Source organism: Bidens hawaiensis, unplaced genomic scaffold (assembly GCF_021521415.1).
Source record: "Bidens hawaiensis isolate Kalapana, Puna unplaced genomic scaffold, B.hawaiensis_p1.1 tig00017860_1, whole genome shotgun sequence".
NCBI lineage: Eukaryota > Viridiplantae > Streptophyta > Magnoliopsida > Asterales > Asteraceae > Bidens > Bidens hawaiensis.
In genome coordinates this window covers 160,336-232,424 of record NW_027492697.1, presented here as the reverse complement: position 1 = coordinate 232,424, position 72,089 = coordinate 160,336, and the positions used below count along the sequence as shown (strand labels likewise).

The following is a 72,089-nucleotide window of genomic DNA, read 5'->3' as shown; positions in this document are numbered from 1 at the left end:
TCCGTCCAACGTTTATCTTTCAAGAGTGATTATGAGTGAAATTCGATCCTAACCCTAGACCCGAGCTCCACACCGATGTTTAATAACGATTATTCATGCTTCCGCACCGGGGATCGGTTCTCTCATAAACGGGTTCAAAAGCTAGTTTATATATATATATATATATATATATATATATATATATATATATATATATATATATATAATATTGAAGTACCATTTATTAAAACATAAAATTCAGACACTTTACACCCTCATGATTTAAATGAAATATATGCATAACATTACAAAAAACTATAAAAACATATCTGAAAATTTAAACGGGTCAGCGTTTCGGATTTAAAAATTAACGGATGTGATAAGTTGACAGTTTATAGATTATGAAGTCAAATGTGATTCATCATTGTTCATTTGTGGGATTACTAGTTATATTTGCTGTTAATTCTAACATGGATTCTAAGTAATCCAACACATGGTATCATTTAGTGTCGGGGCGACTGATGGTGCTCGAAGCCTGTGGTGTAATTTGGGAAAAAAAAGTAAAAACTCTAATTGGAATTTGGAGAAGATGAAGTAATGAAATTAATAATATGTACTTCGTATTCTATAATTACATCAAATAGTTGCTTAGTGCACGTGGTAGGATTTGTTGTTGATAAATGGGAGGTTTGGGGTTCGAATCCCAACCTTAACATTATTTTTGGGAGATTATTTTTCCTGAACAGAAAATGCTTAGGGGTAAAAGGGTCATTTCTACACTTTATTGACGGTTGGTCAACTAACGGTCGGAGCAATACAGCACTCGCAGGTAAATATTAGTGGCAGATAAAGCGCAAAAACACAGTGAAACCTGTAAGTTGCGCCCGCCATAAAGCACAATGGTATAAATCATAATTTTCTAAAAACCTATAAGTTGTGCCCGCCCATTAAAAAATTAAATTAGTTAAAAGAATATATTGCTAATTTATTGAAGTCACGGACTAGTAAAATAATAAACAAATAACAAAATTGATTAATTTTATTGTTTCTATTTTTATTTTTTATTTTTGCGGTAAATTAAGTTTTCAATATCATAAATATATATAAACGAAACCTTCCTGTATTCTGTCAAGCTAAAAGATTGTTTTATTTGTAAATGGAGGTTTCTCACGCATTTGACCCGAATTCATGGGTGTGGGTCTCACCAAACCCAGATATCCATAAACAGGTTATTACATCTCATTAAATTAAAAATTTATCTCACCAAATATTTGATATAATATCAGGTCCCCGATTTCAGCTGGATCTTACTCAAATCATGTCATAACTCACACAAATAGATGTGTCGACAAGGGAGTTAATGATGGGTTGCTATATTTAGAAAGATTACTGTTTATTAAAGGCGAAATCAATAATAAACAGGGTAGTTGCAATCAATAATCAAAGGTAATTAACACAAACAAGATTCTCTCAAAAGATTTTCATTTATATAATGTTCATCATATAAAGGGTAATCGATTTAGGGTTTCTTGAAGGAAAGTTTTATCCGTACTATACTAAGACAGCCGTCACACACAAAAATATTCTCTCTGAATTAATGTGTCTGTCTACCTTAGAAGGCGTGCCCTAATTTATTCCTTTTATAGGCCTGACACCTCCTTAACAACTGCCATTCCTTCTAGAAACCCTAAATGATAAGAAATACTTAAATTACATATTCAGAAATAATCCTAAGCGTAAAACATGTCTTCCGGGTAGGCTTTGCATCAATTTTGTCTTTCCGAGTATGCTCTGCCGTCCTTCATAACTTGGTAACATTGAAGTGTGCTTGGAATCAGTTTCAGGGTAGACTTTACTTGTAGGGTATTTTACCAAGTAAAATACTCACCGGGTAGACTTCAATCTTCTTGACTTTGCCAGACTTTGCCCGACAAACCCTTACGAGCAAACTTGTTCTTCAATGGTCCCTTTAACCCTTTGCTAGTGAATAGCTTATTAGCAAAGTATGCTTGGTAGCACTGTTCCTTTGCTTGAGTTGAACCTTGCCCGATGATCCTTAAGATATTCCATTAAGACATCAAGCATACTTGGACCATACTTATTAATAAATACCTTGCCCGGTCTTCCAATTACTTGGCTTCATGAGCTTGGTTAGCCTAAAGTTTACTCGGGAATGAACTTTACTTGGCTATGAAGAACAGACTTGCTTGATAAAGTGATCCTTGCCCGGATAAGCATAAACTAGTGAACCATGCCCAGTAATACACTAATTTGCAAACCCTGCTCGGATTTCCACTAAAGAAGACTTCAAGAAGATAACCCTGCCCGATAGACAAAATATCGTACCCGGCTAAGTAAAAGCTTGCTCGGAAGTCTAAGGTGTGCCCGGTTCCATAGTCATTTCTGAGGAGGTTGAGAAGATTCCAATCTTCCATCTGATCAGTTTTGGGTCAAATCTTGACTCAAAAATCTCCCCCTAGATTGGAACACCTCAGCTGACCCGAAACATTTCTATGGTTACTTACACTCAGTCAAAATACACATTAAATCAAAATCAAATTACATATTCATGTCATAATCAATTACATAATCAAAATCTGTCCGAAGACATTACATATCAAAGCCTAATCTAGGAATCTTGTCTCTTCCTTGCATTGTGTGCGGCTTGCCTTCTGTTTGCTATCACTGATGCAGCTCTCATTTTAAAGATATCAAGGGATAGGTAATGAGTATAACCTTTCGGTATGATCAAGTCCCTTATATCCATTAGATCTTCATCATGCAAGCAATTCAAGTCTTCATCCTTCTTGATAATCCCCAGTATTTTTCCATCAGAGTTTCTCAGCAAGTAATGGTCAACATCTTCTTTGTATTCCACTTCAGTTATGATGCCATTTCTTTGAACTGTATAGTTGGGGCGTGTCATTCTTCTTTCAAGACTTATGCATGTGTTCATGTTTGACAAAGGATTCCCATCTCTGACATTTATCTTGAAATTCCTTTCAGCAATGTCCATTCTCTTCAATTTGGCAGTTCTTTTTGATCTGTGAAATTGGACAGTTTTCCAGTTTCTTCTTTCTTTTAGGAATCTGAATCCTTTGTCAGCTTCATCTCTTAAGAACTTAGAGAGTTCATTCATTTGTCTTCAGCCATTCTATTTCTGTTCCGATAGTCATACAGAGGGAGTGTTGTCATTCTTTCCAGTTGTTCTTGAGTATATTCATAGAAATCACTCCTCACAACTATCTCCCTCAGTTGTCTGCTTTCCATAATCATTCTTAGCATTCACACACAGAATCATAGTAAATTTCTCTTGGAAGATCCACATATAATTGTGGTCTTGTTGTTCTTTGTGGTACAGATCTACTTGATTCACCTCTTCCACCTTGTGGATGTCTTCTTGATATTGGAGGCCTGAATGGAATAGACTTCATGGGTTTTCTCGGCCCCAGATTGAAAGTTTTGATGTAAATTGCCTCTACCATCTCAGGTGGAAGGTTAGCTAGTTCAACTACATCTTGTCTAGCTTGTTCTTTAAGAGTGAGAAACATTTTTGCCATACCAGGTCTGTTTGACAATCCAGCAGGTACAAATTTTCCATGCACAAAGCTTCAAGGGTTTTCTGCTTCCCTTAGAGTTTTCTCCCAATCAGCCTTTTGAATGTAGAAGAGATTTTTCAAATCTTCCTTTTCTAATGCATCAAAAGATGCTTCATCCATTCCCATTTGATTTATCATTACCCCCCTTAGAATATTTATCATTTCTTCATTCTCCCAAGGGATAATTAGTTCGTCTTCAGGTTCAGGTTTGACTTCTTGTGAAGTAGGGGTTTCAACAACATGTACTTCCTTTGAAATTTCCTTTTCACCCTGAATCTTTTGTTTCTCCCTCAGAGTCATTATCTTTCTTTTCTTTATAGGAGGCTCAACAGATGTTTCAGATTGTTTAGTAGAGCTCTCAGTTTGGACCATCTTCAGTTTTTCTTTTCTTTTCAGTTTATTGTATTGGTCCAACACTGATTCTCTAGATAGGTTCTCAACTATTTCAAGTGTCAATCCTTTCTCCAGCAGCTATCCACAATACCTCCAAACTTCTCTTTCAAAGTTTCCCACTTTTCAATCTTCTCATTCTCCTTTACACATTTCTCAATCACCTTTTCTCTTTCACTGTTGTAAAGGTCTTGGAGTTGGTCAAATGTGAAGTGAGACAGATCCTTCTCTGAATAATTATGCCTTCTGAGATATTCTCTATATTTATGGCTGTCTCTGTTCTTTTGTTCCATCCTTTTCTTGAAACCATCCCTCTCCTTGTCAAGTCTCTTTTGCAACTGAATATCATCAAGATCAGCCAAAGTTTCAAAACTTATTCCATATTTTCTCAATTTCACAACTAAAGGATGTTTCTTTTTGGCTTCCATCATACTCAGCTCAATGTTTGCTCTCTGCTCATCGGTCATTACAACTTGTGGAGTCTCAACATTTGCAGCTTTAACACTTTCACCTTGATTGTCATAAGGATTATCATCAAATTCCTCAGACTCATCCTCCTTTTTCAGTTGAATCATTTACAACATCAATCTTAGGTTCATCAGAGGGTGGATGATCTGGATTTGGTTCAGTTCTAATGGGCACATCAGGAACACCTTGAACTCTTTCACCTGGTTGCAATGTTTGCAGTGGAATTTCCCTGATTGGGCTTGCCTCATCATCAGGAGTCTCTACAAAGTATTTATTTTGATCATCCCATCTTCCTTTCTATGTAGACTCAGTACCTTCAGCTGGCATAAATGTTTCTGATCTATCCCTTTTTCTTGAGTATTTCTTTCCATACTTGGGATCATCCACATACTCCCATTCATCAGGATTTTGTCTAATGTCATCTTTAATCTGTTGAGCCCATTTCTTTGCAGCCATTGAGGCAATGGACTCACCGATCTCCTCTTCATTCATTATTTTAGTATTCAGATTTGTAGGTTCAGCAGTTTCAGTTGACTTACTTTTTGGTTGACTTTGAAACATGCTAACCACTATGGCTAAGGAATTGTCATCTTCCTCATTTCTCTTCAGATCTATCAAAGCCTCAATCACATCTTGATCAGCCACTTCATCATTAATTACTTTTGCTAAATTGGCTTGGTTGATCAACATTTCTTGCTCTGCTAGCTCCTCTAGAGTCAGGGTTTGGGCCAAAATTTCCCTTTCCTTTGTCTCTCTCAATATATTTTCTTGTTCTCTTCTGGAAGCAGCAGCAGCAGCTTCAGCATCATCTCTGAACAAGATGTCTTTCTCTGGATATGCTTTAATAGGCTCCTTTTCAGTTACTTTAGCCTTTCCTTTACTCAACCTTCTCTGGATCTCTTCTTCTGTTTCAGGCTCAATTTCATCAATATCTCTATCCAGTCTTTCCATCTCTTCATCATGCTCTACAGTCTTGAAGATTTCTGTTTGTTCAGTTTCTGGTTCAGTGACTATCAACTCCTCAGTAGCAGTATCTCCCTCATTCATTACTTCAGTTTCTTCATCAGTCTGTATGTCAGTTAAGACATCAGTTGCTGCATCAGTCATTAAATCAGTAGCCACATCAGTGGTAGCTACATTTTCTTCAACATTTGTCTTTTCAATTTCATCCTTTGTCTCAACATGCTCTTCATCCCTTTCCACATTCACTATTTCATCATTATACTCATAGTCCTGTTCTCCAACATCTGATCTATCACCTTCATACTCATCATCCTCAATTCTCCTTTCTTCACTACTCTCCTCTCCATCATCATAAGCATTCATAATCAATTTCAAACTGTCTGCAGTCTCTACAATTGTTACAGTTTCATTACAACATTTACATCAGAGTCAGTTGGCACATTTTCATTCTCCCCCTGTTTTGGGGCAGCTGAGGTCTTCTCAACCTCCTGTTCCAGGGTTTGAATTCTCACTTTTGCCCTTACCAACTGATCTAATAACATGACATTCTCCTTAGTGACCTCCTCATTCCTCTTTTTCAACTTAGCATTTTCCAACATTAAATCCAAATTTCTTTGAAGGATGTCTGAACTAGTAAGTAGATTTCTGGGTGGTGATTGTGTATGAGGTTGGCTTGGAATGAATGGATCAGAATGAATTGGGCTAGATGTTGGTGATGTTTGTGATGTTGGGGATATGTGGGTTGATGTTGCAGGGTGGCTTATGGTTAGGGTTTGGGGTGGGGATTGAGTGATTTGATGTGGTGGAGTATGTGGTGGTGATGGTATAATGGGTTGATCAATGTGTGGTGGTGATTGTGGTGGTGTTGGAATAGGTTGTTCTTGATCCTCAAGTTGCTCCCCCTGATCAGGTGCATCGACATTCATAGCTACTCCAACTCCTCTTTCATCTCCATCATCAGCATTATCATCTCCTCCTTCTGAACTATCATCATTACTCTCATCATCATCCTCCCCTCCTTCCTCCTCTGAACTTAACTCAGGTATAGGCATTATTTCCAAATCATGGTTCAACAGCCATGGTAATACTTCATATGGAATGTTAGGATCGTATCGGTTTGCCCTTCCTGGATTGGCAATTCTTCTATAAGTATCTGGATCCTGCAGCTGATGTGTCATTCCAATTGTGGGTAGACCCTGTAATTCCTAGTTAAAGATGATCTGTAGGAATCTAGGGTATTGCAGGAATCTATCAACTTTTGCCTTCTTCAAATTACCAATCATGCCATCAAATATCATCTTAAAAAAGTTGAAAGGCAGATCATAAATAATACCAACAGTGGCATTTGCTAAATCACGACTCATCAGAGTCCATGATCCTTTTCTTGGAGCAAATCCCTGTATCACATGATGAATGAGAAATCTATACAGCACTGGAAACATCCCCTTTTGAAACTGTCCATCATGGACTGTTCCCTGATACCCCATCGTCTGCTCAAAGATCTTCAACAAATGCTCAATATTGAAGTTTATATGATTATGATCATCATCACGTAACTGTAGACATCTTCGTATCATTCCTTCTGTAACATGAATCTCATGGCTCGCAACTGTTGCTTCAATTATTTTACCATGAATATCATCCACAAGTCTTGCAGAACACTAGAAATCTAGGGAATGATTTCTGTAGATAATTGGGGATTCTGTTAAAGCAAACCGCACGTTAAATCTAGCCATCCAAGAAATCATCCTCTCCACTGGCTCATTGTTGGGAGTGACCTCAAACAGTGCGCACATATTGTGCTTTGGTTCAAATGCATACTTAGGTTGAACTTCTTGTTCTTCTGCCATATCTGAACAACACAATCAAACATATTCAAAGTGAAATTAGCATAAAAGTTTATTACTTTACACTATTTCAAGTTATAAATTTGTAGAAGAAAGAGAGAATTTTATTAAGAACCTGTTCTTCGACAAATTAATAACCTAAACACAAAAACATAGTGTTAGTAATCAAATACATAATCAAAGCCCATTATAGTGTAATCATTATCGGAAAACACATTATCATTGCTTACCGAGTCGGAAATAGGGGGATTGATTAAAATTAGGGTTTGTATTAGAGATGAATATAATAAGTCGGTTAGGTTTCTTTGAGAGTAAGCTGTTGCAGTGGAAGGAGAGAGAGAGAGAGGGGGAAAATAATGTTGAAAATATCCCTAACTCCCTCTTATATACCTTTTGAAAGTGAGTTTTAAATGCTTTTTGTCGTGTAGTGAATTATTAGCTGCCAAACATAATAATCTTATCCAATTTAAAACCTAACTCGATAAAATTAAATGGTTAAACTTTGCCTGGAAAATTTTCATTCTTAATTGACAAAGTTTACTCGGCATCTTCCACATACAATCCTTGCTCGGTCAAGTTAACTAACTTAAAGTTAAGTAAATATGAAGAAAGCTTACCCGAAATACCAGATTTCTTGAGAACTTAATCACAAGATAAATAATCAAGTATAAAATATCAAATAAGCATCCTTGCTAGGAATCATTTAAGATACCCAAATAAATTTCTCAAATATAAATCAAGTAACTCAATATAACATAAACCCTATCAAAATCAGAAACTCATTCAATCAAGTATACTTTGATGCATAGTGTGCCCGAGAAACCTTCCTAATATAGTGTACCCGAACAACCTTCTTAACAAAGTATACCCGAATAACCTTCCTAGAGTATAAAGTGTGCCCGAAAAGATATCTAGCAGACAATGTACTCGGAAAGTCAAATTTTGAAATTACCAAGTATATTGAGGGAACAATAGTGTACCTGGAATATAAAGTGTGCCCAGAAGACAAAGTCTGCCCGAAAACACTTGTAATTTCAAAGAAATCATAATCACAAATAACACATAGCATTCTCGGAAATAGATTAAACATAAAACACCTAAGTGCACTATAGTCTAAAAATTTCAAAGAGCTTGCCCAACAGTCCTATGTTAGCACTAAGCTTTCTAGGACAATCATATTCAATCATCAGGTATGCCTGGGAACTAAATTAAACAATTTAGTCTACCCGAGAAAATTCAAATCATCAAATCATACCCGAAAAAGACAAACTTAGATAACACCAACTAAGTGTGCCCGGCAAGGTTAAAAAGCATAAAACCTTACCCGAAAAACGTATTCAATCATAAACAATCAGGCTTGCCCGGAAAGTGACTAAAATAGTAACTCTACCCGAAAAGTATCAAATACATCAAAGCATGCCCGAAAATAGTAAACTTAGATAAAAACATCTAAGTGTACTCGGAAAGGTTATAAAACACTAAACCTTACCCGAAAATACATATTCAACCTATTAAAGGCAAAATGCAACGCTGTTTGACTTAAACCACTTGTCAGAGACATTTCTAAGTTATGTATCATTTCAGATCATAGTTTAAGAGAAAATGGTGCATTTAGAGATCAAATTTCAGTTATGTTTCTTTTTAAAACAATTTCTTTTATAAACTGAAAAGATCTTAGGAATGGGATCATATTGACTAAGTACTTCATATTGACTACAAAGACAGGTCAACAGCAGGTCTAGACTTAACATGATTTTCATTTCTTTTGGTGATATGATTAATTTTTCAATTAAGTTGCAGAAAATTTAATGGATAACACATGTTGTGTTCTGATGCTCCTTATCTATCCTCAAGGCTTATTTGGCTTTCTCCAGATCACCCCAATTTGATTTTGACCCCCTGGTTTTGGTTAAAAACTTTCAATGACAGAACATAAAAAATTTAAGATATTTCTTTTCAAATCTACAAACATATGTGAGGTTGAACGTTGGACTTACATGCCACACAAATCGGACTTACAGGCCTTTCATTCAGGATGTTTAAAGGACTTATATGATTGCCTCCACCCTTGTAGTTCTGTTATTAACCCTCATGTTTGTATTTTCTCAATAAAAATTTGTGAACATATATCAACTTTTGGTTGAATAAACATTTGAAATTAAAGTAGTTCACAGCTGTTCTTTGTCATTATTTTAAAAGATGTTTCATTTTGGGTAAGCAAAAACCAACAGGCTTGTGTATGACTAGATTATCAATTTTCTGCCTATCATTTGAAAAAAAATTATCTAGGAACTTGCATAGACAACAATGTAACTCCACATAAATCTTAGCATTTTCTTTATGTTTATATCACCTTAGATTTTTACATATCATGAGAAAGCAACCATACATGTTAATGACTGTACTCAGAGTCCTTTTAGCCTAATAAATCCATATGATTGGCTAAGTAGTCAATGTACTATCATTTCCCATATTTAAACAGTTTTAAATTCAGACACCCCAATATCTTCTGTTTGACTGGTAAATGGCTGTTCTGTTTGACCACAAGTGGTCAGCAGGACCAAACATATATGTGAGTATATGTCCTTTCAAATCAAAATTATTGACATAGTTTTAAGTGAATGAACAGAAAACAAGTTACAGATTGCCCCAAATGCCTTTAGTTTTCCAGGTTAATGGTTATCCTATATGAAAACAGATGACATGACCAACATATACAAGTATATGCCTTTCCAACTTGAGCAAATGACATAATTTTCAGCAAAAGTTACTCTTGAGACTTTTCATTGAAAATCCTTTTAAGCTTCTTTAAAGCTTGAACTAAATAGTATTATCATATCTCAACACCATTAACAACTTGCTCATGTTTTGATCAAAATTTTGTGATTATGCAAAAATTCATTTGGTAATTCATTTGAAACCATTAAATTTGACATAAAGACATATTTTGACACAAACAGTTGTAACATATTCAAATCTTGATCATTCTTAACATCATCAAAACAAGTAGACATTCTTAACAATCATAGTCTAACCTATCCTAATAACATCAAAAAGATCAGATAACATACATATTCAAGCAATCACAATCAAGTGATTACTTATGACATCAGATAAGCATTTAATTAGTTTAATCAATCCAAACTACTTATCATAATATCAAAACAGTTAACTGATAATCAATCATTATCATCAATGACATATAAATAGCACAGATAATCAGTTAAGCACAAAACAGTTAAAAGTAAATAAGTCATATTCATAACATATTCATTTAACATAATTATTCAACATTCAAAGTATGTGACCTCAAGTAAGAATAGTCAATTAGCACATAGAGACACACACTAAGCACACATCCTCAATCAGACCTCATCTGAGTTGATCATACCCAGAGCTTTCAGAAGAAAGTTGAATTTGGTTCTGTCAAGTGGCTTGGTGAATAGGTCAGCCAAGTTGTCACTTGTGTCAACTCTCTGCATTTTAATCAAACCTTTTTCATTACAATCTCTAATGAAGTGATGTCCGATTTCAATATGCTTAGTCTTTGAGTGTTGGACTGGATTCTTTACAGTAAAGTATGCAGCAGTATTATCAATGAGAATAGGGGTATTCAGAAAATTCAAATCATAATCCAGCATCTGGTTCTGAATCCATAGAACTTGTGCACAGCAGGCAGATGCAGCAACATATTCAGCTTCTGCAGTTGAGATTGAGACAGTTGTTTGCTTCTTGCATTGCCATGACACTAGCCTGTCACCCAAAAAATTGACATCCTCCTGAGGTTGACTTTCTGCTCATGCTGCAGCCATCATAGTCATTGTCTGTGTAGGCAATTAGTTCAAAAGATTGATTCTTTGGATACCATATCCCCAAGTCTGGTCTTCCCTTCAAATATCTGAATATTCTTTTAACAGCATTCATGTGTGAGACTTTTGGAGTTGATTGGAATCTTGCACAGAAACACACAACAAACATAATGTCAGGTCTTGTAGCAGTCAGGTACATCAGAGATCCAATTTTGGCTCTGTATTCATGTTCATCCACAGGCTCCCCCTTTTCATCTGCAATCATCTTATCCTTGGTGTCCATTGGAGTTGAAGCAGTTTTGCACTCATGACAGTTGAACTTGTTCAAGATGTCCTGCACATATTTAGTTTGGTGAATGAAGATCCCCTCAGCCTTTTGCTGAACTTGCAGTCCAAGAAAGAAGTTAATTTCTCCCATAGAGCTCATGCTATATTTGGATTTCATGACCCCTTCAAACTCCAAACACATTTGTTCATTGGTTGAACCAAAGATGATATCATCAACATAGACTTGTAACAGCAGCAAGTCTGATTCCTTTCTTTTGTAGAAGAGTGTCTTGTCAATGGCTCCTCTTAGAAAACCATTTTCAATAAGATGATTTGACAGCTCATCATACCATGCTCTAGTAGCCTGATGCAATCCATAAAGGGCTTTGTTTACCTTATACACCTTGTTTGGATACATTGGATCCTCAAAACCTGGAGGTTGAGCAACATACACCTCTTCATCTATCTTTCCATTTAGAAATGCAGACTTCACATCAAGCTGGAATACTCTAATGTTCTTTGAGGCAACATATGCAAGAAAAATCCTGATAGCTTCAAGTCTTGCCACAGGAGCAAAGACTTCATCAAAGTCTATTCCTTCCTCTTGAAGGCATCCCAGTCCCACAAGCCTAGCTTTATTCTTAATCACTAAACCCCTCTCATCCCTTTTGTTTCTGAAAACCCATTTGGTTCCTATTGCATATCTGTCATTTGGTCTATCAACAAGATCCCACGCATGTAGATCTCTGAACTGTGCCAGTTCTTCCTGCATTGCTTCTACCAAACTATTGTCTTTTAGTGCTTGAGCAATGTTCTTAGGCTCTATTTGGGATAGAAAGCAGGAGTAAAGACAGATGTTTGCAATTTCTGAATGACTTCTTGTGACTCTTTCATGCAAATCTCCAATGATGTTTTCAGAAGGATGATTCTTTTCCACATAAGGAGTTTGAACAATCATATCTGTAGACATATTTGTGTCAAGATTTGATTCATTGAGATTTGATTCTTCAATGATCAATTCTGTTTCAACATCATGAAACTCTGGTGCTTCTTCAATGTTCTGTCTTGAGGTGGATGCAGCATTATTTGCAATATTCAAGCTTTCAAACAAATGCTGAAATCTTGCAGTAGTTACATCTTCTTTAGTTGTTTGGTTGCTTGGGTTCTCTTCAGTCTGAACCTGATCATTCTCTACTTCTTGATTGTCTTGATTAACCTCTGCATGATCATTCTCAGACCTGTGATTGTTTTCTTGATCATTTTCTTGATCTTTATCAATAATATCACTTGAGGAGTTATTCAGAAAAGTATATTCCTTTTATTTTCTAGCAACCTTTTTCCACAATTCTTCTAAGTCCAGTGGTTTCTTCTTTTTCTCTTCAATTACACTGGTCTTGTAGAATGAGTCATCAAAGTCTTTAGGGTAAATCTTGAAAGACCTTATCAACTTTTCATGATCAAACAGCCATGCTGCACCATCAACTGTGTTGAATTGATTCTCATTAAAGATGATGTTAGATTATTCTATGACACTAAGATGGTCTTTCACATATACTTTGTATGCCTTTGAGTGTGTAGAATATCCAACAAAGAAACAATCTAGAGATTTTGTTTGAAACTTGTTCAAATAATTCCATGTGTTCATAATAAAACATTTGCATCCAAAGGGCTTGAAAAACTTGATATAAGGCTTTCTGTTGTGGAATATTTCATATGGAGTCTTGTTATGCCTTTTATTGACAAGTACCCTGTTCTGAACATAGCAGGCTGTATTTATGGCTTCAGCCCAAAAAGTAACAGGCAAGTTAGCATCTGCTAACATGGTTCTTGCAGCTTCAATTAAAGTTCTATTTCTTCTTTCTGCAACACCATTTTGTTCAGGAGTTCTAGGAGCTAAGAATTGTTGAAGTATTCCCTTTTCTGCACAAAATTCTTGCATAACTCCATTCTTGAACTCAGTACCATTGTCACTTCTCATCATTTTAACCTTCTTATTCAATTTGTTCTCAATCATTGTTACACAACCCTTAATCAACTCTGCAGTCTCATTTTTGGTACTTAGGAAATAAACCCAAGTATATCTTGAACAGTCATCAATGATCACAAGACAGTATCTTTTCTTTCCTATACTTGGCACATTCACAAGACCAAACAGATCCATGTGAAGTAATTCAAGTATTTGATCAATTGAGTTGATGAGCTTTGACTTATGAGAAGATTTGTGTTGTTTTCCTTTCTGACATGAATTACAATGATCTTCCAATTTGAATTCTCTTGTAGGTAATCCAATCACATGCTCACCTTTCACAAGTCTGTTCATGTTCTTCAAGTTCACATGACACAGTTTCCTATGCTACAATTTTGACTCATTTTCAGTGGCTTTGGAAACAAAACAAGCACCTCCCCTTCAAACAGCTTCTTTCATATTCAGTTCATACAAATTACCATTTCTTTGTGACATCATCATAATCATTTCAGGTGGAATCACAAACTCAGGTTTTAATATGAAACATTGAGAATCATCAAAACTGACTTTGTAACCCTTATCACACATTTGTGATATACTCAGTAGATTATACTGAAGACCTTCAACATGAAAGACATTGTCAAATGAAACCTTTCCATTTGTCAAGATTCCTTTCCCCACAATATTTCCACCATTTTCATCACTCCCAAATGCTACAGGACCTCCATACTTTTCTTCATAATTGACAAGTGATCTTTTGTCACAAGTCATGTGCCTAGAACAACCACTATCCATGTACCATATGTCATTCAGAGGAGTAGGCTGTTCCTGCACAAAAACAATTTGGTTAGTTGAGTGATGAAGTGCAGGCCATTTCAGCTTGCAACTCATCATTTTCAGTTTCTAAGACAGCTTGGGAAGTGAGTGTTGTTGGTTCAGGATCTTCATGAGTGACTTCTAAGTTGTCTGAATTGTCTGTTTCGTAACCACACTCTCTTGGGGTTTTAACAAATGAGGTTGAGTTCTGTTAATTAGCTGAGTCACTGGCATAATCTTTTATCACATAGTCCTTCTTTTCAATGTAGTCTCTCACATCAGCAACTGTCTCAACCTTAGTTTCTGTCTTAGGTTTTCAAAGGAAACCTTGTGGTTCATAACCATGTTTTAATAAGAACTTCTCATCACCTGTCATTTCTGTTGATTTCTTTCTTGAAAAGACACCTTTGTTTCTTATCTTTTCATTTCTAGGTGAACCTTGAGATTCATCAGATCTGACTGATTGAGTATCTTGTTTGATTCTTAAAGGCTGAAAGTTCTTTTTGGTTAAATTTTCATGTTTCTTAGGGGACATACTTCTTCCTACTGATTTAGTCACTTGTTTCTTTGATTTGACTTCAGTTTTCTTCTCACTTCTTGTCTCTTCAGCTGATTTCAACTCATCTTTCTTTGTGGTGTCTTTTTCACATACCTTTCCTTTTCCCAAGTATGCTTCATACTTTTGCTTGTACTGAACAAAGTCTTGGCCATAATTTGTTTCATCTGGGACATGAAAGGGTTTAAATTTGAATCTTTCATTACATGAATCTGTGTGATGACCATATTGATCACACTTTTTGCACCAAACCTTTCCTTTGAATATTTCATGCTCTTTTGGTTTCTTGAACCTTTCACTTGGTTTAGGTGACTTGACTCCAAGAGTCTTCTGAGTCTTCAGACTATCAAAATCAATAGAGAAGGGAACAAACTCCTCAATTTTGATGTCTTTTCTTTCAACTTTGCTTTTAACAAAGACAATTTTCTCCATAATCATAGGTTCCTCATCACTGCTTTCTTTATGTCTTGACTGTCTTTTCTCATATTCTTCCATGGTTTCCACTTCTCCAACATCTAACACTTCATGACTCGAAAAGATTGGATAAACAGGGATAAAATTTTCTGCATCAACTTCTTCAATTACTCTCTTCTTATTGTTTTGTTTTATCCTTTCCAACACAGTCTTGCTTGGTGGCCTGACTGCATTGTAACTGATCTTCTTCTTTTCACAAATGTCAAAAGATACATGTTCTCTTTTCATCTTATCATTTTTCTTCTTCATTCTTGTTGTAACATATGGATACTTTGGAAGTTGATCAACAGATTCCGGTTTCTTGTATTTTCTTCCTCTTTCAGCAGCTTTGATTTCCTCATCAGCCATTTGATCACTTAAATCACTTAAATCATCTTGATCCAATTCAACAGGATCAAAGTCATCCTCAGAGACTTGAACTCCAATTGACTTATCTTCTTTTACTTCTTCCTTAATCACAAACTCTCCTTCTTCATTCACTTTTACCTTCTTGTACAAATCAACAAATTCTTCCTTGTCTTGAAAGACATATCTGAATTGTTGCAGGTATGCATCTCTCTTTTCCTTGTCAACTTTTGGTATGAATTTGTTGTTGAATGGAGGTGGAACTGCTTTGTATTTGTCTTGGTCCTTTACTTGGTTTAGTATACCACATATATTTCCTGTTGAGACCAAGTTCTTCAAAAATTCAGTATCAACTTGCAGTTTAGTGTTCTGCACCTTCTCTTCAACTAACATCTTCTTTAATCCATCAATCTCAGTGATGTATCTGGTTTGAGCTCTGTAACTGATCATGCAATCATCTTCCAATCTTTTAATCTTTTCTTCACTGATCATCTCACTAGCCTCATGCCCATTGATGATACTCTGTTTCCTAAAACACTCATTTTCCAGCTTGCCTACTTTTGTTTTCAATTCATTGATAATTTCATTTAAATCAACAGTATGAGCAGAGTGTACCTGAGATGATGATCCAGATTCTTTCTCAATTATGGCCATGAATGCCACATTTTCTTTCTTGATATCATCTGCAATATCTTCTTCATGATTTCTCCAATCAAAATTTCTCTCATGTTGTGTAGTCACTGCCACATTTCCTTGATTTCTGATCTGATTTTGGTTGGCTGGAACAGTGTTGTTTGGAACATTTTGAACTGTTTGAAGGTTTTGATTGTTGTTCATTTGAAAACCTTGATTCTGTTGCATACTTTGTTGTTGATTGTTCATTTGAGGCTGGAAGTTGTTGAAGTTGGGGTTGTAATTGTGGTTGGGATTGAAGTTGTTGTTGTTGAATCTTGATTGATTTTGTTGGTATTGCTGCTGACCTCTTGGCTGTTGATTCTGGAATTGATTCATCTGAAAGTTTCTTGGTTGATTGCCTTCTCTTGCAAAATGACCAAGTTGCTGACAATTTTAGCAAATTGCTTTTGACTTGTCAAAACCATACTTGTCATTGGGACCAGAGACCAGAGACCTACCAGTTCTGTTATACAGCCTTTTACTTCTCAAAGCTAACATGGCAGCTTACCATTTCAAATCCATGTCTTCCAAATCATCTGCATCAATTTGCTCCAAATCATCTTGTACCACACTCATGTGAATTAAATTCTTTGCAACAAAGGCATTATATGACTCAGTGAACATAGACAGCAAGGCCTGTGTTTCATTGCCTTGACCATTTCCACCACTAGAATGAGGTAAATTCCCACTTGCCATAGAGGCTGAATTAGTGTCATCAATCAGTTGCACATTGAACCTCTGTTGATTTCGTTGATTACTTGTGCTACCACCAATGAAAGATTTTGGAGTATCAGCATTATGGTCAACTGGTTCTACAATAATGGGAATTTGCTGTTGATTCTTGGTAGTTAGATTTCCCATGGGTTCAATCAATGTATTTGAAACATTGAAGCAGGGTCTTTCTTTCTTAATCATTTCATTCTCTATCATTTCAAGTTCTGCAGCCTGAAGGAAGCACACTACATCATCCGATTTCAATTCATTGAAATTATGCTTCTGAAGGATGAACTTGCAAGCAGTATACCATTCCTTTGGCATTGAATTGAGTAACTTTGTATTTAAATCAAAGTCAGTCATTACATAATCAGTTGTCCTCAACTCATTCACAATAGCTAGAAAACGTTCTAGAATTGATTTTAACCTTTCTCCCTCCTTATACTTGAACATTTCCAACTGTTGCTTCAATCTTTGCTTCTTTATATTCTTCAGCTCTGTATTCCCTTCATACATTTCAAAGATGGCATCATACATTTGTTTGGCAGTTGTGTGATGTGCCCCCTTGGTTAAAATATCCCAAGAAAAACCTAGCTTAATCATAGCTAAGGCCATGTCATCCACCTTTCTCATTCTTTCTCTCACAGCAGCAGTTGCAGCTGTATTTGCACCTTCTTCAACTGCAGCTTGTGAACCATTCTTGATAGAGTTCCACATATTAACATCATTGTAGCATACGACTTCTTCAAAAAGCACTTTCCACTTGGTAAGTTTTCCTGTCCATACAATCTTGGTATCTTGTTAGTAGACACCTCTTGTTCCTCATATGCAGACATTTTCAAAGATTTAAAGTCAATTTCTTTGTAGAAAGCAAAGTTTTAAAATAATCAGATCTGAAAACATGTTGTCCAGATCTGATGTGTCTGATATGATTAGAGCAAGATTTATATATAAAGATTAAAGCTTTAATTGAAATAAGGAAGGGAAAACACCGGTAGATTGTAGATCTGGAAGAAAAATGAAGAACAGAGCTGCTGATGTCACAAATCAATGGAACAGTGGTCTGCTTACGTCATCTTTCTTCAAATCTTCAATCAGCAACAAGAATCTTTCCAAAATAGCAGTAACATGCTCTGATACCACTTGTCAGGTCCCCGATTTCAGCTGGATCTTACTCAAATCATGTCATAACTCACACAAATAGATGTGTCGACAAGAGAGTTAAAGACGGGTTGCTATATTTAGAAAGATTACTTTTTATTAAAGGCAGAATCAATAATAAACAGGGTAGTTGCAATCAATAATCAAAGGTAACTAACACAAACAAGATTTCCATTTATATAATGTTCATCATACAAAGGGTAATCGATTTAGGGTTTCTTGAAGAAAAGTTTTATCCGTACTATACTAAGACAGCCGTCACACACAAAAATATTCTCTCTGAATTAATGTGTCTGTCTGCCTTAGGAGGCGTGCCCTAATTTATTCCTTTTATAGGCCTGACACCTCCTTAACAACTGTCATTCCTTCTAGAAACCCTAAATGATAAGAAATACTCAAATTACATATTCAGAAATAATCCTAAGTGTAAAACAAGTCTTCCGGGTAGGCTTTTCATCAATTTTGTCTTTCCGAGTATGCTCTGCCATCCTTCATAACTTGGTAACATAGAAGTGTGCTTGGAATCAGTTTCAGGGTAGACTTTACTTGTAGGGTATTTTACCAAGTAAAATACTCACCGGATAGACTTCAATCTTCTTGACTTTGCCAGACTTTGCCCGACAAACCCTTACGAGCAACCTTGTTCTTCAATGGTCCCTTCAACCCTTTGCTAGTGAATAGCTTATTAGCAAAGTATGCTTGGTAGCACTGTTCCTTTTCTTGATTTGAACCTTGCCCGATGATCCTTAAGATATTCCATTAAGACATCAAGCATATTTGGACCATACTTATTAATAAATACCTTGCCCGGTCTTCCAATTATTTGGCTTCATGAGCTTGGTTAGCCTGAAGCTTACTCGGGAATGAACTTTACTTGGCTATGAAGAACAGACTTGCTTGATCAAGTGATCCTTGCCCGGATAAGCATAAACTAATGAACCATGCCCGGTAATATACTAATTTGCAACCCCTGCCCGGATTTCCACTAAAGAAAACTTCAAGAAGATAACCCTGCCCGATAGACAGAACATCGTACCAGGCTAAGTAAAAGCTTGCTCGGAAGTCTAAGGTGTGCCTGGTTCCATACTTAGTCATTTCTGAGGAGGTTGAGAAGATTCCAATCTTCCATCTGATCAGTTTTGGGTCAAATCTTGACTCAACATATAAAATACCTATAAAATAGGGATATGCCAAAATTTATTATTCGGTTTTTTAGAAGACATCTTAAATATATATAAACGAAACCTTTAAATTCTTTTTGGATGCTCCCTACATTATCTCAAGTCATCAGATTGTTTTTGTAACATTTCTAAATTTTGTCTATTATTTTAAAACTTACAATTTAATCCGTATTATATTTATAATTGAGTTTGTGTTCATATTGGAGTTTGTAAACCCAACTCAACATTGTTAGAACCTTATTTAATTATTATATAATATTATTATATACCTCGATAATCAATAAATCGATGTTCGTCATATTATAGTGTCGTTAAGAAAAACATAAGGGTTTCAAAATGATTTTTCGTAAAGTCGTTATACGTTTTAAAAACTTTTAAAACTAATATTAAACTTTGATTGAAACTTAATAGGGTTGTTTTAATATATATATATATATATATATATATATAGGGGAGAGATATTTTGAGTACTTGATAAGTTGTAAGAACTTTAAGAACTCAATTATGGACCACACATTTAATTAAATGAGTTTGAATATTTGGTTGAGATTAAATTTGATTAAAAAATGAATCAGGAGAGAGAATAAGTATTTTTGATAATTACACAAGTTTAAATGTTAGTTACACATGTACAATAAGTCAATTCGATGTGTAAAAAAATACTGTAATTTTTTGTACATTAATTACACTTATGTATTACACATGCGTAAAAAAATTCAAAAAATCAATTTGGTACGTTGAGTTCTTTCGAGTTCTTAAAGCTCAAAGCGGTTCTCAAAAGAAATCAATCCTATATATATATATATATATATATATATATATATATATATATATATATATACAAACCCTAACCCTAACCCAATTTTAAAACAACTTAGCCGCCCCCCTTCCCTCTTCCCTCTTCTGGCGCCGTTTTCTGACGACCGTCTACACCGACGACACCGGCCACCCTCCTCCTCGTTCTCGATCTCCGGCCGTATCACCCTCTTTCCCCTAGTCCGTAACTCCGACGCCACCACCCTCTCTTTCCCTCCCTCAGTTTTCCGGCGGCCCGGTAACCCCCTCACCCAAAACTGAACCCCTTTTCCTTGTCCTTTGCGTTTTTCCGGCGAGCCCCTTTTTCTGGAAACCCTTTTTCATCTCCTGGTCGCTTTTCCGGCGATCGGAAAATGTCCCCTCTCTCCGCCTCTCTCTCTCTCTCTCTCCGTCTCTCTCTCTCCCTCTCTTTCTCTCCCTCTCTCTCCCCCCCCCCCCCCTCCGGCTTCTGTCCTTCGTCTTCGGCGGCTTCAGCTCGGTTTCTTCCCGGTGGAGAGGCATGGCCAAATGAACATCTAATAGGTAAATTAATTTAGGATTTGGTGCTATCAGTTTTCATATATCGATTATCAGATTTAAATTGTTAATAATCGGTTTTATTTATCGGTTATATTTTTTGAAACGGGTTGGATGGGTACGGAGTTGGTTTGAATTGGGGAAAATATGAACAGCTGGGTAATGGATATATTAATTCCTTATGAGTTTAATTAACAATTGTTATCTTGGTTCAGTTGTTTGTACGTTAGTTGTTGAACTAGAGGTCACGGGTTCGAGTCTCACCTTAGACCATTTTGGTATTATTTTTATACTGAACAAATTAGTGTTACTATTAATACTAATATCACTACATAAAAATTATTATTAGTATTATTATGTTTTAACTTATTATTATATTTATTTACTATTATTATTATTATTAATATTATTATTATTATTATCATTATTATAAATATTAAGTCCACCATTTTTATTTTTGACAGAAAAAATAAGAAGATGGCTCCATGTGCTCTGAGTCATTATGTTGATTCAGATTCAGGAACACTACCAAAGTTTTTTAAGGGGGTTATCTTGACGTAGGTTTGCCTCTGGCCTAAATTAACTCACTAGATTAACTTAAGTGAAATAAAGTCTCTATCGCTCTATTTAAAAATCAAATATGAAACTTCATACACCTTAAGTTCATAGGACGAAAAGAGGTTTTTTTGAGACCCTGATACTCAGCCTAGCATTGAATAGACTAGGTATTCACCTTATCGATATATCAAATCAACGGTGGGGTCTGTTTGGCACCAAACTGGGCACTTAAATCGGACCGTTGTTATTATTATTATTATTGATCATATTATTATTTATTATAATCATATTTTTTTTCATTAATTATTAGTAATAATAGTATTATATTTATTTTGTGAACTCGTTTAGAAATCAAACCAACATCGAGTATGATATCATTATTACTATCAATATTATTATTTATTATTATTATTATTATTATTATTATTATTATTATTATTATTATTATATTATTATTATTATTATCAACAACACTTTAATTACTACTAAGGTTATTATTCTTTAACTATTATTATTAGTATTATACTATATTAGTATTGTTAATAATAATTATTTTTATTATTATTATACTATATTAGTATTATTAATAATAATTATTGTTATTATTATTATCATCATTAACATCGGTATTGCTAAAGTTTAATATTATATTATGCTTCAACCCGTTTAAAAACCGAACCAACGTCAGACATGGTTATCATTAATGTTACCGTACTCGTTTAAAGGTTTCATAGTTATTATTCTCTTAACAAAATATTATCACTACATTAATCAATAATATTAATTAATAATACTTTTATAAAATTCATTATCAAATCATTTAATAAAACAAATCTTTTGATTTAAAATCCACTAATTTCTATTTTATATTATTTTTAATCATTAAAGCAATAATTTAATATAATTTTATTTCCATTAGCGATAAAGGGTAATTTTCAAACGTTAACAATATAACTGATATTCGATTAACAACCGAACCTCTCATTATAAGTTTCAATATATGATATCAAGTTTGGTTCTACTTTCACGAAATACTTACACGAAATATCAATGTTAATATTATATTATTTGTTCTATTTAAGGTGTTTGTCGTTTCAAGTCGGATCCGTTCTTTCTCGTTCGCTAGCTTGGGCATTATTTTATCTCTATCTATTATTCTCGGTATATCAATCGAGGCGAGTACTTTCATACCCCGTTTTCCATCTTTTGTTTTGGGGGTGACATTTCATACTTATCAAACTAAATGCTTTATTTACTTGACTCTTAAACCACAAACGTTATTGTATACTTTACTTGAATAATTGCTCGATTTGGTGTTCTATTATTCTATGTCTATGTGTTTATCGCTTTTGGTTGGTTGCTCTATAAATCCTAGACTACTTGGCATCCCCTTGTAGCAAGGGGTCGTTAACGTAATGCAATTAACGTTAACTATAAAATCCTAGACTATCTGGCATCCCCTTATAGCTAGGTGTCGCTAACGTAATTCTATTAGCGATATATATTTGTCCAAGTTATTTCTTTTATTTATCGTTTCGTATACAAGTTTTGCGGCTTTTTTTCTTACTATATACTTATATGCTTGTAACATCCCGAAATTTCAAAAGTAATATTAATTATATTATTTAATATTGGTGGGAAAGATTTACTCGGGTTAGTGAGAAATAATAAGATTAAGTAGGGGTTAATACGAGTCGGGCTAGTGTTGGGTAATGGATATGAGTTATGGACTTGGGTTAATAAGGAAGGAAGATGGACCATGGGCTAAAGCCCATGATCCATAATATTTAAGCCTTAAATCTCCCTTTAATCCTTTCATTTCACATATTCCATGCACCACCAAAACACACACTTATCTCTCTCTCATCCTACTCTCTCTCTCTCTATCTCTCTCTCTAGCCTAAACCAAGAAGAAGAAGGAGAATCGGTTTTCAACCCGAGGGAAGAATAGTATGATGTTGTATGAACCCAAACCTGTTAGATTTTGTCACGAAACGACGAGCCGACACCGTTAAACCATTGAAGTCACGAGATCCAGGTGGAATCAGGTATAAACCGAACCTAAGATGAGCTTAGGGATCACCCTAGCTCAGATCTGGATCGAACGAGACGAAAGACGGTGAAAACAGTGGTGAAACAAGCGAGATCTCGTTTTTCCGGCGAGATCCCGTTATTCTGGAAATGGCGGCGCCGGAAAGGCGGCGCCGGAGAATGTTTGTACGAAGGATGTCAGAATAGTTTGACATTCTGACCTAACCCTAGTTCGTTAACGAGAAGTTAAAGAACTAGAGTTAATTCGTTAACTAAGAGTTAACGAATTAGAAGTAATTCGTCAGGGTGATTCGCTAACGAAAGCTTAACGAATTATCCTTAGTTCGTATCCAATTCGTTAAGGAGAAAGATGAAAAACTAACTCCAATTCGTTAAGTAGTTCGTTTAGGAAGAACTGACGAATAAACCCCCAGTTTGTTAAGGGTTCAGTTCGTTAAAGGACCAGTTCATTATAAAGGTCCAATTCTTTATGAAAGATGGCGAACTAGAATAACGAATCAGCTAAGGAAAGATAACGAATCAGCTAATGAATTAGATCAGATGCTAGAACGAATTAGACTGTGATCTGGTAAAGAATTAGGCTTAATTTGTTATAGAAATGTGATGGTGAATAAAATAATAATTTAAAATCCTAATAATAATTTCCAAGCTGACCTGGCAGCTCGACCCCAGCCAGGGGCTCTGCCCCTTGGACCCTGCTAGGAGATGCCGCCTCTAGACCCCGCTGCCAGGGGCGCTGCCCCCGGACCCCTGTTCGTTGAGGGTAATAATTAAACTAGAAACGCGATATGGAGAGTGATAGTAATTAATGCGCGTAATTGTTATGCATTTAGTCGTGCACAGCCAAAGAAAGGAGTAACCATTAACGGAAGAAGTAACCGAGTTCAGGTGAGTTTCTAGCCCCACTTCCTTGTTATGTTTTCGTGGCTGTGTGCATACTCGATGTGATAGTTAATACACTTACCTTAAGTGGTAAGTGTATGCCTTGTACGATTTATGTATGATGATGTTAGTACGTGAACGATCTTCGGATATTGCATGTACTGCTAAGTGATAGTTAAAGATATGACTATATAAATAAATTTGATATATGAATGATTGATTGTCGTATGTGAACGATCTTCGGATATTGCGCGTACTGTCAGTTTATAAATAAAGATATAAATTTCATATGTAATATATGGATGATGTATGAACATTATAAATGAACAATTGTCGGGGCGTGAACGATCTTTGGATCTTGCGCGTACCGACAAGGGTATGACTGTTAAACGAAGGATGTGAAGAACGCCTAGCGTGTTCTTATGCTACAGTGTACTTATTATACATGTATACGGGTACATGAATGGTATGTAAGTTCTACGTGCGACGTAGTAAGTTAGGACGGCAAATCCCTCTAACTTCCGTTGGACATAGACTTGGCATGTGGTGGCGTAGTTAAGGACTGCGGGCCTTATACGTGTTATAGATGTTAGATGGGAACGTAGTTAAGGACTGCGGGCCTTATACGTGATATTGATGATATATGTGAACGTAGATAAGGACGGTGGGCCTTATACGTAGTATAGATAATAAACGTCAACGTAGATAAGGACTGTGGACCTTATACGTATTGTAGATAGGCCCCAGCATAGGAAAGGACTGTGGACCTTATACGTGTTGTATTTGTGTTGTGGTAGCATAGGGGAGGACTGCGGACTTCGTACGTGCTATGGTTTAGGTTGCAACATAGGGAAGGATTGAGGACTTGTATGTGTTGTTAATATAGGATGGTATAGGGAAGGACTGCGGACCTTGCACGTACCATAATTTGGTAAACATAGGTAAGGACTGCGGACCTTTTTCGTGTTCACGACCTTGAGTAAAGGTATAGACGGCGGACAATGAACGTAATCTAGGTAGACTGAGGTTAGTGATTGTAGATATGTATGTATGTATGTATGTATGTATGGTATTAGGGTAATTGATTAAGTATGGGTACGTATCTTCGGATATGTATGTATGTATGTATGATATACGCATGTGTTGTATGTCGCCTGATTAACTAGAACTCACTGAGCGTAGCTGACTTTTAGTATGCACGCAGGTACTTAGGCTGAAGAGTTAGCATGAGGATGGCACGTGGCATGGATTGAATGGCTGGCATCTGAAGATGAAAGAAATGATGTTTTAAATATAATGTTATATGTTATGGTTTTAAAGAAAAGATTAATGTTTTGTACCGAATGATTAAAGTTAACGTTTCCGCGAAAGTTTTTAATTAACTCTGATATTTAGAACTGTGTTTATGAGTAAATCCAACGTCCAATGTAGGGCACCGGAGACGGGGCCTTACAATGCTCAAACTTACGAATTGCTTATCAACCTTTGTGTTGACAAACTTTATTTTATGAAATGTTATAGGTTTGCATCTTGGTTAATTTAGCATTGTGAAGTAACATTATCAAGACCCTTAGGATTTTAGTGAAATGAATAACATCTAATTGCCATATTTTGTGATATCTTGGTAGGGCTATCTTATGAGTATTTGTTATGTGTACAGGATTTGATTATTAAATGAATGATTGTTTATTGTCACCTATAGTACTTTCTGAGCTATGAGTAATCTAGTTCGCGCCCCGACGTTCCGCCGGCACCGCCGGTCGGGGTGTGACAGATTGGTATCAGAGCCGAAGGTTCTTGGAAAAACGACCTAGCCACATGATTAGAGTCCCTATGCTTGCTTCTTATACGTATGCTCTATGTGTTTTGATTGCTCTAGCTTAGAATTGCTTTATTATTTATTTATTTATTCATTATTATATTACTGTACACGATGCACACAATATTCTGAGACTATGTTTCACCTTCAAACTCTATTTTCAAACTTAGATTAATGTTTTAATGTTGGGAAATTCCTTAAGAATTCCCGTGTTTTGTTTTCAATGATCGTTTATTTAGTTGAACCATTAAACTTCCATGTAACGCTCTTGGGCGGTTCAATACTATTGACCCGATAGTTCGTTATTTGTCGGTGTCGTTTAAAATGCCATGTAACGCTCATGGAACGGACCACACATTGATTTTTCGGTATGCTAAACGATTGAGCCATTAAACTGCCATGTAACACTCCTGGGAGGCTCAATACACACAGATGAAGTATTTATGTTGTTGATGTATCCATAAAATTTGGTTTCAATTTTGATTTATGCAAAAATATCCATTTCAATCCTCGAATGATCCGACAATCACTCCATGCACATATAGTCAGTCATTAATATTTCAATATTATAACCTATCATAAATAACTATTTAGAGTTTCAGTTCTATCACAAGTACTTATAAACTATTACAAGTATCGATTTTGGAGTTTAAATTGTATCATATCTTACATCATATACGAGCTTTGAAGTTACAAACTAATCATAAGATCCTTCTAACAATTATAGATGTCTATTTTTAGAATTCAAAGTTATCACAAGTTCATCTAAACCAATTTTGGGATTTCACAATTTTCAAGTTTTACATAAACTAATATATAAATTGAGTTTGAAAACTAATTTACGTCTATGTTACACAAGTTTTCAAAGTTACAACAATTTACCGTGATTTTCATCAGACCTTACATCGTTCGTCTTTCTAGTACGTTATACCTTTCGACTGACCGCAAGTTTCTTAGTGGGACCCGACTGCCGCATGACATATGGTATTACCTGTGGTATCACCGAAGCCTCATCAGTTATAATAAACCGAATCTGTATTGAAATCAACTCTATCTGTTATCAATCGTTTTCAAACACCTTTAAACGATTCGTCACTGATAGCGACTACGATTGCTTCTGTTTAACTAAATCAACATCAATTATCAGTCAATTATTTACATAGTAGCAATCTTACCATTTCACCACAAATCGTAATGCCATCACGAGAAGTTTATCAACATCATTACTATCCTCATACTTTAATTATTAGGTCAGTATATCATGTACAAATTTTCTTCTCGTCTACTGATTCTCTCAACGTCTTACCCTTAAATTTCCAAAAGCCTAATCAATCCTCAGATCTGAAGCACGCAATCTCGCAATCTATTTAAACTTATACTTTCTACATTATTTTAATCGGCATTAAATTATTTCAACTAAGCATATATTTAATCATTTTGATTTTGTTTAAATTTCACTCATATCCTTATTTATTCTTGAATTGTCTACAACGTTTCAAAACGATTAAGTCACAACCAAATTTCGCAATATTTTAAACCTTCATTTAATTTAGTTTATATCCAATGGTTTTAAGAACTTATTGTCACTACTTTTTCCAAAATCTTATAATACTTGTAGTTATTCAGCTGTTATAGGAAAGATACTTCACATTCTCAATATTGCCTAGTTGCAAGACATAAAGAACTGACATCACAATTCTTAAAAATTATTTATCCCATTCATCTCAACATTTTTACAAATTAATCTGTAGTCTCAAAATTTTTCGATTTTTATTTAACTTATTTTATTAGGTTATTCGGGAATGTTCTTATTTTAAATAAAACCCTTAATTAAGACATCATTTAAAATACAAAGATTCGTCACCTTATCGTTTAATTCTCAATTGTTCAAGAAAAATAAATAAATAAATAAATAAATAACTTATAATGGACTATTCCATTTACCAGTTTTAAACTTTATAAACTGTTTTCACGGTTTTTCTTTGATATTTCAACGCATCATTTTCTATTTCATTATCAATTTTATACAATTAAATTTTACATTATTTAAACCCTCAGTTCTATTATTAACCATTTAGTTAAAAGTTTTACAGTCAAATCAATTGTGAACATAAAATTTTCCCATTATTGTCAAATTTTATCCGGGTAATTAAATTTCCGTTATCCAATTTAAGTTGCGGTGTTTCGTTAAATTTTCAGGTTTATTTAGGGATGAACCGATTTCCCATTTTAATTTTTAAGCTATCATTACCTTGTTTCTTCCTTGAACCTCTAACCTTAGGATTTATTCTAGTTAAATATAGTTGGGTTCAAACATGTTTTATCATTAATTACTCAAGTAATCCTATAATTTCAAATTCACCTTTCCATCTCATTATCATTTACCCGTTCGATCTTTTCATATATGTCTACTTATCGTCAACATCGTTATTCGCATCGTCTAGTCACGAAAACCTTACACCAGGACTATGTCATTCATTCGCGTGACGCACCTCAAACACAACACAACTCATCTGTCTCAAACAAGAAACTCCAAACTGGTACTCATCAAATTGTGCTACGTTTGTAATCTCCATCATCTAACTCAAATCTCCATGTAATTTCCAAACTGGTGTATTCATCTCACCAAAGTTAGTCATCAACCTTCTAGAAGTTTTGTCGTTAACTCAACTTATCGCAACTAACATGTGTGTTTTGCTTCAATTGTGGGGATCCTAAACATCCAGCAATACTTACTCTAACCTTGTACATAAAATATAAGCGTCTATCAGACTCACCTAAACCAACCTTATCAGAACCAGCCATATCATTATCACCCTTATCTTAGTCAACGCTATCATCACGCGATTTCTTAGATTCTTTTGTTTTGTGTTGTTCGTTGTGTTTCAATTAAAACGTTGTTACTATCATTTACCAATATATATGAGGAAACTCTTGTTACATCAAAACCCATATCAACTATTGTTTCTTTCAATAAAGTTTTGTCGTTCTAACTTCGCAAATATAACATTTATTTTCAAAACTTAACGGTTTATAACCGATTACCGCAAATTTTGTTTGCTTAATTAAAAAACAAGGCTATGAATCTATTTGGGATTATAGTAACTAATAAAATTCATATACCAAGCCTTACTCTCTAATAAAGATATGTGTTTCTCAAATCTATACAAGTTACGAAATGACAATGTACTTTCCCATATGACAAGATTTCAGCTATAGTTTAACTCCTCAAGCTTAAATCAAGATATCAATCCCCTAACGGTTTTCAAATCATTATTTATTTCATATTATTATTTCATACCTAAATTATTAACAAGTATTTTCAATATTTTAAACCAACTGTTTGTTTTCATTAAATGTGTTAGTAAACATTCTTCCACTTACATTTTATTTACTATTTTTTTAAATTCCTGTTAAAAATTAAATTTGCTTGCATAACCCGCATGATGGAACGAATTATGTGGATCACTCAACGACCTAAGTAATTATAGATGCATACGTAATTACCCAAGTCCTCGTGTTAAAATCATAAGCGCGTACGATCGTGTGTCATAACCAAGAACTGGGAGTGTTTTTGGAAAACGGTACAAATGCGAAAGTGATAAGGGCATGGTGGATACGCCGCTGGTACTTCCTATATATAAGTGCTCTCATCGTATTTTCGTTTGGAGCGTTCTTCGAGTCACATTAAGTTCTAGGTTATGGTGGTTTCTGTTAATTTTCTTGTTGTCCTTCTTGTGTTAGTAAATTTTTATATGTTATCTCCATAGTCTTAAAATATTAATATAAAATGTTGTGGTATTCCTTAAATTCGGGATGAAATTCCTAAAAGTAGGGGATACTGTAACATTTCGAAATTTTGTCTATTATTTTAAAACTTACAATTTAATCTGTATTATATTTATGATTGAGTTCGTGTTCATATTGGAGTTTGTAAACCCGACTCAACATTTTTAGAACCCTATTTAATTATTTTATAATATTATTATATACCTCGATCATCAATAAATCGATGTTCGTCATATTATAGTGTCGTTAATCAAAACATAAGAGGTTCAAAATGATTTTTTGTAAAGTCGTTAGACGTTTTAAAAACCTTTAAAACTCGTATTAAACTTTAATTGAAACATAAGGGGCTGTTTTAAAAATATGTAATATATACATACATATATATATATATACAAACCCTAACCCTAACCCATTTTAAAACAACCCAGCCGCACCCCTTCCCTCTTCCCTCTTCCCTCTTCCGGCGCCGTTTTCCGGCGACCGGCGACATCGACGACACCGGCCACCCTCCTCCCTGTTCTCGATCTCCGGCCGTATCACCCTCTTTCCCCTAGTCGGTAACTCCGACGCCGCCACTCTCTCATTCCCTCCCTAGGCTTTCCGGCAGCCCTCTCCGGCGGCCAGAGCGGCATCCCGGTAAACCCCTCACCCAAAAAGAACCCCTTTTCCTTGTCCTTCGCGTTTTTTCGGCGAGCCCCTCTTTACGGAAACCCTTTTTCCTCTCTTGTTTGCTTTTCCGGCGACCGGAAAACGGCCCCTCTCTTTGTCTCTGTCTCTCTCTCTCTCTCTGTCTGTCTCTCTCTCTCTCTATCTCTCTCTCTCTCTCCCTATGGCTTTTGTCCTTCGTCTCCGGTGGCTTCGGCTCGGTTTCTTCCCGGTGTAGAGCCACGGCCATATGACCATCTAATAGGTAAATTAATTTGGGCTTTGGTGCTATCAGTTTTCATATATCGATTATCAGATTTAAATTGTTAATAATCGGTTTTATTTATCGATTATATTCTTTGAAACGGGTTGGATGGGTATGGAGTTGCTTTGAATTGGGGAAAAGATGAACAGCCGGGTAATGGATATATTAATTCCTTATGGGTTTAATTAACAATTGTTATCTTGGTTCAGTTGTTTGTACGTTAGTATTGAACTAGAGGTCACGGGTTCGAGTCTCATCTAAGACCTTTTTGGTATTATTTTTATATTTAACAAATTATTGTTACTATTAGTACTAATATCACTACATAAAAATTATTATTAATATTATTATGTTTTAAATTATTATTATATTTATTTACTATTACTATTATTATTATTAATATTATTATCATTATTATTATAAATATTAAAGTTGTTATTATTATTATTAAAGAACATATTATTATTATTTAATAAAATCATATTTTTTTTCATTAATTATTAGTAATAATAGTATTATATTTATTTTGTGAACTTGTTTAAACTTATACTTTCTATATTATTTTAATCGGCATTAAATTATTTCAACTAAGCATATATTTAATCAATTTTGATTTTGTTTAAATTTCACTCATAACCTTATTTATTCTTGATCTGTCTACAACGTTTCAAAACGGTTAAGTCACAACCAAATTTCACAATATTTTAAACGTTCATTTAATTTAGTTTATATCCAACGGTTTTAAGAACTTATTGTCACTACTTTTTCCAAAATCTTATAATACTCGTAGTTATTCAGCTGTTGTTTATCTTCAATAGGAAAGATACTTCACATTCTCAATATTGCCTAGTTGCAAGACATAAAGAACCGACATCACAATTCTTAAAAATTATTTATCCCATTCATGTCAACATTTTTACAAATTCGTCTGTAGTCTCAAAATTTTTCGATTTTTATTTAACTTATTTTATTAGGTTATTCGAGAATGTTCTGATTTAAAAAAAACCCTTAATTAAGACATCATTTAAAATACAAAGATTCGTCACCTCATCGTTTAATTCTCAGATTTTTCAAAAAAATAAATAAATAAATAAATAACTTATAATGAACTATTCCATTTACCAGTTTTAAACTTTATAAACTGTTTTCACGGTTTTTCTTTGATATTTCAACGCATCATTTTCTATTTCATTATCAATTTTATACAATTAAATTTTACATTATTTAAACCCTCAGTTCTATTAGTAACCATTTAGTTAAAAGTTTTACAGTCAAATCAATTGTGAACATAAAATTTTCCCATTATTGTCAAATTTTATCCGGGTAATTAAATTTCCGTTATCCAATTTAAGTTGCGGTGTTTCGTTAAATTTTCAGGTTTATTTAGGGATGAACCGATTTCCCATTTTAATTTTTAAGCTATCATTACCTTGTTTCTTCCTTGAACCTCTAACCTTAGGATTTGTTCTAGTTAAATATTGTTGGGTTCAACCATGTTTTATCATTAATTACTCAAGTAATCCCATAATTTCAAATTCACCTTTCCGTCTCATTATCATTTACCCGTTCGATCTTTTCAAGTATGTCTACTTATCGTCAACATCGTTATTCGCATCGTCTAGTCGCGAAAACCTTACACCCGGACATGTCATTCATTCGCGTGACGCACCTCAAACACAACACAACTCATCTGTCTCAAACAAGAAACTCCAAACTGGTCCTCATCAAATTGTGCTACGTTTGTAATCTCCATCATCTAACTCAAATCTCCAGGTCGTCCTTACATTATTTTCCACTGGTGTATACATCTCACCAAAGTTAGTCATCAACCTTCTAGAAGTTTTGTCGTTAACTCAACTTATCGCAACTAACATGCGTGTTTTGCTTCAATTGTGGGGATCCTAACCATCTACGCAATACTTATGTGGAACCCTAGATCGATCTCGGATCTTAGATTTTAATAACAAATATACGGATCTAGTTCATTATGGTCATAATCGATTTATATGTTATGTATTACTATTAATATTAGTTTTATATATATATATGTGTGTGTGTGTGTGTGTGTAATATTAAGATTGAATACGTTCAGGAAGCTTGAGAGTAGATCTGGACAGAGTTTCGCTAATATTAAATCTCAAAACTTAACTTAACAGTGGACACACCACTATATATAGAAGACGGGTCTAGTTCGTTAACATTCCATAACGAACTAGACACCGACTTCGTTACAATACATTAAACGAAATAACTTAACGAATCACCCCCTGATTCGTTAAACATCCTTAACGAATCAGGAGGAAACATAACTTAAGGGCTAGTACGTTAAACATCCTTAACGAACTAGCCTATTCCACTAACGAACTAGATTAGATATAAATATCTTTTACATTAAATAAACGATAAATACATTAACGATAATTACAAAGACTCGAGACGCAAAACCGTGCACTAACAGACACCCCCTCGTATTGAGCTCTTTGTCTTTCAATTACTTGAAGCGTCTTGTCTACCAATCTCTGCAGCTGTGAATACCATGTTCATGACACACGCGAACAACGCGTTGAAACTGCATTGCTCGGTCATAGTCTTCACGACGCTCAATCAATATTTTATTCTTGAATAGCACGTCATTGTCGGTCTCTGTTAAATTCACAAGCCACATCGGATCAATGATCTTTATCAGCTCGGTCTTTAATCCTTTACCCAACACAATGACGGCCTCGCCAGTTCAATTATCGTAGTACCAACGGTTGAAAGATAAATACATGTGTTGGTTCAATGTCTTCACCGGCACACACTTCATGGTCTTTGGCGGCTTTACCTTAAGAACCAACTTTCTCCAACCTGTCCTTGGATCAATTTCATCAATACTTTTATGTTTAGGGGCCTGTGGTTTAAGGAACTTAAACCCATGATTGACCTTAAATAGCAGATGTTTGTGAAACCAATTTGCATGTTTAACTCCCCCACAGTTTATAAAAGGACGGTACGCCAAGTTCCGTACATCCCATCTTGGTAGCGAAAGAACGTCAGTAATCTTCTCATAATATTGAACGCCCTTCTCCCATTTGATAATACATAAATCAGAATCAAACAACCAGGAGATAATATCACCTTGGACTTTAGAGAAAGCCTTGAAGGAGGTCATTCGATTAGCTTGAGCTCGAGCAACAGCTTCAACTTTCTGTTCTTGATCTACAAATCGGAACGCCTTAATAATCTTAAGAGAGTTCTAGTACCGATAAGCAAACCAACTTTGAATGTCAGCAACAAAAGGATCGGGATTCGAATCAAATATCGTATCAACAACATTCTTTCCCTTGAAAGTCTTCTCCAAATGATATTCTGCTGCTTTGACTATTTCTTCAGTAAATATTGGAGCACCCTTATCAACATTGGTCTGTTGAAATAGATCAAGGTATTCCTCAGCAGTCATGTCCTCGATCTCTACTTCCTCATCCTCATAAATAAACGCCGTATTCATCTCAACAGTTGGATCATTTAAGATCTCTTCATCATTTTCCACCTCCACGTCCTCCTCATTCTCTAACACGGTCAACTCGTCATCATTCAAACCAAGCAAGATCGAAATCTGCTCTCGTTTTAGGGACCTCTCAACAAATTGTCCCACAGCAATCTCATCTGCATTCACTATACTTCTAACCACCCCTTATCATCAACAAAGATAACAGTATCAGCCTTGATCATCTCAATGGGTGAGGCAGCTGTAGTATCATGATAAGTGATGATCTGTTTTTCCATGTTACCAGCTACACTCGTACCAGCACCAGAAGTCGAGCCGAGAGTTTGTTTAGGCTTACTTCCTCCAGTACCTGAAGCATCTGGATCTTCTTCATCATTCTTGAGATTCTTTAGTTCATTATCTTTGCAAGTAAGTTGCAGAATAATTTCCTCTTTCTCTTTTATTTTCACCCCCTGAGACTCAACAATCTCACGGAGGGCTTTTTTTTTCCTTTTGGCAGAAGGATACATAACTTAACAACTTTTTATGATTCTCCATGAGACGTTCTTGATTCAGGCGATCAGCAGACATTTGATTTTCATAAATATGAAGTAAGCTCAAAAGCATATTTGTCTGTTGATCCTGAGACATTGCATTAAACGAAGGAGTAATAGGTTGAACTGGACCTTGAGGACGATTGAGCCTCATAAATGAAATATCAGGTGGAGGCATCATCATTAGTGTCGGAGAAGCCACCGATGTAGCAGTCGTAGGCCTTGGTATAGTTGATAAGATAGATTGAGTAATCATACCAAGCCTAGGATCCGAAGTAAGCGTGGTCGTCAATGTAAGCTCCGGGGTGCTAGTAGTCAGCGGCACCGCCGGACGTTGACGAATAGACGGACTTGGAGGTTGAACTCCAAATGAGATGCCAGCACCAGCCGACACTCGACTCTTAGACGATCCTTCTTTCACCAATTCCTTCCCTTTCCTTTTGTGATGAGCAGCTATAGCACCAGCTAAAGCAGCTTCAACCTCAGCAGGTTGTAAAACAGGAGCATTACCAGCACCATCATTACCACCATCACCATCATTACCACCATCATCATTCCCACCATCTCATTCCTCACGCTCGGAATCCGAATCATCATGGATCCAGCGATCATTGGGAGGACATTCATAATCTGGATTCGCCAGATGACCAACCAATCTTTTGAATCTAGGAGGAGGATCTTGACGGTACTGCTTCATTCTTCGCATAGTGTATGCCTTCATGTGATCCAAGATAAGTTTATCATTAACATCTGTTGAATCGGTCACCAAATCCCTGATTGCATCGTGAACAAACAGTTGGAAGAAACGACGATACATTAGGAACTTTACTCATCGTTTCCCAAGAATACAATTTTCTTCGAGATGATCAAAGATCATTTCCGAGAAATTGTAACGCTTGTTCAATACTAATGCAAAAAATGCCAATTGGAGCATGATACGGCATTCGTCAAACCCTGCCTTTCGTCCACCAAGGAAATGTATAAGAACGTGTAGTAAGTAATTGTGTTGGGGACACAAGTATGCCTTTTTATACATAGACGCATCAATATCACCAGAATAAAATAGACGTCCAAACAATCCTTTGATCAGCTCTTTGTGGTACTTGCTCGGGTCATCAATAGTGTCATCGAACCACAACACCCTTCGAACAGTCTCAACAGATACTAAACAGGGCTATCATTAACCTCAGCAGCAATGTGGTCCTCTGTCTCCACATATCGAGCAGTATTCCTGTAACATCGAGAAAATTTCAAGCTCAAAATGTAAACCTCCCAAAGTGTAGGGACCAAAAATGTCAAAATTTCAAACCTTAGGACTTAAAATGAAAATTCTGATTTTCTGTCCCTTAGCGATACGCGACGGGACAAAGGAAAAGCTCATCGCGTATCGCGAAGAGCTTCGTCAAACCTTCTAGAAGTGGGTCAACGGCGATACGCGATCATCGTTGAAGCTACGTCATCGCGTATCGCGATAACATGGCTTGACACCTCTAGCACAAGTTCTGCCACGTGTCCACACTCGGCACACCGTTTGCCATGTGTCCCGACACGTGGCCACATGTGGCACGTCGCCCGCCATGTGTCAACACATGGCACATCGTCTGCCACGTGGCAGACCTATATGGTGACTGGCCTGGGCTACTTCACGATACGCGATGTATGCCCAGGAGGCCATCGCGTATCGCGAAGGACTTCCAGGTTTTGCCTATAAATAGCAAGTCCGGGATTCACATTTTCTCATCCCAAATTCAGTATCTCTCTCTAACATCTCACTAGAAGTTCACAACCATTCCATCGACCCACCTCGATAAGCGTGTTCTGATTCATCATTTTCCGTGACAACGTTTCCTCGAAGTTCGTGCCACCCTCCACCGACGTATCGACCAAAAAGGCGTTTGTTATTTTTATACACCATGGCGATGTGTCTCGAAAGGCGTGCCGACAAGTGGTGAAGTTTTGGTGTTCATCGTTTGGCGTGTTGAAAGGAAGTTTGATCAAGAAGGCAAAGCGGCGTTGAAGTGCTGCTCGAGTCATTTGGGTTTCCATAAGCCGACAAAGGTAGGCATAACGCCGAATAAAATAATAATCAAATATTAGAAATGGCTTAAACCTTAAGTCGAGGTTATACTCGATACCTCGATAAAATAAATGAAAACATAACAAAGAAAGAGTAAAAGATATGATTGTGAATATTGATATATATATATATGTGTGTGTGTGTGTGTGTGTGTAAGTATATATATTCTTTGTTATGAAAATATTATTTAAGTAATAATAATTATTCTTAAATAATAAAGAAAAGAAAAGAATACGTTTCTTTGAGAAGAAGAAACGTAGGGTTTTATAAATAAACTAAAGGTTTATAAATTACTTTTAAACTAAAGGTTTTAAAGTAAAAGAGATTTTGAACTAAAGGTTCATCGAGGTGAAGTTTATAAAATAATACTAAAGGTCTTAAGCCGGATTGTATATCCAACTAATAATTGGTTATACTAGTACTATAGGTGCGAGATAGCAACGGGAAAGACCCTCGGACGGTGTTTGAAGCCGATCCAAATAAAAAGGTGAATACGCCCCAACTTTTTACAAACTTGATTTCAAACGAGTCAACGTGTTATATGAAAAAATTTACATGAGACTAAGTGTCTCTAAAACATTTATAAACAAGGGTATAAATACTGGCCTCAGGCTATCGTGTACGTTTGTCTGGATCCTTCCATATGTGGTGGGCACATCACACATGGTCACAATTACGCTCGCTTGCGGGGAGTATGACCTTGTGTATACGTATAGGCACTCAACTAGCCGAGCGCTGCGGTGTTTCGCTGGGGAAACCGAGTATAGAGACTTGAGTTTATAAATTGCATGGTTTTAACTTTATTATCCCTAAGCCACGTTGGCCGAGACCTACGTAGTCTGGAGGGGTGATAAAGTAATGAAAATATTTTTAGCGTCAGCATATTCACCAACATTCGTTGCTGACGTATTTTCTTACATTTTGCAGGTGACCAAGGTTAGCGCTTTGAGTGATAAAGTGCTAAAAGATATCCGATAGCTCGGATCTTTTGTTTAAACATAATATAATGTAAATGGTGGTTTTTGTAAAACAAGTAATCTTAAAAACATTAAACGGGAAACTTTTAAATCCCGTCTTTTGAATATGTAAATATTTATAATTTTAATCCACAAGTTTGTAAGTCTTCCGCTATTCAAACGTAATCTGATTTATTTACAATTGTGGTACCAACATAGGTGTCACACGCCTAGGCCGTGGTCTGGGGTGTGACAAGTGTTGGTATCAGAGCCATCGATATTAGCGAATTAGGTATTACAAGATAATACCTAAGATTCAATCCAAGTATAGGAATTACTTGTTTATTTGAAATAGGGATAATATAGGCTGGTAAACCTTTTCTTTCCCTCCTCACTCTAAACCACCCAAATTGTTAGATGTCATTCAAGAGCATGATGGAGAACTTTGTACGCATAGCTAAAGAGGCTGGAATCGCCGTACCTTTTCCCGAAGATAATATGAGTGAAGGCTATTATGAAGCATTCTTCGACCAAGATGTAGAGCATGACTTAACTAAACCTGTATACTACCCCGGAACCAAGCACTATCGGATAAATGTTCCCGATAGCCCACCGAAACAAAGAAGTGAACCACTAAGGCACTCAAGCTATACACACCAACAATACCCATGTACCATCCCTCTGAAGTTCCAACAGAGTATCCATCAGAGATCCCCACATACCAACCATCTGAGATACCACCCTACTACCCATCTAGCAATCCAACATATTTACCACCAAATCCTCACCCATCCTATGCTTTCCTCTCCAATCGACCAATCAAGGAATAACCAAGATCTCCTTCATCTGACTGGATGCAATGCCACTCCGACCAACTAAGATGGCATACTGTAAGCTCTACTTTCAATGCAGTTGACTCCCAACCTAACAACGGTGAAGGGCCATCCCGCAAACCCGAGATGAGGGTGATGATGCCCTATGAAAGTTTCCGAATGCCACCAATTGTGAAGGAGACCGTTCAACTCATGGAGGAAGAGGAACCAGAAGAAGAAGAGGACCCTGAGGAAGAGGAAGATCTGGAAGAAGAATCTGAGGAAGAACAAGAAGAAGAACACCCTAATAATCCCAATGAGATGTCAACACCGATGGCGGAATCATTCACTTCCCAAAATCCAAGCTACGGTTCTGTTGACCCCTATGTTCAATACCTCGAGAAAACCAAGAACCAAGCTTCATCAAGTTTTCCACATTTTCAAGGTACGATCCCAACGGAATAAGAGCAAGCCAATGAAATTCGAGAACAAAACAAAGCTGCCGAAGCTTTCTTTCACTACTCATCCGACGTGACCACCTCCCCGTATCCAGAACCAATAAATCAATATGACATGGTGACTATGGGTTACCGCAACCCTCCTCCAAGATATGGATACCCAAACGAAATCCTGTAGTAACAAGAGGAACACTTGGATCGCGCCTTGCATGAGTTGGACGGATTAAGAAAAAATATGACCATTGATGGGAAGAAAAAGAAGAAGATAGGAGAGACGCTTCTTCGGAAATGCAACAAGTTAACCGAGGTGGTGAGGAAGTTCATGAGATATTGACGAGATGATGGAGAAGGATGTGATGTAGAAGTTGCGTGTGTAATGTAACCATATGTGTTACGTGTTATATGTGTAACAAAATAATGTTGAGACGTTCTTAAATAAAGATAGGATAATCAATATATATATCTATCAAACAATATATATATATATATATATGTATGTATTGTAAAATAAAAATATATATATATATATCCTTTTGTGATATATATATTGATGTGAAATAAAATATGTGTTTAATAAGGGAAAGTTTGTTAAAACTTCAGTTAACGACATATTGAAAAGAAAAAGATAATGTCTGAACAAAGTAACAACATAGAGAATGCTCGAAAAGAAAAAGAAATAAGAAAGAAAAGGGGAAAGACCCCGAGAATAAACAAGATGAACCAATTCCCGAAAAATATATAAGTCAAATACAAAAGATGATAAATGATGCGGTTAGAGAAGAATCTATAGCGATATCTCAATCGAAATACTCGAAACATTCTCAATCTGTTAATCTTTCCCATAAATCCATAAAATCTCATCCGAAACCGTCTCGTGTCGAAGAAAGTGTTCATGAATCGAATGCTGATGGCGAAATCCGTCAAGATTCAAGAAACTAAATATTCGAGGCTGTTCTTTCAAAGATTTCAAGTATTTCGGTCCAAAGGAATTTTACGGAGATAAGGGAGCTATCACAACCATTCAATGGCTTGAGGAGATGAAATCTATTGTCATAATAAGCAAGTGTTCAAGACAAGAAATGATACAATACTCTGCGCAAATGTTTATTGGCGAGGCGTTGGAGTGGTGGAGCACACTGATTTTGAGTAAGGGACGTCAAGTTTTATACGATCTTTCTTGGGAGGAATTTAAGGCGATGTTGATGGAAATATTTTGTCCCATGCATGAAACCGACCAAATTCAAACTAAGTTCCTTAATCATAAGGTCATGGGACAAATCTCCGTGAATACAACACAAAATTTCATGAGTACTGTCGTTTGGTTCCCCAGCTGGTTAAACTTGACTCCAGCAAAGTCACAAGATACATATGGGGACTGCCGCGGGAAATCCGCAACATGGTGAGGTCTCATTTACCTCAAACTGCTGACTCTGCAATGGAATTAGCTGGTTACCTGATGGGCGGAATGATCCGCAACAAGGAAGAAGACAAGAAGATTACAACAACAACCGCTCAAGGGAGAACAGGAGGAAGCACCAACTACAAAGGCAAAGGCACAAACCAAAGTCCATCTGGGTTTAACTCAAGTGCTCCATTCTGTAGGATTTTCCGAAAGCGCCACCGAGGGAAATGCCGACATGCCTCAACAACCGTGTGTGAATCATGCCAAAGACCGGGCCACGCTGCTGCTGACTGTTGGAAGAAGAAGATGACGTGCTACAATTGCAAGGATATGGGGCATCTAATTTTCGAGTACCCAAAGAACAAACCCGCGACTGGTGGTGCAGGTGGAAGTGGCCAGAACAAGAAAGGAAATGCAAGAGTCTTCGTACTCGACACGAAAAAGGCCGCTGACATGCCGGAAACCATCACCGGTACGTTTTTAGTCAAAGACACATATGCTAGAGTTTTGTTTGATTCGGGTGCCAATTTGAGTTTTATAGATTATAGATTTTGTAGTCTATTAAACGAACCTTTAACAAAGTTAAATAAAACTCTAAGCGTCGAGACTGCTAGTGGCGAAATCATTAAAATCTCTGAAGCCCTTGAAAATGGAAAAATTCTCTTAGCTAGTTATATTCTGCCTATTCAATTGTTGCCTATGACTCTTGCTGGTTTTGATATTGTACTTGGTATGGATTGGTTGTCCAGCAACCATGCTCGTATCATTTGCAATAGCAAAACTGTCGAACTTCAAGCCCCCGATAAACGAACCATTCAAATTGAAGGGGACAAAGAAGCTTGCCAAGTTAGCATAATTTCCATAATTAGAGCTAACAAATGTTTAAATCAAGTATGCTTAGCATTCATGGCCTACGTCACTGAAGAATCCAAACCAAAGGAAATAAAGGACGTACATGTAGTCTCTGACTTTCCTGATGTCTTTCCCGACGAACTTCCTGGAATTCCTCCTGATCGTGAAGTAGAGATTATGATCGATCTTATTCCCGGTACTGCTCTGATCGTAAAAGAATCATATCGTCTTGCTCCGACCGAAATGAAGGAATTAAAGAAGAAACTCGACGAGCTTCTCGAGAAAGGCTTCATTCGACCGAGTTCACCACCATGGGGAGCGCCAATTCTATTCGTCAAGAAGAAGGATGGATCTATGCGTATGTGTATCGACTATCGTGCGTTGAAAAAAGTCACAATCAAGAATCGTTATCCACTCCCTTGAATCGATGATCTTTTTGACCAACTTCATGGTGCTAGCTTCTTTTCCAAAATCGACCTTCGTTGTGGCTATCACCAACTCAAAGTTCAATCCGAAGATATTCTGAAAATCGCTTTCCGAACAAGTTATGGCCATTATGAGTTCACTGTTATGTCATTCGGACTTAATAATGCGCCAGCCGCGTTCATGGACATGATGAATCGAATCTGCAAGCCTTACTTGGATAAATTTGTTATCTTATTCATCAACGACGTACTTATTTATTCTAAGTCTAAGGGAAGTCCACCTCCGAACCTTACTTGAATTACTTAGAACCGAGAAGTTGTACGCCAAGTTCTCAAAATGCGAGTTCTGGTTGCACGAAGTGCAATTTCTTGGACATGTCATAAATGTGAATGGTATTCAAGTCGATCCCGCTAAAATCGAAGCCATCTCGAAGTGGGAAATTCCAAAGTCACCAACCGAGATCCGAAGTTTCTTGGGTTTGGCCAGCTATTATCGAAGGTTCATTGAAAATGTTTCTCGTATAGCTGTTCCCCTAACTTCCTTGACTCGTAAAAACATTAAATATGAATGGGGAACAAAGCAACAAGAGGCATTCGATATACTCAAACAAAAACTCACCCAAGCACCTATACTGGCCTTGCCAGAAGGTACTGAGGATTTTGTTTTCTTTAGTTACGCGTCCCATTCCGGTTTGGTATGTGTACTAATGCAACGCAAGAAAGTAATCGCTTATGCCTCTCGTCAACTCAAGGTACACGAAAATAACTATACAACTCACGATCTAGAGTTAGGCACTGTAATCTTTGCACTTAAGATATGGAGGCACTATCTCTATGGAGTAAAGTTTATCGTGTATACCGATCATAAAAGCTTAGAGCATATCTTCGATCAAAAAACTTAAAGCATATCTTTGATGGGCAAAGCGAAAGGACAATTCAAACTTTGGAAGACATGCTCCGCGCTTGTGTGATCGACTTAGGTGGAAGTTGGGATGACCACTTACCCCTAATGGAATTCTCGTACAACAATAGCTATCACACAAGTATTCAAGCCGCACCATTCGAGGCGTTATATAGTCGTAAATGTAGAACTCCCGTATGTTGGTCTGAAACCGGAGACAATCAATTATCTGGACCCGAGATAGTCCAAGAAACCACCTACAAAATTCTTCAAATCCGAGAATGACTTAACACGGCACGTGATCTCCAAAAGAATTATGCCGATGTCCGTCGTAAGCCGTTGGAATTTAATGTTGGTGACAAAGTTCTTTTGAAAGTCTCGCCCTGGAGAGGCGATGTTCGATTCGGAAAGAAAGGAAAGCTAAGTCCTCGATTCGTTGGTCCCTTCGAGGTACTTGAATGAATTGGTACTATTTCATACCGTCTGCTACTGCCCGAGGAAATGCAAGGGATACACGATGTATTCAATGTCTCAAATCTGCGAAAATGTTTGGCTGACGAATCTCTATCCATGCCTTTAAAAGATGTTGAAATAAACGGCGATACGCGATCATAGTTGAAGCTACGTCATCGCATATCGCGATGACGTGGGCTGACACCTCTGGCACAAGTTATGCCACGTGTCCAAACGTGGCACACCGTCTGCCACGTGTCCCGACACGTGGCCACACGTGGCACGTCGTCCGCCACGTGTCAACACGTGGCACACCGTCTGCTATGTGGTGCCACGTGGCAGACCTATATGGTGATTGGCCTGGGCTACTTCACGATACGCGATGTATGCCCAGGAGGCCATCGCGTATCGCGAAGGGCTTCCAGGTTTTGCCTATAAATAGCAAGTCCGGGATTCACATTTTCTCATCCCAAATTCAGTATCTCTCTCTAACATCTCACTAGAGGTTCACAACCATTCCATCGACCCACCTCGATAAGCGTGTTCTGATTCATCATTTTCCGTGCCAACGTTTTCTTGAAATTTGTGCCACCCTCCACCAACGTATCGACCAAGAAGGCGTTTGTTATTTTTCTACACCATGGCGATGTGTCTCGAAAGACGTGCCGACAAGTGGTGAAGTTTTGGTGTTCATCATTTGGCGTGCTGAAAGGAAGGTGACGAGAAAGGAAGTTTGATCAAGAAGGCAAAGAAGGCAAAGCGGCGTTGAAGTGCTGCTCGAGTCATTAGGGTTTCCATAAGCTGAAAAAGGTAGGCGTAACGCCGAATAAAATATTAATAAAATATTATAAAAGGCTTAAACCTTAAGTCGAGGTTATACTCACTCGATACCTCGATAAAATAAAAGAAAACATAACAAAGAAAGAATATAAGATATGATTGTGAATATTGAAATATATATATATATATATATATATGTGTGTGTGTGTGTAAGTATATATATCCTTTGTTATGAAAATATTATTTAAGTAATAAATAACTATTCTTAAAAGAAAAGAAAAGAATATGTTTCTTTGAGAAGAAGAAACGTAGGGTTTTATAAATAAACAAAAGGTTCATAAATTACTTTTAAACTAAAGGTTTTAAAGTAAAAGAGATTTTGAACTAAAGGTTTATCGAGGTAAAGTTTATAAAATAATACTAAAGGTCTTAAGCCGGATTGTATATCCAACTAATAATTGGCTATACTCGTACTATAGGTGCGAGATAGCAACGGGAAAGGCCCTCGGACGGTGTTTGAAGCCGATCCAAATCAAAAGGTGAATACACCCCAACTTTTTACAAACTTGATTTCAAATGAGTCAACGAGTTATATGAAAAACTTTACCTGAGACTAAGTGTCTCTAAAACATTTATAAACAAGGGTATAAATACTGGCCTCAGTCTATCGTGTAAATTTGTCTGGATCCTTACATATGTGGTGGGTACATCACACCTGGTCACAATTACGCTCGCCTGCGGGGGTATGACCTTGTGTATACGTATAGGCACTCAACTAGTCGAGCGCTGCGGTGTTTCGCTGGGGGAACCGAGTATAGAGACTTGAGTTTATAAATTGCATGGTTTTAACTTGATTATTCCTAAGCCACATTGGGCCGAGACCTACGTAGTCTCGAGGGGTGATTAAGTAATGAAAATATTTTTAGCGTCAGCATATTCACCAGCATTCGTTGCTGACGTATTTTCTTACATTTTGCAGGTGACCAAGGTTAGCGCTTGGAGTGACGAAGTGCTAAAAGATATCCGATGGCTCGGATCTTTTGTTTAAACATAATATAATGTAAATGGTGGTTTTTGTAAAACAAGTAATCTTAAAAACATTAAACGGGAAACTTTTAAATCCCGTCTTTTGAATATGTAAATATTTATAATTTTAATCCACAAGTTTATAAGTCTTATGCTATGCAAACGTAACTATGATTTATTTACAATTATGGTACCAACATAGGTGTCACACGCCTAGGCCGTGGTCTGGGGTGTGACAATTCCAGAATTGTCGAACAATACTGAAACGAACATCAGGATTTTTTGGTGACAGCATAATGAATCCGAGAACGACGTATGAATGCTATCATTGATCCAAACACATCCTCATCCGGAAAATTTGTATCGAAAAAAGTACAGATATTATGCCTTTTATCATATGGAAGCAAAGGAACATCCGGATCTGGTTGTTCTTATGGTGCAGCAACGGGAGGATCTTGAGCCATTGAACTGTATAATCAAACCCGAGAATTAGTGATAATAAGTAATAATAAAACTCATAAAATAATTAAAAGTTTAAAATAACAAATTCATAGAACTTTTAATTTTAAGAATATAATAACTATGTCATTAGTTTAAAAATCTGATTCGTTATAACGAATGGCAATTCGTTATAACAAAAACAGTTACTTCGCTATCAAGTAAATGGTTAACGAATTAGGACTAACGAATTACTATTAAAAATAACGAATGCAAATATGATTCGTTATAAATATTGAGTCGTTATCCTGATTCGTGTGAATTGCATAACGAATTGGACACGAATAAGTTCCAATTCGTTAAGCATAACGAATGGCCAATTTAGCTTAATGTCTGACTCAATTGGTCAGGGTCAAAATTACCAAGAACCTAAAAAAGTCAACATTACAATCGAAAATAGATACAAAGATAATCAGCAATACAAAGCCAAACCAATTATCACAATGGATCTCAGAATTGTATTACGATTACAATGACATCAATATGATGTTTCAAAACATGTAGTAAACTGGTTAGATTAAGGTTTACGAAAACCTCTTAAACCCGGTAACTTATTCACATAATTAAACCATCAAACCCTGGTAACTTTTGACGTAAATCATGAAGGTATGATCGTCTATACCTTAGGATCACAAATATATAAACAAAACACCGAAATTCGAAGGTCAAAAATTCTGAGAATATGAGCAGAGTAACAGTGTAAGTGGGGAGATGAAAGGTGAATAGTGTGACGAATCATCTTCACAAAACCCTATATAATCTGACGTGACACGTTTTTCAATGTAACGAATCATCTGATTCGTTTGAATTTTGAAATAACGAATCAGTTGATTCGTTATTCTTAAGTTAACACGTGGCCTAACGAATTACAAGTAATTCGTTAAAAACTTAACGAATTAGAAGCCATTCGTTAATTCGCTATCAATAGCCTTAATTCGTTATCATTTAACGAATCACATGTAACGAATTACATTATGTAATTTTAACTTAAATGAATTAAAATAAATATTAATTAAATAATAAACCCAATTAACTTAAATGAATCACCGAGAACCCATATCTCGATGATCGAATACCCTAAAGTGTTTTACGCTTTGAAACACTTAACTTAATAATTAAATGAATTAAATGAATTAACTTATATTTGTAACCTTGTACATGAAATATAAGTGTCTATCAAACTCACCTAAACCAACCATATCATTATCACCCTTATCTTAGTCAACCCTATCATCAGACGATTTCTTGGTTTCTTTTGCTTTGTGTTGTTCGTTGTGTTTCAATTAAAACGTCGTAACTATCATTTAGCAATATATATGAGGAAGCTCTTGTTACATAAAAACCCATATCAACTATTGTTTCTTCCAATAAAGTTTTGTCGTTCTAACTTCGCAAATATAACATATATTTTCAAAACTTAACGGCTTATAACCGATTACCGCAAATTTTGTTTGCTTAATTAAAAATCATGGCTATGAATCTGTTTGGGATTATAGTAACTAATAAAAGTCGTATACCAGGCTTTACTCTCTAATAAAGAAATGTGTTTCTCAAATCTATACAAGTTACCAAAATGACAATTTACTTTCCCATATGACAAGATTTCAGCTATAATTTAACTCCTCAAGCTTAAATCAAGATTTCAATCCCATAACGGTTTTCAAATCATTATTTATTTCATATTATTATTTCATACCTAAATTATTAACAAGTATTTGCAAGATTTTAAACCAACTGTTTGTTTCCATTAAGTGTGTTAGTAAACATTCTTCCACTTACATTTTATTTACAAAATTTTCTTTTTTAAAATTCCTGTTAAAAATTAAATTTGCTTACATAACCCGCATGATGGGACGAATTATGTGGATCACTCGACGACCTAAGTAATTATGGATGCATACGTAATTACCCAAGTCCTCGTGTGAAAATCATAAGCGCGTAAGATCGTGTGTCATAACCAAGAACCGGGAGTGTTTTTGGAAAACGGTACAAATGCGAAAGCGATAAAGGCATGGTTGATACGCCGCCGATACTTCCTATATATAAGTGCTCTCATCGTACTTTCGTTTGGAGCGTTCTTCGAGTCACATTAAGTTCTAGGTTATGGTGGTTTCTGTTAATTTTCTTGTTGTCATTCTTGTGTCAGTAAATTCTTATAAGTTATCTCCATAGTCTTAAAATAATAGTATAAAATGTTGTGGTATTCCTTAATTTCGGGACGAAATTCCTAAAAGTAGGGGATACTGTAACATTTCGAAATTTTGTCTATTATTTTAAAACTTACAATTTAATTCATATTATAATTATAACTGAGTTCGTGTTCATATTGGAGTTTGTAAACCCGACTCAACATTTTTAGAAACTTATTTAATTATTATATAATATTATTATATACCTCGATCATCAATAAATCGATGTTCGTCATATTATAATGTCGTTAAGAAAAACATAAGGGGTTCAAAACGATTTTTCGTAAAGTCGTTATGCATTTTAAAAACCTTTAAAACCCATATTAAAGTTTGATTGAAACTTAAGGGGGTTGTTTTGAAAATATAATATATATATATATATATATATATATATATATATATATATATATATATACAAACTCTAACCCTAACCCATTTTAAAACAACTCAGCAGCCCCCTTTCCTTCTTACCTCTTCCGGCGCCGTTTTCCGGCGACCGGCGACACCGGCCACCCTCCTCCCCGTTCTCGATCTCCGGCTGTATCATCCTCTTTCCCCTAGTCCGTAACTCCGATGCCACCACCCTCTCTTTCCCTCCCTCGGCTTTCCGGCAGCCCTCTCCGGCGGTCGGAGCGGCGGCCTGGTAACCCCTCACCCAAAACCGAACCCCTTTTCCTTGTCCTTCGCGTTTTTCCGGTGAGCCACTTTTTCCGGCAACCCTTTTTCCTCTCCTGGTCGCTTTTCCAGCGACCGGAAAACGGCCCCTCTCTCTCTCTCTCTATCCTTCTCTCTCTATCTCTCTCCCTCCGACTTTTGTCCTTCGTCTCCGGTGGCTTCGGCTCGGTTTCTTCCCGGTGTAAAGCCATGGCCATATGAACATCTAATAGGTAAATTAATTTAGGCTTTGGTGCTATCAGTTTTCATATAACGATTATCAGATTTAAATTGTTAATGATCGGTTAATTTATCGGTTATAATCTTTGAAACATGTTGGATGGGTATGGAGTTGCTTTGAATTGGGGAAAAGATGAACAACCGGGTAATGGATATATTAATTCCTTATGGGTTTGATTAACAATTGTTATCTTGGTTCAGTTGTTTGTACGTTAGTTGTTGAACTATAGGTCACGGGTTCGAGTCTCATCTTAGACCGGTTTGGTATTATTTTCATACTTAACAAATTATTGTTACTATTAATACTAATATCACTACATACAAATTATTATTAGTATTATTATGTTTTAACTTATTATTATATTTATTTACTATTATTATTATTATTATAAATATTAAAGTTGTTATTATTATTATTTAAGAACATATTATTATTATTTATTAAAATCATATTTTTTTCATTAATTATTAGTAATAATAGTATTATATTTATTTTGTGAACTCGTTTAAAAATCGAACCAACATCGAGTATGGTATCATTATTGCTATCAATATTTATTATTATTATTATTATTATTATTATTATTATTATTATTATTATTATTATCAACACTTTAATTAATACTAAGGTTATTATTCTTTAATTATTATTATTAGTATTATACTATATTAGTATTGTTAATAATAATTATTTTTATTATTATTATACTATATTAGTATTACTAATAATAATTATTGTTATTTTATTAGATCATTAATATCGATATTGTTAAAGTTTAATATTATATTATGCTTCAAACCGTTTAAAAACCGAACCAACGTCAGACATGGTTATCATTAACGTTAACATACTCATTTAAGGGTTTCATAGTTATTATTCTCTTAACAAAATATTACCACTACATTAATCAATAATATTAATTAATAATATTTTTATAAACTTTATTATCAAATCATTTTATAAAACCAATCTTTTGATTTAAAATCCATTAATTTCTATTTTATATTATTTTTAATCATTAAAGCAATAATTTAATATAATTTTATTTCCATTAGCGATAAAGGGTAATTTCCAAACGTTAACAATATAACCGATATTCGATTAAAAACCGAACCTCTCATTATAGTTCAATATATGATATCAAGTTTGGTTCTACTTTCACGAAATATCAATGTTAATATTATATTATTTGTTCTATTTAAGGTGTTTGTCGTTTCAAGTCGGATCCGTTCTTTCTCGTTCGCTAGCTTGTGCATTATTTTATCTCTATCTATTATTCTCGGTATATCAATCGAGGTGAGTACTTTCATACCCCGTTTTCCATCTTTTTTTGGGGGTGACATTTCATAAATGCTTATTTACTTGAATCTTAAACCACAAACGTTATTGTATACTTTACTTGAATAATTGCTCGATTTGGTGTTCTATGATTCTATATCTATGTGTTTATCGCTTTTGGTTGGTTGATTTATAAATCCTAGACTACTTGGCATCCCCTTGTAGCAAGGTGTCGTTAGCGTAATGTAATTAACGATAACTATAAAATCCTAGACTATCTGGTATCCCAGTACCCGTTTGGGGAATGTCCAGTGCCAAAGTCACTGAATGTGTAAGTCGTCAATCCCTAAAACGGACTATTGGGTTACGGGTGGTCATTTTACTAGAGGTTTATAATCTACCCTTGTGTGATTCCTGTTGAAGTATATACTCGAGGGGTGGGTGCAGGGCGGAAGATTTGAAATTTTAAAGCAGACTCCCTATTCATTATATAGAGAAGATTACCAAGATTCCATGATCCGCCGTCGAACTTATTCCAAGAGAGCTCGGATCGAATCGGTATTGCTATCCGAGCTCTCTTATTTAATTGCTCATTGAATGAGCATTCTCAATATTATGCCTTGAAGAGGACTCGAACCTCCACGCTCTTTAGCACGAGATTTTGAGTCTCGCGTGTCTACCATTTCACCACCAAGGCATCTTGAAAGTGAATCGTATTCCATGAATATGATATCTATCTAGTGTGATGTATGGAATAGTTTGGTGTCGTTAACGTAATTCTATTAGCGATATCTATTTATCCAAGCTATTGTTTTATTTATCGTTTCGTATACAAGTTTTGTGGCTTTTTTTCTTACTATATGCTCAAACTTATGAATTTCTCACCAACCTTTTTATGAAATGTTACAGGTTTGCATCTTGGTTGATTTAGCATTGTGAAGTAACATTATCAAGACCCTTAGGATTTTAGTGAAATTTAGGATTTTAGTGAAATGAACATCATCTAATTGCCATATTTTGTGATATCTTGGTAAGGCTATCTTATGAGTATTTGTTATGTGTACATGATTTGATTATTAAATGAATGATTGTTTATTGTCACCAACAGTACTTTCTGAGCTATGAGTAATCTAGTTCGCACCCCGACATTCCGCCAGCTCCACCGGTCAGGGTGTGACAGTTTTATTTGTAAATGAACGATTATCATGCATTTGACCCGAATTCACGGGTATGGGTCTCACCAAACCCGGATATTTCTTAAACATGTTATAACATCTTATTGAATTAAAAGTTAATTTCACCAAATATTTGATATGAAAATCCTATAAAATAGAGATTTAATGAAAACTAATATCCTGTTTTTTTTTTTAAAAAAAATATTATTTATAATTAAGAATTTTATCGTAAAAAAATAAGCGGGTCATGTATCTCTCTAAACTTGATAACTTTTAAACTAGGTTATAACATCTCATTTATTTGTAAAACTTTTTTTTTATCAATTATTAAGTATATTATTAAATTTATTTTAATAAATAACTAGAATTTTGACCCTCACGCGCTACGGCGGGAGCACATTTTGTTAACAACGTATACGTTAAGTATATCAATGCGGCGAGAGCACGTTTTGTTAACAACGTATATGTTAAAGCATATCAATGCGGCGAGAGGACGTTTTGTTAACGTATATGTCAAGTATATCAATCTCCCATAACCGTTTAAAAGTCAGGTTCGTGTCCCTTCAAAACTCTGATTATAGTAAAATATTTGGTCATATTTAACCTTGGTGATCTTAATCCAAACTAACATGCAACATAAAACCCAAAACAACAGTACAAATCAAACACTTTTCACAAACATGTACAAAAACACCGCCACTATTAATAGTAACATCAAATTAACTCAAAACAAAAGAAATTCAAAGAAACAAATCAAGCTCCGAAAAGAATGAAAAACAAATACACTCTTGTTTAAGAAAAACACCACCTCTCAGACGAACATAGGCTCATCATCACTGAGTTATCGTGGGTAAGTAGGCTCAGAAAACTCCAATGTATCATCATGGCTGTGAACATAGATAAATTATCATCATCAACTTAGAAAGATGGCAGCCGGAGCCGCTAGCAACACCCAGTCGGATTCTCACCATCGAGTTGAAGTAAAAGGTTTAAAGTGAGAAACGGAGAACATAAAGCGCCGCACATTCCGGCGTCGCCGTTGCTGGTGGGGCAACGACCATCTCTTTGGTTCTCTCTCTAGAACCCAGCCTTGGTCTCTCTCTAGATAGACAGCCGCGGATCCAATGCTGCCTATAATCATCAACGACAGCCATGAATGAATTTTTTGTTTTATTTTCAATACAATCGCAGTTCAAAAATGATGAACTTGAAAGAACTCATAATGGCATCTGCAAGCTACGGTTGTTGCAATTGTTAAAATTATCAGCTCCTTATCTAAACATATATTCTATATTAATTGGTGCAACAGTACTAATGCCCTTTGTTTTTGGGTGATAATGTTGTCTTTTGTTTTTCTAAGGATTGAAGTGAACAATTTTGTATTGCAATGACCAGAAATGTATATTTACATTTTTCATAAATAGTTATAGTAGTATCATTCATGTATTTTGTTTTAATTTTTGTTTTATAAGTTAAATTTTGGCCTTATGGATTTAAAAAATCAGCGGTGTTGGAAATATCTATACAGCAAAAAACCACATACCCACATATTGATTTTATATGTTCAAAACTAAATGTATTTGTTAACTAAGATAATTTTTTGAACCCATAATCTAAGAAATCAACACCCACGTGAGCCATGATTCAAAAACCAAAATCTAACAATTGAATTCATATGAGTAATGAGTTTGGGTCAACAAAATTGGAAACCATTACCTAGGACATCAAGCAGCTTGTTAACTCCACGCAAAAATCTGAAAATTAAAGCAATCAACAACCCTTGGGAGCCCTAATTCGAAAAGCAAGAAGTAAGCAATCGCTTCATATGTGTTGAACCCTAAACCTTAAATCAACATACATAAATGATTTACCTAAATATCGTTTCCTTCTTCGTTTTGCCGACTGGAATCCGTCAATCGCCAGCCCGTAATGGTGGGGCAACGCTCGTCTGTTTGTTTTACTCTATAGAGCCTAGCTTTTGTTCTTCTCTCTAGATAGACAGCCACATACCCGGTGCTACCTATAATCAATCTATGGAGTCGCCGGATGAGTGGACAGAAACAGAGAGAAGCTTGAAGTTGTAGATGAAGACGAGAGAGAGAAGTGAGATGAGTAAAAGGTAGTGGGTGGCAGTTAACAACAGCCGGCAATATGTGCTTTACGTAGTTGTAACTTACGCTTAAAAATATGTAGGAGTAGAACAGTACTAAAATAAGAGAACAAAAACTTGTGAATTAATATATATATATATAATAGTAATAACAAAAAAATATATATATGTTGTGAAACCACCGACGATTTTACAAGTTGTATAACATGTTTTCACATTTGTCAAAAGTCTTGGCCACATGAACACTCCACATAAGTGTTATGAAAGTGTCGGTAAGACACATCCATGTGATGGATGCCAAATTTTCAATCCCAACTATATGAACATGTCCCATAAATAGTATTACCTTTTTGTATATATATATCTACCTTTGTAATTTAAGTAGACACCATCAAAATTTACTGAATCATACATTTTCTTATTCTCTTGTTTTGTTATCTTCAAGTTCTCATATTACACTAATAATATTGTTATAGTTAGAGCTAATATTATAACACGTTATCAGCACGAGCCGCTTATATCCTAACCAAGAAAGGTAATAGACACAAAGGTATCTACATAAGTATCATAAACACTTCTTTAATTATGTACATTAGATATATATCTATGCATATACATATACTAACTAATATACTGAGTAATAGAAATAATGTGTATAAACATTGTTATTAAAATTTGATAACTATTCTAACTTTTATTTATATATGCATACTAATATCTCATTTAGAAGTTAGATTTATTTACACTAACAATTCTATTCTTATTATTGTGCATACTAATTATATATTTTAAAAAAATAAACTGTATTTAATATCTTATTTATTATCTTACTTTAAAATAATTAATATTATATATTATATATATATACACACACACATACAAACGGTAATGTTACCGTTATAAACGGTAATGTAACCGTTGTAAAAAGGTTATAAATTTTCACTATAAATAACCAATCATTAACCCCATTTCATTTACAACAAACATTCTTCTTATTAAATTTATCCAAGATAAAGTTCTCAAAATGATTCACCCGGTTTTGCTGTTGGTCACTATAATGCTTATACTACTTCTCATTCTAATTTTTAATCTCCCATCTGAAGATTTCGGCATTTTCTTTTTCTTTTATATGTTTATAGCTCTACCAATGTATTGTATCTCATTGTTGATTGATATATATGGATTCTAATATTTATCTTATTATTTGCTCTATTATGTTTAGCAACAAAATGTCAAATATAGCAAAACTCGAATTCCCTGCACTCAACATTTCTGGAGAAAATTATATGTCTTGGACAGCAAATGTCAAAAGACATTTAAAATCTATGGATGTGTTAGAAACAATCCAAGAATACAATGATTGCTCTGACCAGGATAAAGCAAGAGCTGATGTTTTCATCCATAAACATATTGATGAATTACTACAGCATGAGTATTTTAATTATGATAACCCATATATGATATGGGAAGATTTGAAAAGCAGATTCGGTCATCTAAGGGAAGTTTTACTTCCTACTTCTAGAGATGAATGGAACAGTCTTAGGTTCCAAGATTTTAAGAGGGTAAATGATTACACCTCTGCTTTATACCGAATTTGCTCAAAGCTAGAATTTTGTGGGTATCCCGTAACAGAGGAAGAAAAGTTAGAGAAAACTTTCTCCACGTTTCATGCATCAAACATAAACTTGCAAACATATTATCGTTTGCAGAATTTTAGGAGATACTCTGATCTAAATGCATTGCTCCTTGTAGCAGAGAAAAATAATGAATTATTGATGAAAAATCATCAATCTCGTCCCACGGGTTCATTAGCAATTACAGAAGCACATGTTGCTCACAAAAGTTCTCATAAAAATTCTGGTCATAAATGGGAACAAAGTCGAGGACGAGGCCGTGGTCATTTTGACAAAAGACATTTTAATGATCGTAAGCTTTCATTCAAATGGAACAATAATTCTTACGGTCGTGGTCGTGGCCGTGGTCGTGGTCGTAACCAGAGAGCCAATAATTATCATGTCCCACACAATACCAATTCCAACCACCAAAATAAATGGAATGAAGCTGGTAGGTCCGAAAACAATGGCACTTCCTGTTTTAGATGTGGAAGTATAAACCACTGGGCAAAGGCTTGTCGCACAGCTCCACATTTGTGTGAACTGTACCAAGCCTCTCTAAAAGGAAAAGAGAAAGAAGTGAACCAAGTTGATAACTTTAATAATATCAATGCTGAGCTGAGCGTTGAAGACTTTGGGGTAGAACTTTGAAACAAAGTTGCTTGACTACTATAATTAGATGTAATTATTAAGTGTGTTCTCATTATCTTTAATTATGTAGTTCCTCTTTCATGTACTACTTGTGTTTCAATTAAATAAAGTTCTTATTAAAATACCATATGTCTTCGTTATACACTTATTTTTTTTTCTTAATATTTTTCAAGATTTAAAATGAAAATCACCGGAGCACAAGATCAAACAAATGAAGAAGATATATGTATAGCGGATAGTGGAGCCACGCATACTATACTTAGATCTAAAAAATATTTTTATAAACTGAAACCAACAAAAGGGATCATCAATACAATATCAGGTCCTACAAACTTGATAGAAGGAGTGGGAAAAGCTAATTTAGCATTACCAAATGGTACAAAGCTCAAAATAGAAAATGCTTTATTTTCCCCAAAATCAACAATAAATTTGTTGAGTTTCAGAAACATATATCATAATGGATATGATACTCAGTCAAGGACTGTTAGTAATGAAAAATATTTGCATATCATAAGCAAAGATCAAATATTGGAAAAATTGCCAATGCTCCATTCTGGTTTGCATTATACATATATAAATGTGCCTCAAGCACATATGGCAGTCAAAGAAAATTGTTGCGATTCTGGTATCATAAACTTATGGCATGACAGATTATGCCATCCAGGATCCACAATGATGAAAAGGATCATTGAAAATACACATGGGCATCCACTGAAAGGTCAAAAGATCCACAAAATAGATAAAATGCCTCAATGTACATCTTGTTCTCTTAGAAAATTAATTACAAGGCCTTCGCCATTAAAAGTCGATAAAGAAACACCAATGTTTCTTGAAAGAATTCAAGGTGACATATGTGGACCAATTCATCCACCATGTGGACCATTTAGATACTTCATGGTCTTAATAGACGCATCCAGCAGATGGTCTAATATCTCTTTATTATCGACTCGTAATGTTGCTTTTGCAAAATTTCTTGCTCAAATTATCAAATTACGTGCACATTTTCCGGATTATACCATTAAAAGAGTAAGGCTTGATAATGCGGGAGAATTTACATCACAGGCTTTTGATGATTATTGCATGTCTGTGGGGATTGTTGTAGAACACCCTGTTGCTCATGTACACACACAAAATGGCTTAGCCGAGTCGTTGATCAAACGCCTACAGCTAATAGCTAGACCATTAATAATGAGGACAAAACTCCCTGTTTCTATTTGGGGTCATGCAATTATGCATGCTGGATCATTAATCCGCGTGAGACCAAGTGCAAATCATAAATACTCTCCCACACAACTTGTTTATGGAAATGAGCCAAATATCTCTCATCTTAGAATTTTTGGTTGTGCTGTGTATGTTCCTATTGCACCACCACAATGCACAAAAATGGGTCCCCAAAGGAGGTTGGGAATATATGTTGGATATGAAACATCTTCCATCATAAGATACCTTGAAACAGGTGATGTATTTACAGCACGTTTTGCTGATTGTCATTTTAACGAGACAATGTTCCCGACATTAGGGGGAGAAATGAAAAAGCAAGAAAGAGATATATCATGGTGTGTGCCATCATTGTTACACCTAGACCCAAGATCAAAACAAAGTGAGACAGAGGTTCAAAAAATAATACATCTACAAGAAATTGCAAATCAGTTACCTGATGCATTTACTGATATAAACAGGGTCACTAAATCTCATATACCAGCTGCTAATGCTCCAGCTCGAGTTGAGATTCCAAGCAAGCAAAACCATAATAATGCAACTCATGAATCTCAAAAACGTTTAAAACGTGGAAGGCCAATCGGTTCAAAGAATAAAAATCCTCGAAAAAGAAAGGGCTTTGAAAAGGATACTGACCCTAAGGAAGGAATGATTGACAAAACCTTCCCTCAGGAAAGAATAAATGATATAACATTTCCTCAGGAAGGAATAAATGATTCCAATAAAGAATTGTCAATCAACTATGGTCAATCACATATAATGTGGGATCGAGATGAAATGGAAAATATTGATGATATATTTTCTTATTCTGTGGCAAGCGATATCATGGAAGAAAATGATGACCCTGAACCAAAATCTATAGATGATTGTAAAAATCGACAAGATTGGAACAAATGGAAAGATGCTATGCAAGCTGAATTAAACTCACTAAACAATCGAAAGGTTTTTGGACCTATTGTCATTACACCAAAGTCAATGAAACCTGTAGGATATAAATGGGTTTTTGTGAGAAAACGAAATGAGAAAAATGAAGTTACAAGATATAAAAAAGACTTGTAGCTCAAGGTTTTTCTCAGAGGCCAGGAATTGACTATGAAGAAACGTATTCTCCTGTTATGGATGCTATTACGTTTAGATATTTAATCAGCTTAGCAGTCTCTAAAAAGTTAGAGATGCGTCTTATGGATATTGTCACAGCTTACTTGTATGGATCATTAGATAGTGACATCTATATGAAAATTCCTGAAGGATTTAAACTCCCCGAAGCAATAAGCTCAAAGCCTAAGGAAATTTATTCCATCAAATTACAAAGATCCTTGTATGGACTGAAACAATCTGGAAGGATGTGGTACAATCGTTTGAGTGATTATTTGATAAGCAAAGGATACACAAATAATCTTATTTGTCCATGTGTCTTCATCAAGAAGACAACATCAGGATATGTGATCATAGCTGTGTATGTTGATGATCTAAATTTAATTGGGACACAAAAAGAAATTAATGAAGCAATTGCTCTTTTAAAGAAAGAATTCGAAATGAAAGATCTTGGAAAAACCAAATATTGTCTTGGTTTACAAATTGAGCATATGCATAATGGGATACTTGTGCATCAGTCAAATTATACTGAGAAACTCTTAAAACGTTTCAATATGGACAAAGCAAATCCTTTAAGCACACCGATGGTTGTTAGATCACTCAATGTTGACAATGATCCATTTCGTCCTTGCGAAGATAATGAAGAGATTCTTGGTCCCGAAGTACCATACCTCAGTGCAATTGGAGCACTTATGTATCTTACTAACTATACAAGACCTGACATTTCTTTTGCAGTTAACTTATTGGCAAGATTCAGTTCATCCCCTACTAAAAGACATTGGAATGGCATTAAACATATTTTTCGGTATCTAAAAGGAACTGCTGATTTAGGTTTATTTTATCCTAACGATTCAAAAGAAGTGTTAGTTGGTTATGCAGATGCAGGTTATTTATCTGATCCCCATAAAGCAAAATCTCAAACTGGATACGTATTTAAGAATGGAGGAACTGCGATTTCATGGCGTTCTCAGAAACAAACACTCATTGCAACATCTTCAAATCATGCTGAAGTCATTGCATTGCATGAAGCTTCAAGAGAATGTGTATGGTTAAGATCTATGTCACGACACATATTGATTTCTTGTGGACTAGAGAAAGATCGAATTCCAACTCCTATCTATGAAGATAATGCAGCTTGTGTCTCACAAATGTAGGAAGGGTATATCAAAAGTGACAGAACAAAGCATATACCACCAAGATACTTTGAGTATACTCGGGACCTTATTAAAGAAAATCAGGTTGAGATGAGATATGTCCAATCCAGCAACAACTCAGCTGATCTTTTCACAAAAGCACTTCCTACAGCAACATTTAGAAAACATGTCCATGATATTGGCATGCGCCATGTACGAACAATGTAACGACCTGCAACTTGAGGGGGAGCTATCTACTGCACTCTTTTTCCCTTAACTAAAGCTTTTTCCCATTGGGTTTTTCTTTAGCAAGGTTTTTAATGAAGTAGTACTTCAAGACCCCGAAGTTTTGAAAAGGTGTCATCCAAGGGGGAGTGTTGTGAAACCACCGACGATTTTACAAGTTGTATAACACCTTTTCACATTTGTCAAAAGTCTTGGCCACATGAACACTCCACATAAGTGTTATGAAAGTGTCGGTAAGACACATCCATGTGATGGATGCCAAATTTTCAATCCCAACTATATGAACATGTCCCCTAAATAGTATTACCTTTTTGTATATATATATCTACCTTTGTAATCTAAGTAGACACCATCAAAATTTACTGAATCATACATTTTCTTATTCTCTTGTTTTGTTATCTTCAAGTTCTCATATTACACTAATAATATTGTTATAGTTAGAGCTAATATTATAACAATATAAATATTATAAACAAATAATATTAAATAACCTCGTAATATTAATATGGGGATAAAATCTAGTATAATAATATACTGTAAACTTGTCACTTCGCACTTTAAAAGTAAAGTGACATTTTCGTCCTTGTGATTTGTCAAATAATGCGAATTTAGTCCAAAAATTTTATTTTTTGCCTATGGACCATCCATGTTTCCCAGTTCTTGTCAATTACATCCAAATTACTAACCCCGTTAAATTTAATCGGTAAGTCAGTGGTAGACATGTCTTTTCTCCATTTCTTTATTATAATATTTATTTAAGTAAACTGCGGTTCTCGTCCCTCTAATTTGTCCAAATCTGCAGTTTTAGTTCAGTAGTTTCAAATTTGCATTTTTCTTCCTTTTGGTTTCATTTCACTTGCAATTAAACCCGAATTCCCTAATATCGTTAAGTCTGGTCGTTAAACCCTTCAGTGTGCCCTTCATGTGAGGGGCAGTTTTGTTCCTTGTTTTTTTTTTCCTTTTTTCCCCAAATGCATCCCAGGCCCTCACGTGAGGGGGCTTACGAATCATGACTGAAGTTTATTTAAGGAGAGAAATGACAAAACTGGTCGTCACGTGAGGGGCACACAAATGGATTAACGACCAAAATTAACGAGGTTAATAAATTCGGGTTTGATTGCAAACCGCGTATTTGGACAAACCACAAGGACGAAAACCGCAGTCCACTAAAATAAGTATTATAATAAAGAAAAAGTGAAAATACATGTCTATCTGTGACTTTACGATTAAATTTAACGGAGTTATTGATTTAAATGTAATTGACAAGAATTAAAAAATACGAAGGATTAACATACCAAAAAAAAAGTTAAAATTTTAAACTAAATTCATTTTATTTGGTCAAAGCACATAAATAAAAATGGCACTTTACTCCACTTTGAAGTTTGAAGTAGTAGTATATGTGCTTTTCCCATTCTAAGTCATTTAACATTACACGTCATCCTATTTTCTCTCCGTATCAATGGCGGAAAAAAATGGCCAGCGTTTCAGTAATCACTAGTTTTCCGTCCAATACATTACCGCCGGCGAAATTAACCACCAGAATTCCCAACTTTCCCGCCAAAGCCACAACAAAATCCAAGCTTATTTTCTCCGCAGGCAAGAAACTCAATTTCAATTTCAGTTTGTGTGCTTCGACCGAAGAGAACTGGGAACCGGTGGCAGTGACGGAGAAAGAACCGGTGGCCGAGCCGACGGAGATTGATGTGTTGAAGAAGCAGCTGGTCGATTCGTTCTACGGAACGAACCGTGGGTTGACCGCCACGAGTGAAACCCGGGCGGAGGTTGTGGAGCTGATCACCCAGCTCGAGGCGAAGAATCCGAATCCCGTGCCGAAAGAGGCGCTTTCGCTGCTCAACGGGAAGTGGATTTTGGCGTAAGTGACTGATAAATAAATGACTAGGCTCGAGCTTGAGTTTTTGCCCTTCTTTTCAAAAGCTTGGGTCCGGCTCATTTAATATTTATTTATTTAATAATTTATATATGTTTTTAATTAGTTATATATATTTTAATTAAAATCTTAATTATTTATTAAATGAGTGAAGCTCGGCTCAAGCACGATTACGTAAAGTGTAACACAAATACGTAAAAGTCCAAAAGAAGTAAAACTTTAAAATAAGTGAGGCTCGACTAGCTTCCCATACAAGGGCTTGAGATCGGCTTGTTTTATCGATAATATTTGTGTTAGCCAAATTAGGGTTTTCGGTATGATATATCAGGTGCCATATTGCTGATCGAGTGTTTGCAATGATTCAAATTTGAAGTTAGATTTTGGAAATTGCAAAGGCGACCTTGAGGAGCTCGTCAAGGCTCGAATCCGACTCGTTTATTATTTGTTAATGATTTAGTTATTTTCTTTATATATTTCTTATAATTTTTATCATATACATATTTATACTTATTTTTTATGTATAGTATAATATACATTAATTAATTACTTTTGTCATAGTTTTATACATAATGATAGTTTTTAATTTAAATATATCAAAACTTGTTCAGGAGTTGTATGTTATAGGTTTATACAATTAATCTTAGATCTTAGATATTCATAGTATACAATAATCTATTTAAATTAGCAAGTAATGGTAGTTGATGTTAGCCTGCCTGTTAGGTAAGTCACTTTAAATTCTATAAAGATTTTCTGTTTGTTATATGCTAGTACCACTTGATGTATGTAATGCGTATATAGGGTAAAGTTAAAATACAAATGACAACAAAAATGAGAATGGTGAGAAGAAATCCAGTCCATTGATCTTATATTTGAATGGCTGAGATTAATTTAATAAACAAAAATTGATGGAAAGAGCATGAAGGTAATAACCCACCTTTGTTGACTTTCTCTCTCCACATGTATGGCACATGCCAATTCCTCCCATCATTTTAAAATGTCCATAAGTTTTTCATACGACATTATTTTTTAAAAAAAAATTCACCATAATAATATGCGTTTTTTTATCTTTAATATGAGTATCATATTGTTATATAAAAATAATAAAAAAAATTAATGAGTTTTTTAATTGTGTTTTTTTGTTGTTCATTTTGTCATTGTGTAATATGTTGTTTCCATTGTGTTTTACGTTTCAAGTCATTGTGTTATATATATTCACCGTTGTGTCTTACGTTTTAGGCCATTGCGTTATACGTATTCACCATTGTGTCATACGTTTTAGGTCATTGTGTTATACGTATTCACCATTGTGTTTTACGTTTCAAGTTATTGTGTAACATGTATTAATCATTGTGTTTTATGTATTAGATAATTTGTTGTTATTTTATCATTATTTTACATATTATTATTACACAATGGTGTTATTAGTATTTAAAAAACATAATGATGAGTTGAAACACAATGACGAAAAAACACAATGACGAAAAAAGACACAATGATAAGCGAAAAGACACAATGGTGTGCGAAAGACACAATGGTGTGCGAAAAAAGACACAATGGTGTGCGAAAAGACACAATGACGAAAAAAGACACAATGATAAGCGAAAAGACACAATGGTGTGCGAAAAGACACAATGGTGTGCGAAAAGACACAATGACGAAAAAAGACACAATTATAAGCGAAAAGACACAATGGTGTGAGATAAGACACAATGGTGTGCGAAAAGACACAATGACGAAAAAAAACGCAATGATAAGCGAAAAAACACAATGGTGTGCGAAAAGACACAATGACGAAAAAAGACACAATGATAAGCGAAAAGATACAATTCTGTGCAAAAAGACACAATAACGTGATTTTTGTTTTAAATTTTATATAACAAAAATCATACGCATATTAAAGATAAAAAAACGTTTGTTATTATGATGAATTTTTTTTTTTAAAATATCATACGAAAAAGTTATAAACGTTCTAAAATGATGGGGGTATTAACATGTGCATTGCATGTGGAGAGAGAAAATGTGTACAATTACCTTTATACCCTTTTTCCTTTGATCCCCACTTGACACATGTCAATTATTTATGACTTCTCACACTTCTCATTTTTATTACCTTTTGTAGAATAACTTGACCCTTTATATATAAATTTGGAAAATGATTGTTACGTGTTACAGACGAAGAAAAGAGCTTGGTAGCTACAGATTCCAACTCATGTGCATTAAATGAAACCAAACTTATACAAAATACATAGGCTTGTTTGAGGCAATTATGCTATGATGTTATCTTTCTTGTTTGTGTGGTCCGAACTTTGTTAATACATGTGCAAATGAGCCCTGAGTCCTAAGGGTGTAAATGAGCTCGAGCTCGGCTCATTTTCACTTACGAGAGCTCTAGCTTGAGGTTTTCTTGTTTAACTCTGTTTATAATGGTCGAGTCAATGTTGATAATGCTCGAGCTTGACTAGTGAGTTGGTTTTTCAAGCTTGAGCTTGACTCAGGCTCGGCTAGGCTCGCTTATGACTTATTAATTAATTTAAATCATTTTTATATATTTTTAATTATAATATTAATATATAACATAATACAGATTATATAGTTATTCTTATGATAAAGTTTATCTATAGTAAGTCTTACTATATAAATATGTATTTAATACATTAAATAGAAAATTGTGCTAATAATAGGCTTGATTAAGCTCGTGAGCCAGCTTGATAAATGAAGCCTAGGCTCGGGATCGGTTATTAAACAAGCTAATGTTAAGTCTCGAGCTCGTTTTGTCTCCGCTAGCTTTAGCTTTTTACAAGCCGATCTCATGTTGCTCACAAGCTGGATATGGCTCGTTTTCACCCCCAGCTAAGAGAGCTCTAGCTCGAGCTTGGCTCATTAATTTATTAATTAAGTTTTATATATAATTATATAGTTAGTTTTTTTTTATCATAAGTATATATATAATAATATTTATTATGTAATTATGTGAACATTATATATTATTTAAATAATTGGCTCGTTTAGGCCAGCGGCCAAGCATAATTAAATGAGCTTCTCTTAGGACTGACCTCATGCTAGGGTTTGTTTATGCTCGGTAAATTTGAACTTTTAGGGAGTTGATTTGGTTGTCATTCATAGTTTCTAGTGCTTCGTCAGTTTATTATGAAAAACGAGGAGACAAAAATTAAATAATTAAATATGTAACCAGATTTTGATACATGTTTTGTGTTACTACAGTTATACATCTTTCCTAGGTTTGTACCCTTTGCTGTCAAGGGGATTGCCAGTGGTGAAGGTTGAAGAAATATCACAAACCATTGACTCTGAAAATTTCGCAGTCCAAAACTGTGTCGTTTTCTCTGGACTCGGGTCCACAACCGCAATTACTACAAACGCCAAGTTTAAAGTCAGAAGTCCTAAGCGCGTGCAGGTGGGTCCACAAATGCTTATATTTTATCTTAAACAGGTCAAATAAAATATTTTATTTAAGGATAAAATAGACCCAGGAGTCAAACGGGTCAAAAGTTGCTTAACATGTATATCTCATAAGCTTAGGGGTGTTCATCGTATCGGTTTATTCGATTCGTTTAGTCGGTTTTGAATTTTTTTGGCCCTAACCGGCAGTGAACCGGCCTGGATTAGAAATATGTCTAATCGAATTCAACCGATCATTTCGGTTTATTTGGTTTGGTTATCTGATTTAACTTGTATTCTATTAAATTCGGTTCGATTATCCGAGTAAACAAGATTTTTGGAACTGATAACCGAGTTTACCATTCTGATACAGTTAGCAACTGAATAGAAAACCGAATTCTCATTTATATAATTTACAACACGGTTATGATACGGTTTGGTTTTCGGGTTTTTCCAGTTTTAGGTCTCTTTTCCCACCATTGCATAAGCCTCTTAAAACACTTTCTGTAATCAAATTAACACATTAAGAGTTTGTTTGGTATGGGGTAATGGAATGGGCTTTGGAATGGAATGAGCGAAGGAATGGAATGGACAAGGTAATGGAATGATTCATTACCATTCCATTGACATGTTTGGTTACCATGCACGTGGGAATAAAATGAATTATTAGTTTTTTTATTTTTTGGTAAGCTAGAAAAAACCGGAATAAAATAAAAATGGTAGTGAGTGGTAGTGGGATGGTGGTGGTGGGCGGGAACCGGGAACCAACCAAACACATCTTTTTTCATTCCATCGTAATGGTTCATTCCATTTCGCCTCTCATTCATGCATACCAAATGCCACCTAACTTTCAATTTAAAAAAAGGAGAAAATCATAAATAGCAATCTAATTTCTATATCTATCTATCTATAACATATATTAACGAAACCTTTAAAAGTTATCTGGTTGTTCCCTACATTGTCTCAAGCCACCAGATTGCTTTATTTGTAAATGGAGGCTTCTCATGCATTTCCGAATTCACGGCTATGGGTCTCACCAAACCCATACATTCCTTTAACGGGTTATAACATCTCATTAAATTAAAAATTAATCTAACCAAATATTTGATATGAAATATATAAAATAGGGATATATTAAAAATTAATATATGATTTCTTTGAAATATATATATATATACACACACACTAGGTTTTATCCCCCGTATTACGGGCTGTGTTTCTTTTTCGTGTCTAATATTTATATTTTTTTTGGATTTTAATTTTATTTATTGTAAGAAAGTTAATAATTTACTTAGGTTTAATGATTAAAGGGTTTCACAAATAAATGATATGTTATAACCCGTTTAAAAGCTATGGGTTTGGTGAGACCCATGACCCGTTTATTATTTTTTTACTACAAAATTGTTTCATTATATAAATAATATATTTTTCTTAAAAAAGTTGGATATTAATTTTTAGTATATCACTATTTTATAGGATTTTTCATATTAAATATCTGGTGAGATTAATTTTTAATATAATGAGATGTTATAACCCTTTCAAGGTTATCTGGGTTTGGTGAGACCTATACACGTGAATTCGGGTCAAATGCATAAGAAGTCTTTATTTACAAATAAACCCATAAAGACTTCTTAGATCTATAGTTTTTCTTTTCTTTTCTTTTTTTTTTCTTTCATTTTCCTATTTTTTTGCATTCAACATGTATTGTAATTTATTTACATCATCATATGTTGTTTTAGATTATTCGTTTATAATATTTATATATTTTTTGAGTTTTAATTTTATTTATTGTAAGGAAATTAATAATATACTTAGGATTTGATGATAAAATGTTTCATAAATAAATGAGATGTTATATAGGTTTAAAAGCTATATGGGTTTAGTGAGACTAATGACCTGTTTATTTTTTTAACTGTAAAATTGTTGTTTATTAATTATAAATAATATATTTTAAAAAATGAATATTAATTTTTAGTATATCACTATTTTATAGGATTTTCATAACAAATATTTGATAATAGTAATTTTTAATTTAATGAGATGTTATAACCCGTGTAAGGAATGTATGGGTTTGGTGAGACCCATAGCCGTGAATTCGGGTTAAATGCATGAAAAGTCTTCATTTAAGAATAAAGCAATCTGATGGCTTTATAGAATTGAGGGAGCTTTCGTTTATACATATTTAAAATATTATTTATTATTAAAAAACAATTTTATAGTAAAAAAATAAGCGGGTCATGGGTCTCACTAAACCCAAATAGTTTTTAAACCGGGTTATAACATCTCATTTATTTGTGAAACCCTTTATCATCAAATACTAAGTATTTTATTAACTTATATACAATAAATAAAATTAAAACCCAAAAATAAATAAATATTATAAACATAAAATGTAAAACAACTCGCGTAATACGGGGGATTATAAACATATAATGTAAAACAACCCCGGTCAACCTAATTTCAATATATTTCCAATAAAGGCAAACATATCTTTTTTGTAACTATAATAAGCACTCAACTTTCAATATTGTTTCATTACGGTGAAACCTTTTCTATCTGTTTTATTTCACTGATCTGAATGAAACAATTATGATCACTTTATTTTTAAAAAGAATAATCAGGAAACTAAAACCAAGTTTCACATCTATTCCGTTTGTGTAACCTAATTATACCATTTAATAAAAAAAAAACTCGAAATTGTTGTTTGAATGGCAGATAAAGTTCGATGAAGGGATCATTGGGACACCGCAATTAACCGACTCGATTGTGTTACTCGAAAACGTTGAAGTTTTAGGACAAAAAGTTGATTTGTCTCCTTTCAAAGGCTTGATCACATCAGTTCAAGACACGGCTTCAAATGTCGCAAAGACCATTTCCAACCAAGCGCCATTGAAGTTCTCCATCTCACAAGCGAATGCAGAATCATGGCTATTAACAACCTTCCATGATGAAGAACTTCGGATCTCGAGGGGCGATGGTGGTAGTGTCTTTGTTCTCCTTAAAGAAGGCTCCCCCTTCTTTTACCTTAATCTGTCTATCCTGATCTTCTAAGTGTTGGAACTCATAAATAAAATCTATGTTTTATATTATATGTAAATGTAAATCTCATATAAAACTATTAAAAAGTTGAAAGTGAATAACAATATAGGTTTTGAGTGTTTAAAAGGGTGATATTATTAGATGAGTACTTTGTTAAAAGGGTGATATTATTAGAGCATTCACATCTCATCTCCTAAATTTATGTGAGGAGAGTATGTAAATTATAGGGTGAGGTTTTGAGTGGTTGTGAGTGTAAATTATAGGGTGGAGAGAAAAATGTAGTGATTTTTTGTAAATTTGAGGAAACATTTGGGGAACATTGTTTGCCCCTATTTATTTTTTAATATTTGTTGGATTGGTTGTGAGTAGAGGAGAGAGAAAACTGTACTGATAAATGTATAAAAAATATTATTTAATTGAACAGGAGAGAGAAATGTAGTGTTTTTTAGTGTAATTATAGAGATAAAGATGAGGAATGAGATGAGAATGCTCTTAAATGAGTACTCTCCGTGGTCGATTTATGACTATTTTTGCGTGTGCTATCATGTTTCAATATTCAAATGTCTATTAATTTGATTTACAGATTTTCAGAGCACTCATCCAAATTTGGTACTAGAAGTTAGAATGTGACCGGTGACCAAAAACACTCTCCCGTTGAACCTTGTAAGATGTGGTTGGTATAGCTTCCATTTCTTTGTATATATGATCTTTGCATCTTTCACTTTGATGGTGATGAAAGCTGAAAATACAATACACATATGCCAACTTCATCGTTTATTCTTTCGCATAATTTTTTATACTGCTTTTATGGTATCAGAGCAGTAGTCACTCGACCCAAATACAATTTTAAGATTACGAAATCAAGAAACAGGTTGGCGTTGATCAAGAATTTACTAAGCAACTTGTGACATGTTAATGAGAAGTTTAATATTAAAATTTTAAGATCTTGAGAATAAATTCAAGTAGCCAATGTTGACAAGTATATCATTTCAACTTTCTTTCAAATCCAACAATTACAGAAGATCATGAGAAGAAGGTGACACTCATATTTATTATTTAAGTTAGGGGTATTAGCTGGAGTAGCTTCTCCATCTCAAGTTATTCCCATCATAAAATCCTCATTTCAAAAACCTTATAGAACAACTACTACTATAAAAATTATTAAAAGAATATTTTATACATACGAAAATTGTTTGAAGTACCTGAAAACCGAAATATCTGAAAAAATATTCCAAATATCCAAAAATGATCCGATACCTGAAATATTAAAATTTTTTAAAATTCTATCCTCATCTAAAAACTCAGATATCTAAATTTTAAGGTATTTCGAGTTCAAAGTTTTGAATAATCTAGTTTGGTTTTGAATTTTTATTTTTATTTTCACATGCCTACTCAAACTTGCAATGGTTGATGAAGTGCCTTTTTATTTAGCGTGTTAAGTTTAGTGGTGTAAGCGAGTCAAGATGAGCTCGAGCTAGATCATGCTCAAGATTGACTCGTTTAATTTACATAGAGCTTGAGCTGGGCTCGTTTCGATCTCAATTTTTAAAGCTCATGCTCGGCTCGTGTACTATTGCTTTAATAATTTTATATATTTATATAATTATTTTATATAAATTTTTAAGTTATAGTACCATATATTATTTAGTTATTTTTTTCATAATATTAATAGATTAACTAATAATTATTAAATACATATACATATATATTAAAAATTATATTAATGACATGCTCATTTATGTGTGTGAGCCGGATTGAGCTCGATAATTGAAGCTCTGGTCCGGGATCGTTTATTAAGCGAGCTTACTTTTAGGCTCGAGCTCGGGATCAGGCTTGTTTAAGCTCAGCTTGATCGAGCTTTTTCACAAACCGATTTCAAGTAGCTCGCGAGCAGCTCGACTCGTTTGCTCCCGTGGTTAGTGTTGGTGCACGGTTGTGCGTCTCGATCTTTGTGTAATATATTTTGGGATTAGAATAATGTATAAAAGAGTATTTTGGTAATTCTGTGTGCACATTCGCTATTTGTAAGGCAAATTCGTTAGAGTAGTCAATAACGAATGTGTCCCCGTGTTATTAGTACTCATTCATTAGGAATGTTAACGAATGGGACTAACATACATGCTTATTCGTTATGTTAGCGAATAGAGTTAATATAATGATAGCGAATGAGGCTCATTCGTTAGGGCAAGTCTAGCGAATGAGCTCATCGTCTGTATATACTTTGTAAGTTTATTTCTAATTAATCGATTATCAGTTATTCTAATCACATAATGTTATGATGTCCAAATTCTTTTTCAACACACACACTTACACACAGTTAAAGTAAACCTATAATCCTAATCGTATTATCATATCAAAGACTAGATCCGTATTTTATAAGTTCAGATCAGGTTCTCTCTAGTGGTATCAAAGCCTAGGGGTGTTCAAAAAAACCGTATCCGAATCCGTATCCATATCCGAATTATCCAATAAACCGTATCCGAACTATCCGAAATTTCATATATCCGAAAATTCGAATATCCGATCCCCGGATATCCGAAAAGTCGGATTCGGATAACGCTTTTTGGATTTTTCGGATAGTTCGGATCAGATCTAATGAAACATATGCAAAACAACAATAATTTCTAATCTCATTCCAGTTTTCTACGCCACTTCCCTTCTATTCTGATCTCCTAACCCTAATATCCAATTCTCCATCTCTGCTCTCTATTTGAGGAATCAACCACCTCCCTCTCCAGTTCTCCACTCCACGGACATCATCTACTCGTCCTTCACTGCCTCCGCTCTCCAGCTCTTGTCTCATGTCTTCCAGGCATCGCTCGTCACCACCACCTCTACGGCTCCACCACCATTTATTCATTCTCCATCTCGATAACAGGTTATGTATTTTGAACAATGGATTGTGTGTTTTTTGCTTGTTTGTTTGTATTTTGAACAATTTGTGTTTAATTTGTTTGATTGAAAAACTTGGATTCTTGAGATGTTGTTTGTAAGTTTATTTATAAAACAATTTATTTTTATTTCAGATTTTCGCATATCCGAATCACTATCCGATCGGATATCCGAACTTTGGATATGAAATTTCGGATACGGATTTGGATAGTGAAATCTACTATCCGAAAAGTTTGGATATCCGAAACTCCGGATATCCGGCTTTGAACACCCTTATTAGAGCCTATGTCATATTGAAATACGATTTTGATTCGTGTTCGTCTCAGTTGTTTCATCAGTTGACTGTTAATTGTATCTAATTGTATTGAAATTGAATGTTAGACTGATAATAGTATAAAATCGATTAATTAGTTATTGTAATCATTATATCTGACTATGAGTTGATCGTTCATGATGTTGATTTGAACATTTGTTAGAGTTTAATTGTATTAATTCATAGTGTATCAGTGTAACCAGTTTGAGCGGGAACAGGTTCGAGTTTAATTGAGATTTTGGTCAAATTGGACTGGAATTCGTTTGTGTTTGATGTTTGGATTGGTCTGAGGTGGTTCGGAATTGAGTTACGAGTTGATTAATTGGTAGAACGTGTGATTTGGTAAAGGTTTGAACGAGTTTGGATTGATTTGGTGTTGTTTGGAATTGCTTTGGATCTGGAAAAGTTTGAAGATATGAGTGTTCATTCGTTAATTTCTTGAGCTCATTCGTTCTTTTCATATACTCATTCATTAGACGATTGTAACTGTTTCTACAAATGTATAACAACCTATTCGATAAAAGTTTTTCATTCGTTCATTTAATCCTTCATTCGCTACACACACTTATCTGTTATTGCTCATCCATTTGAACAATATCATTCATTATCTCATTCGTATACTCCTTCATTCGTGTGAACAATCTCATTCATGTAATTGTTCATTCGTTACCTATAAACATCACATTCGTTACTAATGTATTCTCATTCATTACCTTACATTCAACTTTCACAAATTGTCAGTTTATACCCTAAACTTTCAAATTTAACAGTGTTAACCCTTAATCTTTCAAAATGGCAAACTTTTACACTCTTGCTTCCCAGAATGCACTAATGCAACAAATGTTGAACTTGGATTCAGAGGTCGATCAAATAAATTGAAAAATAACCATTGCTTGTGCCTTTTCATATATGTTGCAAATTAATAAACTAACAAATAAACTCATTTAGAATGGCAAATTAAAATGAGGCTTAGGTTAAGTGTGTTATTCTCAAACTGGGATTTGTTATTCCCGAGGACATGGTTATCATGCGATCACCTCAATCAAATGATATTTATGTTCTTGACATGGTGTCTAAAGTATTATCTTCTTCAACTACAATGTTTTTCGTCTCAAAAGAAATTGAGAAGGACATGATCTTATGGCACAAAAGGATGGGTCACATTCATGTTCGTTAAATGAATCATTTGACTGCAAATGATTTATTGGAAGGTGTTTCACTGAAGAATTTCAAGATGACCGATCATTGTGTTTCTTGTAAGATAGGCAAACAGAAGAAGTAATCACACCCTTTGTAGCAGATCACTTAAATTGATACTCCCCTGGAACGACTTCATATGGATTAATTTGGTCCAGTGAATTGCTCGAGTATTGCTGGGGATCTTTATTGTTTAGTTGTTACTGACGACTATACGATATTTTCTTGGGTGTAATTTATGAGCTTAAAGGATCAGAAACCAGTTCTTATTCAGAATTGATCACTAAGGTCGAATAACTTTAAAAACATAAAGTGAGACGAATTTGAAGTGATAATGGCACGAAGTTCAAGTATAGCATAGCTGAATTTTTAGTATTCAAAAGGGAATTCACCATGAATACAGTGCTCTGTATGTGTCACAGCAGAATGGTGTAGTTGAGAGAAAGAATAGAACATTGATTGAAGTGGCTTGAACGATGTTGGCGGATTCTAAGCTTCCCGTTCAATTCTAGAACGAGACTGCGAATACCGCTTGCTATACATTGA

At 35.0% G+C, this 72,089-nt stretch overlaps 1 protein-coding gene and 1 non-coding gene across 2 annotated transcripts; one reads left to right on the top strand and one right to left on the bottom strand.

Annotated features, from left to right (window-relative positions):
• Positions 1-50,190: 50,190 nt before the first annotated feature.
• On the bottom strand, positions 50,191-50,271 carry TRNAL-CAA (transfer RNA leucine (anticodon CAA)). The gene has a single exon. It is a non-coding gene; the product is annotated as a tRNA-Leu (tRNA).
• Positions 50,272-60,287: 10,016 nt separating this feature from the next.
• On the top strand, positions 60,288-67,153 carry LOC143554858 (light-induced protein, chloroplastic-like). Its single transcript, XM_077044532.1, has 3 exons — positions 60,288-60,688; positions 63,926-64,118; positions 66,818-67,153. Exons 1-3 carry the CDS (start codon positions 60,288-60,290, stop codon positions 67,151-67,153), a joined length of 930 nt encoding a protein of 309 aa, XP_076900647.1.
• The last annotated feature ends 4,936 nt before the right edge of the window (positions 67,154-72,089 follow it).

What these genes read in the sequence shown, in the direction of transcription:
- LOC143554858 (XM_077044532.1), top strand. Translation starts at nt 60,288, where the DNA reads ATGGCCAGCGTTTCAGTAATCACTAGTTTTCCGTCCAATACATTACCG. An exon ending in AACGGGAAGTGGATTTTGGC is followed by an intron (nt 60,689 to 63,925) that starts GTAAGTGACTGA and finishes GTGTTACTACAG; the next exon opens with TTATACATCTTTCCTAGGTT. An exon ending in GAAGTCCTAAGCGCGTGCAG is followed by an intron (nt 64,119 to 66,817) that starts GTGGGTCCACAA and finishes TTTGAATGGCAG; the next exon opens with ATAAAGTTCGATGAAGGGAT.